The 55,972-nt window shown below is 39.9% G+C and overlaps 2 protein-coding genes across 2 annotated transcripts; both read left to right on the forward strand.

Annotated features, from left to right (window-relative positions):
• The first annotated feature begins 3,719 nt into the window (after window positions 1–3,719).
• Window positions 3,720–32,932, forward strand: LOC128050420 (olfactory receptor-like protein OLF4). The gene is made up of 2 exons (XM_052642666.1): window positions 3,720–4,660; window positions 32,857–32,932. Exons 1-2 carry the CDS (start codon window positions 3,750–3,752, stop codon window positions 32,930–32,932), a joined length of 987 nt encoding a protein of 328 aa, XP_052498626.1. The 5' UTR covers window positions 3,720–3,749.
• Window positions 32,933–49,211: 16,279 nt separating this feature from the next.
• Window positions 49,212–50,210, forward strand: LOC128050451 (olfactory receptor-like protein OLF4). Its single transcript, XM_052642705.1, has one exon. The coding sequence runs from the start codon at window positions 49,239–49,241 to the stop codon at window positions 50,208–50,210; it is 972 nt and encodes a 323-aa protein (XP_052498665.1). The 5' UTR covers window positions 49,212–49,238.
• Window positions 50,211–55,972: the final 5,762 nt, after the last annotated feature.

Consider the following 55,972-nt stretch of genomic DNA (forward strand, 5'->3'; position numbering starts at 1 on the left):
CCATGAACTGTTGCCCACCCAGCTCCTCTGTCCATGAAATTTCCCAGGCCAGAATACTGTAAAGTGAAGTCATTCAGTCGTGTCTGACTCTGTGTGACCCCAGAGATGGCAGCCCACTAGGCTCCCCCATCCCTGGGATTCTCCAGGCAAGAACACTGGAATGGGTTGCCATTTCCTTCTCCAATGCATGAAAGTGAAAAGTGAAAGTGAAGTCCCTCAGTTGTATCTGACTCTTAGCGACCCCATGGACTGCAGCCTACCAGGCTCCTCCATCCATGAGGGTTTCCAGGCAAGAGTACTGGAGTGGGGTGCCATTGCCTTCTCCAGGGAATCGTGATGAAGGGATTGAACCTTGGCTTCCTGGATTGCAGGCGGATTTTTTACTTAAGAGCCACCAAGGGAGCCCCATGAGAAGGAATGGGAGGAATAAAAGGCTTTCAGTAAAAGTAGACAATAAGTCTAATAATCTTATTTATGAACTGAAGTAAACAAATAGGAAAACGCCTCAAGAAAAAGCAGTATTCTGCTTCTTCATATAAAATATATCCAACCTTTGTTATATTTCATTTATTTCTGATTTTGAATTGGTAGTTTATGTTCCATTTTCTTATTCTCTTGAGATATTTAAACTGTAATATATATCACATCGTGAATAGATCCCTGTTTATGTCCTTGGAAAAATATATTTTTCTTTATTATTATTTCTTGGACATCAAGGAGATGCCACTGGAATTGGAATATTGGTGAAGCAAGGAAACTTTTCGTTGATGGATTGTCTCAGAGGCCATTTGAGTTTATTGCATATTTTCCCTCTTAATTTGCCTATGTCCATTTCATTTCACTTTTTTCTTTCTCTCTCACACTTTTCATTCTTCTCTAAATACCGAGAAGAAATTGGCCTTATCAACAATTTATTGTTCTATAGGACGTTTATAAACTGGAATTTGGCGGTGGGATGCATAGGGAGATAGGAGGGAGGTTCAGAAGGGATGGGATATATGTATACCTATGACTTATTCATTTTGAGGTTTGATAGAAAACAACAAAATTCTGTAAAGCTATTAAGCTTCAATAAAAAACACCATAAATTAAAAAAAAAAAAAATCCTGGAACTTCTGGGTAAAAGTTATACCTTCTTTTGGAGAGTAATAATTTGATCTGACAAGCTCGATGTGCTAGCCATTCACGACCTAACGACGGTGGATCTGGGTGACCAGTTCATGATAGTAATACAAACCAGAAACATCGTGTGTGTGTGTGTGTGTGTGTGTGTGTGTGTGTGTGTGTGTGTGCGCGCGCGCGCCTGTACCTTGTGAAGAGAGACCAGATCTTAAAGCAGAGGCACCTGTTCAGTTCAGTTCAGTCGCTCAGTCGTATCCGACTCTTTGCGACCCCATGAATTGCAGCACACCAGGTCTCCCTGTCCATCACCAACTCCCAGAGTTCACTCGGACTCACCTCCATCGAGTCAGTGATGCCATCCAGCCATCTCATCCTCTGTCATCCCCTTCTACTGCCCCCAATCCCTCCCAACATCAGAGTCTTTTCCAATGAATCAACTCTTTGCATGAGGTGGCCAAAGTACTGGAATTTTAGCCTTAGCATCATTCCTTCCAAAGAAATCCCCGGGCTGATCTCCTTCAGAATGGATTGGTTGGATCTCTTTGCAGTCCAAGGGACTCTCAAGAGTCTTCTAAGACACCACAGTTCAAAAACATCAATTTTTCAGCACTCAGCCTTCTCACAGTCCAACTCTCACATCCATACATGACTACTGGAAAAACCATAGCCTTGACTAGACAGACCTTAATCGGCAAAGTAATGTCTCTGCTTTTGAATATGCTATCTAGGTTGGTAATAACTTTTCTTCCAAGGAGTAAGCATCTTTTAATTTCATGACTGCAATCACCATCTGCAGTGATTTCAGAGCCCCAAAAAATAAAGTCTGACACTGATTCCACTGTTTCCCCATTTATTTCCCATGAAGTGATGGGACCAGATGCCATGATCTTCATTTTCTGAATGTTGAGCTTTAAGCCAACTTTTTCACTCTCCTCTTTCACTTTCATCAAGAGGCTTTTTAGTTCCTCTTCACCTTCTGCCATAAGGGTGGTGTCATCTGCATATCTGAGGTTATTGAAATTTCTCCTGGCAATCTTGATTCCAGCTTATGCTTCTTCCAGTCCAGCATTTCTCATGATGTACTCTGCATAGAAGTTAAATAAGCAGGGTGACAATATTTAGCCTTGATGTACTCCTTTTCCTATTTGGAACCAGTCTGTTGTTCCATGTCCAATTCTAACTGTTACTTCTTAACCTGCATATAGGTTTCTCAAGAGTCAGGTCAGGTAGTCTGATATTCCCATCTCTTTCAGAATTTTCCACAGTTTATTGTGATCCACACAGTCAAAGGCTTTGGCATAGTCAATAAAGCAGAAATAGATGTTTTTCTGGAACTCTCTTGCTTTTTCCATGATCCAGCAGATGTTGGCAATTTGATCTCTGGTTCCTCTGCCTTTTCTAAATCCAGCTTGAACATCAGGAAGTTCACGGTTCACGTATTGCTGAAGTCTGGCTTGGAAAATTTTGAGCATTACTTTACTAGCATGTAGATGAGTGCAATTGTGGGGTAGATTGAGCATTCTTTGGCATTAAAGCAGAGGCATCTGTACTCATATGTTAAGATGACTTATAATACAGAGGTCAGAAGTTGGTCAATAGATGGAATTAGGTAGGGAAACTGACATAATTCACAGGATGATTTTAAACTAAATTCATAAAGTGCAAAGAACCACATGGAAGGAGGAATTCTCTATGTGCTGAAGGTTCAGCTGTAGCAGGAAGGCCACCTTGTTCTTCAGCATCCTTGACAACATCTCTAATCACTCCTGCTCCTACTTATTCCTTTGCCCCACTGGCTTCCTTATTTGCACTTGAACATGTGGAACAAGCATCTTTGTCAGGTTCTTAGCAGTGGCAGCTCCCTCTGCCAGGCACACACTTCTTCTGACATCACAAAGGGTTCTTCTCTCTCTCTTCAGGAATCTTCAAACATCACCTAGTTTGAAGCTCTTCCCTGAAAACTCAGGACAAAATAACACCTCCTAACACTCTCTCCTTTATACCTGGATTTGTTTTCTTCATAGCACATTCTGACGTATTCTATCATGTTTTATTGAAATATCCTCATTCACCATCCTTGGTTTGGGAGAGGTTTATTTTTCAGCACTTTCTACTGAAGGTGAAGGTGAAGGTGAAGTCGCTCAGTCGTTTCCGACTCTTTGTGACCCCGTGGATTGTAACCTACTAGGCTTCTCCGTCCATGGGATTTTCCAGGCAAGAATACTGGAGTGGATTGACATTTCCTTCTCCAGGGGATCTTCCCGACCCAGGGATCGAACACGGGTCTCCCACACTGCAGGCAGATACTTTAACCTCTGAGCCACTAGGGAAGTCCACACTTTCTACTGGGTCAGCATTAAATATGTATTTCTCAAATAAATGAAGAAATACCTCATTAGAACTCTAGAATATATGAGCTCTTCGCCAATGTGATGAGAATGGGACAAAAAAACTTTGTCAGAGATGAAATGGACTATACTTTGGAAGAGAACTTTTCTATAATGGTATTAAGATCAATTACTTGAGGGCTAAATAGAAATTGCAGTATTTCAGCTATGTGAATTATGCCAGTTTGTATGCAAACTAGTCATGTTGTTTTCCTTTTTCCTGGTAGTCACCTCCACCCCATGGAACCAGGGAATAATACACGAATTTCAGAATTTCTTCTTCTGGGACTTTCAGAAGAACAAGAACTGCAGCCTCTCATATTTGGGCTCTTCCTCTCCATGTACCTAATCACTGTATTTGGAAACCTGCTCATCATCCTGGCCATCAGCTCAGACTCCCATCTCCACAGCCCTATGTATTTCCTCCTCTCCAATCTGTCCTTTGTAGACATCTGCTTCACCTCCACCACCATCCCAAAGATGCTGTGGAACATCCAGAACAAGAGCAAAGGTATCACCTATGAAGGCTGCATCACCCAGATGTATTTTTACATTCTCTTTGCAGGATTAGATGACATTCTCCTGAGTGTGATGGCCTATGATCGGTATGTGGCCATCTGCCACCCCCTGCACTACACGGTCATCATGAGCCCCCAGCTCTGTGTATTGCTGGTTCTGATATCCTGGGTGCTGATTGCCTTGTATTCCTTGCTACACAGCTTAATGGTGTTGCGATTGTCCTTCTGTCCAGTTGTGCAAATCCCCCACTTTTTCTGTGAACTCAGTCAGATGGTAAAACTTGCCAGTTCTGACAACTTTCTTAATAATATAGTGATGTATTTTGCAGCTGTCCTGATGGGTGTTGGTCCTTTTGCTGGTATCCTTTACTCATATTCTAAAATAGTTTCCTGCATATGTAAAATCACATCAGCTCAGGGGAAGTATAAAGCATTTTCCACCTGTGTGTCCCACCTCTCAATTGTCTTCCTGTTTTATTTTACAGCCATAGGAGTGTTCCTTAGCTCTGCTGCCACCCACACCTCACATTCAAGTACAGTCGCCTCGGTGATGTACACTGTGGTCACACCCATGCTAAACCCTTTCATCTACAGTCTGAGAAACCGAGATATAAAAGAGGGTCTAAAGAGATTGTATTTGATGCCAAGTATAAAAGACCAATTATACTAGTGCTCTGGATTGCATGACTCAAAGTATCAAAACCAGAAGTTGTTCTTTGATCATTGTGAAATAAAATTTGCCCCTTGCACTTTTTTTTTAGGATTTCCATTTTTTTTTCCTTGTTTGAATTCAGTATCTTTATAGAATTTTAGGAAGTCTCTTGTTAAGCTTTATTCTCAGTCGTATATATTGACAGTTTTTATTTTTTCCTACCCACCATTTTCCTATCTTTGGATCAAAAATATTTTAAAATTCCCTTTCTTTGATCAAGTATCACAGAATTAAGAAGAATTTATTATGAGTAATGTCTTGAGGGTCCTAAGATGGTGGAGGCATAGGATGGGGAGACCAATTTCTCCCCCACAAATTCATCAAAAGAACATTTGAACGCTGAGCAAATCCCACAAAAAAACTTCTGAATGCTGGCAGAGGACATCAGGCACCCAGAAAGGCAACCCATTGTCTTCGAAAGGAGGTAGAACAAAATATAATATATAAAAAGAGAGACAAAAGAGGTAGGGATGGAGATCTGTCCCGGGAAAAGTGTCTTTAAAAAGAGAGAAACCAGGTAGCCCTCAGTTTTGTGCCCTTCCCAAGATACAGGATGTTTGGGGCTGGTGCACAGGGATGATCCAGAGATGATATGGGGTGGGAGGTGGGAGGGGGGTTCAGGATTGGGAACTCATGTATACCTGTGGCGGATTCATGTCAATGTATGGAAAAATCAATACAGTATTGCAAAGTAAAATAAAGTAAAAATAAAAATTTAAAAAAAGAGAGAGAAAAAACAGGAAACACTCTCACTGGCAGGTCTGTGACGAATCTTGGAATCTCAGAGGGCAACATAACTGGGAGGAAAAATAAATAAATAAATAATTAAAACCCACAGATTACATGCCTAAGGGCAACACTCAGCGGAGAAGCAGTCCAGACACTCTCATCTGCCACTAGCAAGTGAGGGCTGGACAAGGAGGCATGGGCTGCATTCTTTAGGGTAAAGACTGGGCCTGAATGCCCCAAGGACAATCTGAGGGAACTAACTTGAGATGGCAACCAGGACTGTGGGATAGCCAGAGAGAGAGAGAGAGAGAAGAAAGAGAGAGAGAAGAGAGAGAGAAAGAACTATCCCATGAAAAGGCCTAACCTAAGACACTGCCAGCCCTGGTCACAGAACAAAGGACTGAGCAGAGCTAGCCAGCTGCGGACCGGCCCATCCCCTGCCGGAGACAGGCAGGCGGGGGCAGCCAGAGCCAGAAGAGGGCAATCACAGCCCCAGAGAGGCATCCTCAGCCAAACTGCAAGTAGGCTTCACTGCTAACTAAGACTTCTTGGGATTCTGGACAGTTGACATCTGCTGGGAGGGTCACAGCCAGAGATCAGTTCCCCAGAAGAGACACACGGCACACCTGAGAAGGTGCACCTGTTGTGCACCCAGAAAACTGAGCAGCTGAGACAGGGGAGGTGATAAGATGCACCTGGTGGTGACCACACTCACCAAGCACCTGGTCACCTGAGCTACTCGGACCTATGAAGGGCACAAAACACAGGCCCAACTGAGTCTGTGCTTTTGTGGAGTACCCGAGAACCTGAGCCTGAGCAGCTTAGACTTGGGAAGTGCACACAACCCAGGGCCTGCATCAGACAGTTCCTGGCAGAGCAACCTAGAGCCTGAGAAGTGTAGACCATGAAAGCACACATGCTGTGAGCAGGGGCAAACCCAGTGCGGCTGAAACACTGCGAGCACTCCCCACACACGCCAGTGATATTTGCTTGCAGTGTTCCTCCCTCCCCACAGCATGACTGAACAAGTGAGCCTAAAAAAGTGATCACCATCGCCCCTTTGTGTCAGGGCAGAAATTAGACACTGAAGAGACCATCAAACAGAAGAAGCTAAATAAACAGAGGGAACTGCTTTGGAGGTGACAGGTGCAACAGATTAAAACCCTGTAGTTAGCACCGACTACATTGGAAGGGGCCTATAGATCTTGAGAAGTATAAGCTGGATCAAGGAACTATCTGAAAATGAACTGACCCCACAATGTCTGCAACAGCTCCAGAGAAATTCCTAGATATATTTCTACTATTGTCATTTTAATTTTTTCAGTCCTATATTACTCCTTTGATTTTCATTTTTATAACCTACTGCTACTGCTGCTGCTGCTAAGTCGCTTCAGTCGTGTCTAACTCTGTGAGACCCCATAGACGGCAGCCCACCAGGCTCCCCTGTCCCTGGGATTCTCCAGGCAAGAACGCTGGAGTGGGTTGCCATTTCCTTCTCCAATGCATGAAAGTGAAAAGTGAAAGTGAAGTCGCTTAGTCGTGTCCGACTCATAGCAACCCCATGAACTGCAGGCTACCAGGCTCCTCTATCCATGGGATTTTCCAGGCAAGAGTACTGGAGTTGGGTGCCAGTGCCTTCTCCATTATAACCTTCTATTACCTTGCAAAAAAGGACCCTATTTTTAAAGAAAGCTTCATATATATATTTTATAATTTTTCTGAAATTTTTTTAATATTGTATTTTTGAGAATCTAACCTCTACTCTAGATTTTTAATCTTTGCTTATTGGTATTTATCACTTGTGTACCTTTAAGAACTCAATCTTCATTACCCATTTTTACTTGGGAGTGAGATTATTGGCTTGATTGCTCTCTCCCCCTTTGACCCTTCTTTTTCTCCACCAGGTCACCTCTATCTCCTTCCTAGTCCTTCTCTTCTCTAACCAACTCTGTGAATCTCTTTGTGTGTTTTGGGATGTGGAGAATACTTAGGGAACTGATTACTGGCTGGATCTGTGTCTCTCCTTTTGATTCCCCCTTTTATCCTCCTGGCTACCTCTGTCTCCTGCCTCCCTTTTCTCTTCTCTGTGTAACTCCATGAACATCTCTGAGGGATCCAGATGTGGAGAGCACTTAGGGGAGTGATTACTGGCTAACTTGCTCTCTCTCCATTTGATTCCCCTCTTCTCACTTGGTCACCACTATCTCCCTCTTCCCTCTTCTCTTCTCCATGAAACTCTGTGTAACTCTCCAGTTGTCACTCACTGTGGAGAAAATTTTCATCATTAACCTAGATGTTTGATCATTGGTGCTGTATAGATGGAGAAGTCTTGAGGCTACTATAAGAATAAGACTGAAAACCCAGAAGCAGGAGGCTTAAGTCCAAAACCTGAGAATACCAGAGAATTCCTGACTCCAGAGAATATTAATCAATAAGAGCTCATCAAATGCCTCCATACCTACACTGAAGCCAAGCATAACCCAAGAGCCCACAAGTTCCAGAGCAAAACATACCACACAAATTCTCCACTAACATAGGAACATAGCTCAAGCAAGGATCTCATTTGAATATGAAGGAGAAATCAAAAGCTTTACAGACAAGCAAAAGCTCAGAGAATTCAACATCACCAAACCAGCTCTCCAACAAATGCTAAAGGATCTTCTCTAGGCATGAAACACAGAAAGGGTGTATAAACTCGAACCCAAAACAATAAATTAAATGGCAATAGGACCATACTTATCAATAATTACCTTAAGTGTAAATGGGTTGAATGCCCCAACCAAAAGATGAAGACTGGCTGAATTGGATACAAAAACAAGACCCCTATATATGCTGTTTACAAGAGACCCAGCTCAAAACATGGGACACATACAGACTGAAAGTGAAGGGCTGGAAAAAGATATTCCATGCAAATAGAGACCAAAAGAAAGCAGGAGTAGCAGTACTCATATCAGGTAAAATAAACTTTAAACTAAAGGCTGTGAAAAGAGACAAAGAAGGACACTACATAATGATCAAAGGATCAATCCAAGAAGAAGATATATATATATATATATATATATATATATATGCACCCAGCATAGGAGCACCACAATATGTAAGGCAAATGCTAACAAGTATGAAAGGGGAAATTATCAATAACACAATAATAGTGGGAGATTTTAACACCCCATGCAAACATATGGATAGATCAACTAAACAGAAAATTAACAAGAAAACTCAAACTTTAAAAGATATAATAGGCCAGTTAGACCTAATTGATGTCTATAGGACATTTCACCCGATAACAATGAATTTCACTTTTTCTCAAGTGCACATGGAACCTTCTCTAGGATAGATGACATCCTGGGCCATAAATCTAGCCTTGGTAAATTCAAAAAAATTGAAATCATCCAAGCATCTTTTCTGGCCACAATGCAGTAAGATTAGATGTCAATTACAGGAGACAAGCTATTAAAAATTCCGACATATGGAGGCTGAACAGCACGCTGCTGAATAACCAACAAACCACAGAAGAAATCAAAAAAGAAATCAAAATACACATAGAAACGAATGAAAATGAAAACACAACAACCCAAAACCTATGGGACACTGTAAAAACTATGCTAAGGGGAAGGTTTATAGCAATACAGGCTTACCTCAAGAAACAAGAAAAAAGTCAAATACATAACCTAACTCTACACCTAAAGCAACTAGAAAAGGAAGAAATAAAGAACCCCAGGGTTAATAAAAGGAAAGGAATCTTCAAATTAGGGCAGAAATAAATGAAAAAGAAATAAAGGAAACCATAGCAAAAATCAACAAAGCTAAAAGCTAGTTTTTTGAGAAGATAAATAAAATTGACAAACTCATCAAGATGAGCCAGACTCATCAAGAAACAAAGGGAGAAAAATCAAATCAACAAAATTGGAAATGAATGAACGTGGAGAAATCACAACAGACAACACAGAAATACAAAGGATCATAAGAGACTACTATCAGCAACTGTATGACAGTAAAATGGACAATTTGGAAGAAATGGACAAATTCTTAGAAAAGTACAACTTTCCAAAACTGAACCAGGAAGAAATAGAAAATCTTAACAGAACAATCACAAGCACAGAAATTGAAACTGTAGTCAGAAATCTTCCAGCAAACCAAAAGCTTGGGACCAGCTGGATTCACAGCTGAATTCTACCAAAAATTTCGAGAAGAGCTAACACCTATCCTACTCAAACTCTTCCAGAAAATTGCAGAGGAAGGTAAACTTCCAAACTCATTCTATGAGGCCACCATCACCCTAATATCAAAACCAGACAAAGATGCCACACACACACACACACAAAACTACTGGCCAATGTCACTGATGAACATAGATGCAAAAATCCTTAACAAAATTCTATCAAACAGAATCCAACAGCTTGTTAAAAACATCATACATCATGACCAACTGGGCTTTATCCCAGGGATGCAAGGATTCTTTTCATATCCACAAATCAATCAATGTAATATATCACATTATCAAATTGAAAGATAAATAACTATATGATTATCTCAATAAATGCAGAGAAAGCCTTTGACAAAACCCAACATCCATTTATGATAAAAACCCTCCAGAAAGCAGGAATAGAAGGAACATACCTCAACATAATAAAAGCTATATATGACAAATGCTCAGCAAACATTATCCTCAATGGTGAACAATTGAAAGCATTTCCCATAAAGTCAGGAACATGACAAGAGTGCCCACTCTCATCACTACTATTCAACATAGTTTTGGAAGTTTTGGCCATGGCAATCAGTAGAAAAAGAAATAAAAGTAATTCAGGCTGGAAAAGAAGAAGTAAAACTCACTGTTTGCAGATGACATGATCCTCTACATAGAAAATCCCCTTTCATAATTTGTCTTACGTATAGTGGTGCTCCTATGTTGGGTACATATATATTTATAATTGTTATATCTTCTTCTTGGATTGATCCTTTGATCATTATGTGGTGTCCTTCTTTGTCTCTTTTCACAGCCTTTGTTTTAAAGTCTATTTTATATAATATGAGTATTGCTAGTCCTGCTTTCTTTCGGTCACTATTTGCATGGAATATCTTTTTCCAGCCCTTCACTTTCAGTCTGTATGTGTCCCCTGTTTTGAGGTGGGTCTCTTGTAGACAGCATATATAGGGGTCTTATTTTTGTATCCATTCAGCCAGTCTTTGCCTTTAGGGTAGGGCATTCAATCCATTAACATTTAAAGGAATTATTGATAAGTATGATCCCGTTGCCATTTACTTTATTGTTTGGGGTTTGAATGTATACACCCTTTCTGTGTTTCCTGTCTAGAGAAGATCCATTTATTTTCCCCTCCAGAGTGTTTTTTATCTCATTTGTTGCATTATTAATTATATACTGACTCTTTTATTTCTTATAGGCTCTTGTTAAACCTTTCTTGCATCTTTTCAATCCTTGTCTCCAGGCTATTTATCTGTGATTCCACTTTGATTTCAAGATTTTGGATCATTTTCACTATCATTATTCGGAATTCTTTCTCAGGTAGATTCCCTATCTCTTCCTCTTTGTTTGGTTTGGTTGGCATTTAGCCTATTCCTTGGACTTCCCTGATGGCTCAGATGGTAAAGCATCTGCCTGCAATATGGGAGACCCAGATTCGATCCTTGGGTTGGGAAGATCTCTTGGAAAAGGATATGGCAACCCACTCCAGTATTCCTGCCTTGAGAATCCCAGGGACAGAGGAGCCTGGTAGGCTATAGTCCATGGGGTCGCAAAGAGTTGGACACGACTGAGCCACTTAATTTCACTTTACCTACTGACTATTCCTTTGTCTCTTCATGCTGTTTATATTGCTCTGTTTGGGGTGGCCTTTCTGTATTCTGGCAGTTTGTGGATTTCTCTTTATTGTGGAGTTTCCTCACTGTGGGTGGGGTTGTACACATGACTTGTCAAGGTTTCCTGGCTAGGGAAGCTTGTGTTGGTGTTCTTGTGGGTGGAGCTGGATTTCTTTTCTCTGGAGTGCAATGAAGTGTCCAGTAATGAGTTATGAGAGATGTCAGTGGGTTTGGAGTGACTTTGGGCAGCCTGTATATTGAAGCTCAGGGCTGTGTTCCTGTGTTGCTGGAGAATTTACATGGTGTGTCTTGCTCTGAAACTTTTTGGCCCTTGGGTGGTGCTTGGTTTCAGTGTAGGTATGGAGGCGTTTCATGAGCTCCTGTTGATTAATGTTCCCTGGAGTCAGGAGTTCTCTGGTGTTCTCAGGATTTGGATTTAAGCCTCCTGCTTCTGATTTTTAGTCTTATTTTTACAGTAGCCTCAAGACTTCTCCATCTATACAGCACCGTTGATAAAACATCTCCCTTCGAAGACAATGGGCTGCTCTTTTGGGTGCCTGATGTCCTCTGCCAGCCTTCAGAAGTTGTTTTGTGGAATTTACTCAGCGTTTAAATGTTCTTTTTAAGAATATTTTGGGGAGAAAGTGTTCTCCTTGTCCTATTCCTCCGCCATCTTAGGACCACCTTGATTCTCTACATAGAAAATCCTAAAGACTCCACCAGAAAATTACTAGAGCTAATCAATGAATATAGTAATGTTGCAGGATACAAGATTAACACAAAGAAATCCCTTGCATTCCTGTACACTAACAATAAGAAAACAGAAAAAGAAATTAAGGAAACAATCCCATTCACCATTGCAACAAAAAGAATAAAATACTTAGGAGTATATCTACCAAAAGAAACTAAAGACCTATATATAGAAAACTATAAAACACTGGTGAAAGAAATCAAAGCAGACACTAATAGATGGAGAAATAAACAGTGTTCATGGGTCGGAAAATCAATATAGTGAAAATGAGTATACTACCCAAAGCAATCTACAGATTCAATGCAATCCCTATCAAGCTACCAGCAGTATTTTTCACAGAGCTAGAATGAATAATTTCACAATTTGTATGGAAATACAAAAAATCTCAAATAGCCAAAACAATCTTGAGAAAGAAGAATGGAACTGGAGGAATCAATCTGCCTGACTTCAGGCTCTACTACAAAGCCACAGTCATCAAGACAGTATGGTCCTGGCACAAAGACAGAAATATAGATCAATGGAACAAAATAGAAAGCCCAGAGATAAATCCACACACCGATGGACACCTTATCTTTGACAAAGGAGGCAAGAATATACAATGGATTAAAGACAATCTCTTAAACAAGTGGTGCTGGGAAAACTGGTCAACCACTTGTAAAAGAATGAATCTAGAACACTTTCTAACACCATACACAAAAATGAACTCAAAATGGATTAAAGATCTAAACGTAAGATCAGAAACTATAAAACTCCTAGAAGAGAACATAGGCAAAACACTCTCCGACATAAATCACAGCAGGATCCTCAAAGACCCACCTCCTAGAGTAATGGAAATAAAAGAAAAGATAGACAAATGGGACCTAATTAAAATTAAAAGCTTTTTCACAACAAAGCAGACTATAAGCAAGGTGTAAAGACAGCCTTCAGAATGGGAGCAAACAATAGCAAACGAAGCAACTGACAAAGAATTAATCTCAAAAATATACAAGCAACTCCTGCAGCTCAATTCCAGAAAAATAAATAACCCAATCAAAAAATGAGCAAAAGAACTAAATAGACATTTCTCCAAGAAGACATACAGATGGCTAACAAACATATGAAAAGATGCTCAACATCACTCATTATTAGAGAATTGCAAATCAAAACCACAGTGAGGTACCATTTCAGACCAATCATAATGGCTGCTATACAAAAGTCCATAAACAATAAATGCTGGAGAGGGTGTGGAGAAAAGGGAACCCTCTTACACTGTTGGTGGGAATGCAAACTAGTACAACCACTATGGGAGAACAGTGTGGAGATTCCTTAAAAAACTGGAACTAGAACTGCCATATGACCCACCGATCCCACTGCTGGGCATATACACCAAGGAAACCAGAACTGAAAGAGACACGTGTACCCCAATGTCCATTGCAGCACTGTTTACAATAGGCAGGGCATGGAAGCAATGTAGATGTCCATCAGCAGATGAATGGATAAGAAAGCTGTGGTACATATACACAACAGAATATTATTCAGCCATTAAAAAGAATACATTTGAATCAGTTCTAATGAGGTGGATGAAACTGGAGCCTATTATACAGAATGAAGTAAGCCAGAAAGGAAAACACCAATACAGTATTCTAACGCATATATATGGAATTTGGAAATTTGCTAACGATAACCCTATATGTGAGACAGCAAAAGAGACACAGATGTATAGAACAGTCTTTTGGACTCTGTGGAATAGGGTGAGGGTGGGATGATTTGAAGAATGGCTTTGAAACATGTATATTATCATATGTGGAATGGATCACCAGTCCAGGTTAGATGCATGAGACTGGGTGTTTGGGGCTGGTGCACTGGGATGACCCAGAGGGATGGGATGAGGAGGGAGGAGGGAGGGGCGTTCAGGATGGGGAACACATGTACACCTGTGGTGGATTCAGGTCAACATATGGCAAAACCAATACAATATTTTAAGGTAATTAGCCTCCAATTAAAACAAACAAATTTATATTAAAATAATAATAGAGGGGCGGTCCTAAGATGGCAGAGGAATAGGACGGGGAGACCACTTTCTCCCTCAAAAATTCATCAAAAGAACACTTCAACGCTGAGTAAATTCCACAAAACAAATTCTGAATGCTGGCAGAGGACATCAGGCATCCAGAAAAGCAGATCATTGTCTTCAAAAACAGGTAGGAAAAATATAAAAGACAAAAAACAAGACAAAGGAGGTAGGGAGGGAGCTCCGTCCCAGGAAGGGAGTCCCGTCCTGGGAAGGGAGTCTTAAAAAGAGAGAAGTTTCCAAACACCAGGAAACACTCACTGCCGAGTCCATGGCGAGCTGTGGAAGCACAGAGGGCAACATAACAGGGAAGAAAAATAAAGAAATAATTAAAACCAACAGATTATGAGCCCAATGGTAACTCCCCCAGCGGAGAAGCAGCGCAGATGCCTGCATCCGCCACTAGCAAGTAGGGGCTGGGCAGGGAGGCGTGGGCTGCAGTGCTTTTTAAGAATTGGGCTGAAATGTCCTGAGTGTAACCAGAGCAAACTAACTTGGGTTAGCATACCAGACTGTGGGATAGCTACCATGCGAAAAGCTCTAACAGAAGACACCACCAGGACTGCACACCGAACAAAGGACGGAACAGAAATAGCCAGCTGAGACCATCCCTCTCCGGTGACAGGCAGCCAGAGCTGTAAGGGCTGGAAGGGGGCAATCACAGTCCTGGAGAGGCATTACCTACCAAACTGCAAGCCGGCTTCTTTGCTAAGACTTCTTGGGGTTCTGGACAGTCACCATCCACCTGAGAAGGGGAGCCAGCGGTACACCCAGAAAACTGAGCAGCAGGGATGGGAAAGGAGATAAGTCACAGCGACCGTGCTTGCCAAACACCTGAGCTACTCAGACCTGGGAAGAGCACAAAACACAGGCCCAACCTAATCTGTGCCTCTGAGGGCTACCTGAGAGCTGAGCTTGAGTGGCTTAGACCACGGAGGTGCATGCAGCGTAGGGCCGGCCTCAGACGGTTCCTAGCAGAGCAACGTAGAGCCTGAACAGTGTGCGCTGTGAGCAGAGCCAGGCCCAGCGGGGCTGAGACACTGCGAGCACACGCCAGTGTTATTTGTTTGCAGCATCCCTCCCTTCCCACAGCGCGACTGAACAAGCGAACCTAAAAATTAAAAATAAAAGTGTCCACCATCGTCCCCCTTGTGTCAGGGTGGAAATCAGACACAGAAGAGACCAGCAAACAGAAGAAGCTGAACATAGGGAACTGCCTTGGAAGTGACCCCACACTGCCCACAACACCAGAGAAAGTCCCAGATATATCTTTACTATTTTTTTGATCATTCTCTTTTTTGTTTTGTTGTGTTGATGTTGTTGTTTGATTGTTTTTTCTTCTTTGCTTTTTCTTCCTTTTTTTTAAACTTTTTAAAATTTTTAAGTCCTCTATTTCTCATTTAATTTTTATTTTTATAACCTACTATTACTTTTCAAAAGAATACCCCTATTTTTAAAGCAAACGCCATATATATATATATATATATATACACATACACATATGTGTGTGTGTATATATATATATACATACACATACACGCACACTGTGTGTGTATATGTGGTTGTTGTTGTTGTTGTTTTAATAATTCTTGTAACTTTTTTTTCTCTACTTCTTCTTCTTTTCTTTAATATTGTATTTTTGAAAATCCAACCTCTACTCTAGATTTTTAATCTTTGCTTTTTGGTATTTGCTGTCAATTTTGTACATTTTAAAACCCAACCTTCAGTACCCAATTTTACCTGACAGCGAGATTACTGGCTTGACCACTCTCTCCTCCTTTGGACTCTCGTTTTTCTTCACCAGGTTGTCTCTGTCTCCTCCCTCCCCCTTCTCTTCTCTATCCAACTCTGTGAATCTTTGTGTGTTCCAGACGATGGAGAACACTTAGGGAACTGGTTACTGGCTGGATCTGTCTCTCTCCTTTTCATTTCCCTCTTTTATCTTCCTGGCCACCTCAGTCTACTTCCCCCCTTCTCCTCTTCCCTGTATAAATCCGTGAACATCTCTGAGCAGTCCAGACTGTGGAGCGCACATAAGGAAGTGATTACTGGCTAGCTTGCTCTCTCCTCTTTTGATCCCACCTCATCTCATTCCAGTAACCTCTAACAACCTCCTCCCTCTTCTCTTCTCCATGTAACTCTGTGAACCTCTCTGGGTGTCCCTCCATGTGGAGAAACTTTTCATCTTTAACCTAAATATTTTATCATCAGTGCTGGATAGATGGAGAAGTCTTGAGGCTACTGTAAAAATAAAACTGAAAACCAGAAGCAGGAAGCTTAAGTCCAAATCCTGAGAACATCAGAGAACTCCTGAATCCAGGGAACATTAATCGATAGGAGCTCATCAAATGCCTCCATACCTACACTGAAACCAAGCACCACCCAAGGGCCAACAAGTTCCAGAGCAAGACATACCACACAAATTCTCCAGCAACACAGGAACACACCCCTTAGCTTCAATATACAGGCAGCTCAAAGTTACTCCAAATCCACTGACATCTAATAACTCTCATTACCGGACACTTCATTGCACTCCAGAGAGAAGAAATCCAGCTCTACCCACCAGGTTTCTTCAATAACCAAGAAACCTTGACAAGCCACTGATACAACCCCACCCACTGTGAGAAAACGCCATAATAAAGAGAACTCCACAAATTCCAAGATTACAGAAAGGCCACCCCAAATGCAGCAATATAACCAAGATGAAGAGACAGAGGAATACTCAGCAGGTAAAGGAACAGGAGAAATGCCCACCAAACCAAAGAGAAAGACATAGGGAATCTACCTGAGAAAGAATTTCGAATATTGATAGTGAATGATCCAAAATCTTGAAATTAAAATGGAATCACAGATAAATAGCCTGGAAACAAGGACTGAGAAGATGCAAGAAAAGTTTAACAAGGACCTAGTAGAAATAAAAAAGAATCAATATATAATGAATAATGCAATGAATGAGATGAGAAACACTCTGGAGGCAACAAATAGTAGAATAACAGAGGCAGAAGATAGGATTAGTGAAATAGAAGATAGAATGGTAGAAATAAATGAATCAGAGAGGAAACAAGAAAAACAAATTGAAAGAAATGAGGACAATCTCAGAGACCTCCAGGACAATATGAAACACTCCAACATTCGAATTATACGAATCCCAGAAGAAGAAGACAAAAAGAAAGACCATGAGAAAATCCTTGAGGAGATAATAGTTGAAAACTTCCCTAAAATGGGGAAGGAAATACCCACCCAAGTCCAAGAAACACAGAGAGTTCCAAACAGGATAAACCCATGGGGAAGGAAATACCCACCCAAGTCCAAGAAACACAGAGAGTTCCAAACAGGATAAACCCAAGACAAAACATACCAAAACACATATTAATCAAATTAACAAAGATCAAACACAAGGAACAAATATTAAAAGCAGCAAGGGAAAAACAACAAATAACACACAAGGGGATTCCCATAAGGATAACAGCTGATCTTTCAATAGAAACTCTTCAGGCCAGGAGGGAATGGCAAGACATACTTAAAGTGATGAAAGAAAATAACCTACAGCCCAGATTACTGTACCCAGCAAGGATCTCATTCAAATATGAAAGAGAAATCAAAAGCTTTACAGACAAGCAAAAGCTGAGAGAATTCAGCACCACCAAACCAGCTCTCCAACAAATGCTAAAGGATCTTCTCTAGACAGGAAACACAGAAAGGGTGTATAAACCCGAACCCAAAACAATAAAGTAAATGGCAACGGGATCATATTTATCAATAATTACCTTAAATGTAAATGGGTTGAATGCCCCAACCAAAAGGCAAAGACTGGCTGAAGGATACAAAAACAAGACCCCTATATATGCTGCCTACAAGAGACTCACCTCTAAACAAGGGACACATGCAGACTGAAAGTGAAGGGCTGGGAAAAGATATTCCATGCAAATAGAGACCAAAAGCAAGCAGGAGTAGCAATACTCATATCTGATAAAATAGACTTTAAAACAAAGGCTGTGAAAAGAGACAAAGAAGGCCACTACATAATGATCAAAGGATCAATCCAAGAAGAAGATATAACAATTATAAATATATATGCACCCAACATAGGAGCACCGCAATATGTAAGACAAATGCTAACAAGTATGAAAGGGGAAATTAATAATAATACAATAATAGTGGGAGACTTTAATACCCCACTCACACCTATGGACAGATCAGCTAAACAGAAAATTAACAAAGAAATGAAAACTTTAAAAGATACAATAGACCAGTTAGACCTAATTGATATCTATAGGACATTTCACCCCAAAACAATGAATTTCACCTTTTTCTCAAGTGCTCATGGAACATTCTCCAGGATAGATCACATCCTGGGCCATAAATCTAACCTTGATAAATTCAAAAAAATTGAAATCATTCCAAGCATCTTTTCTGACCATAATGCATTAAGATTAAATCTCAATTACAGGAGAAAAACTATTAAAAATTCCAACACATGGAGGCTGAACAACACGCTTCTGTATAACCAACAAATCACAGAAGAAATCAAAAAAGAAATCAAAATATGCATAGAAATGAATGAAAATGAAAACACAACAACCCAAAACCTGTGGGACACTATAAAAGCAGTGCTTAGAGGAAAGTTCATAGCAGTACAGGCATACCTCAAGAAACAAGAAAAAAGTCAAATAAATAGCCTAACTCTACACCTAAAGCAACTAGAAAAGGAAGAAATGGAGAACCCCAAAGTTAGTAGAAGGAAAGAAATCTTAAAAATTAGGGCAGAAATAAATCCAAAAGAAACAAAAGAGACCATAGCAAAAATCAACAAAGCTAAAAGCTGGTTCTTTGAGAGGATAAATAAAATTAACAAACCATTAGCCAGACTCATCAAGAAACAAAGAGAAAAATCAAATCAATAAAATTAGAAATGAAAATGGAGAGATCACAACAGACAACACAGAAATACAAAGAATCATAAGAGACTACTATCAGCAATTATATGCCAATAAAATGGACAACGTGGTAGAAATGGACAAATTCTTAGAAAAGTACAACTTTCCAAAACTGAACCAGGAAGAAACAGAAAATCTTAACAGACCCATCACAAGCACGGAAATTGAGACTGTAATCAGAAATCTTCCAGCAAACAAAAGCCCAGGTCCAGACAGCTTCACAGCTGAATTCTATCAAAAAATTTAGAGAAGAGCTAACACTTATCCTACTCAAACTCTTCCAGAAAATTGCAGAGGAAGGTAAACTTCCAAACTCACGCTACGAGGCCACCATTACCCTAATACCAAAACCTGACAAAGATGCCACAAAACAAGAAAACTACAGGCCAATATCACTGATGAACATAGATGCAAAAATCCTCAACAAAACTCTAGCAATCAGAATCCAACAACACATTAAAAAGATCATACACCATGACCAAGTGGGCTTTATCCCAGGGATGCAAGGATTCTTCAATATCCACAAATCAATCAATGTAATTCACGACATTAACAAATTGAAAAATAAAAGGCATATGATTATCTCAATAGATGCAGAGAAGGCCTTTGACAAAATTCAACATCCACTTTGATAAAAACTCTCCAGAAAGCAGTAATAGAACGAACATACCTCAACATAATAAAAGCTATAAATGACAAACCCACAGCAAACATTATCCTCAATGGTGAAAAATTGAAAGCATTTCCCCTAAAGTCAGGAACAAGACAAGGGTGCCCACTTTCACTGCTACTATTCAACATAGTTCTGGAAGTTTTGGCCATAGCAATCAGAGCAGAAAAAGAAATAAAAGGATTCCAAACTGGAAAAGAAGAAGTAAAACTCTCCCTGTTTGCAGATGACATGATCCTCTACATAGAAAACCCTAAAGACTCCACCAGAAAATTACTAAGCTAATCAATGAATATAGTAAAGTTACAGGGTATAAAATCAACACACAGAAATCCCTTGCACTCCTATACATTAATAATGAGAAAGCAGAAAAAGAAATTAAGGAAACAATTCCATTCACCATTGCAACGAGAAGAATAAAATACTTGGGGATATATCTACCTAAATAAACTAAAGACCTATATATCCAGTTCCAATTCAGTTGCTCAGTCATGTCCGACTCTTTGTGAACCCATGAATCGCAGCACGCCAGGCCTCCCTGTCCATCACCAACATCCAGAGTTCACTCAGACTCACGTCCATCAAGTCCATGATGCCATCCAGCCATCTCATCCTCTGCCGTCCCCTTCTCCTCCTGCCCCCAATCCCTCCCAGCATCACAGTCTTTTCCAATGAGTCAACTCTTCGCATGAGGTGGCCAAAGTTCTGGAGTTTCAGCCTTATCATTATTCCTTCCAAAGAACACCCAGGGCTGATCCCCTTCAGAATGGACTGGTTGGATCTCCTTGCAGTCCAAGGGACTCTCAAGAATCTTCTCCAACACCACAGTTCAAAAGCATCAATTCTTCAGCACTCGGCCTAATTCACAGTCCAACACTCACATCCATACATGACCACAGGAAAAACCATAGCCTTGATTAGACGGACCTTAGTTGGCAAAGTAATGTCTCTGCTTTTGAATATACTATCTAGGTTGGTCATAACTTTTCTTCCAAGGAATAAGCGTCTTTTAATTTCATGGCTGCAGTCACCATCTGCAGTGATTTTGGAGCCCCCCCAAAATAAAGTCTGACACTGTTTCCACTGTTTCCCCATCTATTTCCCATGAAGTGACAGGACCGGATGCCATGATCTTCATTTTCTGAATGTTGAGCTTTAGGCCAGCTTTTTCATTCTCCACTATTACTTTCATCAAGAGGCTTTTAGTTCCTCTTCACTTTCTGCCATAAGGGTGGTGACATCTACATAGCTGAGGTTATTGATATTTCTCCTGGCAATCTTGATTCCAGCTTGTGTTTCTTCCAGTCCAGCGTTTCTCATGATGTACTCTGCATAGAAGGTAAATAAGCAGGGTGACAATATACAGCCTTGATAAACTCCTTTTCCTATTTGGAACCACTCTGTTGTTCCATGTCCAGTTCTAACTGTTGCTTCCTGACCTGCATACAGATTTCTCAAGAGGCAGGTCAGGTGGTCTGGTATTCCCATCTCTTTAGAATTTTCCACAATTTATTGTGATCCACACAGTCAAAGGCTTTGGTATAGTCAATAAAGCAGAAATAGATGTTTTTCTGGAACTCTCTTGCTTTTTCCATGATCCAGCAGATGTTGGCAATTTATCTCTGGTTCCTCTGCCTTTTCTAAAACCAGCTTGAATTTTAGGAAGTTCACAGTTCATGTATTGCTGAAGCCTGGCTTGGAGAATTTTGAGCATTACTTTACTAGCATGTGAGATGAGTGCAATTGTGCGGTAGTTTGAGCATTCTTTGGCATTGCCTTTCTTTGGGATTGGAATGAAAACTGACCTTTTCCAGTCCTGTGCTAATTCTGAGTTTTCCAAATTTGCTGGCATATTGAGTGCAGCACCTTCACAGCATCATCTTTCAGGATTTGAAACATCTTAACTGGAATGTCATCACCTCCACTAGCTTTGTTCGAAGCGATGCTTTCCAAGGCCCACTTGACTTCACATTCCAGGATGTCTGGCTCTTGATTAGTGATCACACCATCATGATGATCCTGGTCGTGAAGATCTTTTCTGTACAGTTCTTCTGTGTATTCTTGCCACCTCTTCTTAATATCTTCTGCTTCTGTTAGGTCCAGACCACTTCTGTCCTTTATTGAGCCTATCTTTGCATGAAATATTCCCTAGGTAACTCTAATTTTCCTTTCCCATTCTGTTCTTTTCCTCTGTTTCTTTGCATTGATTGCTGAAGAAGGCTTTCTTATCTCTTCTTGCTATTCTCTGGAACTCTGCATTCCGATGCTTATATCTTTCCTTTTCCGCTTTGCTTTTCACCTCTCTTCTTTTCACAGCTATTTGTAAGGCCTCCCTAGACAGCTGTTTTGCTTTTTTGCATTTCTTTTCCATGGGGATGGTCTTGATCCCTGTCTCCTGTACTATGTCACGAACCTCATTCCATAGTTCATCAGGTACTGTGTCTATCAGATCTAGGACCTTAGATCTATTTCTCACTTCCACTGTATAATCATAAGGGATTTGATTTAGGTCATACCTGAATGGTCTAGCAGTTTTCCCTACTTTCTTCAATTTGAGTCTGAATTTGGTAACAAGGAGTTCATGATCTGAGCCACAGTCAGCTCCTGGTCTTGTTTTTCTTGACTGTATAGAGCTTCTCCATCTTTGAGTGCAAAGAATATAATCAATCTGATTTCAGTGTTGACCATCTGGTGATGTCCACGTGTAGTCTTCTCTTGTGTTGTTGGAAGAGGGTGTTTGCTATGACCAGGGCATGTTCTTGGCAAAACTCTATTAGTCTTTGCCCTGCTTCATTCCACATCAAGGCCAAATTTGCCTGTTACTCCAGGTGTTTCTTGACTTCCTACTTTCGCATTCCAGTCCCCTATAATGAAAACTTTTTTGCGTGTTAGTTCTAAAAGGTCTTGTAGGTCTTCAAAAAACCGTTCACGTTCAGCTTCTTCAGCGTTACTGTTGGGAGATAGACTTGGATAACTGTGATATTGAATGGTTTGCCTTGGAGATGAACAGAGATCATTCTGTCGTTTTTGAGATTGCATCCAAATACTGCATTTTGGACTCTTTTGTTGACCATGATGGCTACTCCATTTCTTCTGAGGGATTCCTGCCCACAGTAGTAGATATAATGGTCATCTGAGTTAAATTCACCCATTCCAGTCCAGTTTAGTTCACTGATTCCTAGAATGTTGACGTTCACTCTTGCCATCTCTTGTTTGACCACTTCCAATTTGTTAACTTTTTTCTGTTTGCTAGTGGTATTATTTTTCTTTTTTATTTGTGTTTCTTATCTTATGATTTGATGATTTTATTTAGTGGTATGCTTGTGTTCCTTTCTCTCTAGATTTTGTTTATCTTGTGTAGATTTTTGATGTATGGTAAACCGAGATCAGTGGAGAAATAACTCCAGAAAGAAAGAATGGATGAAGCCAAAGCAAAACAATACCCAGCTGTGGACGTGACTGGTGATAGAAGCAAGGTCCGATGCTGTAAAGAGCAATACTGCATAGGAACCTCGAATGTCAGGTCCATGAATCAAGGCAAATTGGAAGTGGTCAAACAAGAGATGGCAAGAGTGGACATCGACATTCTAGGAATCAGTGAACTAAACTGGACTGGAATGGGTGAATTTAACTCAGATGACCATTATATCTACTACTCTAGGCAGGAATCCCTCAGAAGAAATGGAGAAGCCATCACAGTCAACAAAAGAGTCCAAAATGCAGTACTTGGATGCAATCTCAAAAACGACAGAATGATCCCTGTCCATTACCAAGGCAAACCATTCAATATCACAGTTATCCAAGTCTATCCCCCAACAGTAATGCTGAAGATGCTGAAGTTGAACGGTTTTTATGAAGACCTACAAGACCTTTTAGAACTAACACGCAAAAAAGTTGTCCTTTTCATTATAGGGGACTGGAATGTGAAAGTAGGAAGTCAAGAAACACCTGGAGTAACAGGCAAATTTGGCCTTGGAATGTGGAATGAAGCAGGGCAAAGACTAATAGAGTTTTGCCAAGAACATGCCCTGGTCATAGCAAACACCCTCCTCCAACAACACAAGAGAAGACTACACGTGGACATCACCAGATGGTCAACACTGAAATCAGATTGATTATATTCTCTGCACTCAAAGATGGAGAAGCTCTATACAGTCAAGAAAAACAAGACCAGGAGCTGACTGTGGCTCAGATCATGAACTCCTTGTTACCAAATTCAGACTCAAATTGAAGAAAGTAGGGAAAACTGCTAGACCATTCAGGTATGACCTAAATCAAATCCCTTATGATTATACAGTGGAAGTGAGAAATAGATTTAAGGACCTAGATCTGATAGATAGAGTGCCTGAAGAACTATGGAATGAGGTTTGTAACATTGTACAGGAGACAGGGATCAAGAACATCCCCATGGAAAAGAAATGCAAAAAAGCAAAACGGCTGTCTAGGGAGGCCTTACAAATAGCTGTGAAAAGAAAAAAGGCAAAAAGCAAAGGAGAAAAGGAAAAGATATAAACATCTGAGTGCAAAGTTCCAGAGAATAGCTAGAAGAGATAAGAAAGCCTTCTTCAGCAATCAATGCAAAGAAATAGAAGAAAAGAACAGAATGGGAAAGACTAGAGATCTCTTCAAGAAAATTAGAAATACCAAGGGAACATTTCATGCAGGTGAGCTCGATAAAGGAGAGAAATGGTCTGGACCTAACAGAAGCAGAAGATATTAAGAAGAGGTGGTAAGAATACACAGAAGAACTGTACAAAAAAGATCTTCACGACCAGGATCATCATGATGGTGTGATCACTAATCAAGAGCCAGACATCCTGGAATGTGAAGTCAAGTGGGCCTTGGAAAGCATCGCTTTGAACAAAGCTAGTGGAGGTGATGGCATTCTAGTTGAGCTGTTTCAAATCCTGAAAGATGATACTGTGAAAGGGCTGCACTCAATATGCCAGCAAATTTGGAAAACTCAGCAGTGGCCACAGGACTGGAAAAGGTCAGTTTTCATTCCAATCCCAAAGAAAGGCACTGCCAAAGAATGCTCAAACTACCGCACAATTGCACTCATCTCACATGCTAGTAAAGTAATGCTTAAAATTCCCCAAGCCAGGCTTCAGCAATGCGTGAACTGTGAACTTCCTGATGTTCAAGCTTGTTTTAGAAAAGGCAGAGGAACCAGAGATCAAATTGCCAACATCTGCTGGATCATGGAAAAAGCAAGAGAGTTCCAGAAAAACATCTATTTCTGCTTTATTGACTATACCAAAGCCTTTGACTGTGTGGAACACAATAAACTGTGGAAAATTCTGAAAGAGATGGGAATACCAGACCACCTAACCTGCCTCTTGAGAAACCTATATGCAGGTCAGGAAGCATCAGTTAGAACTGGACATGGAACAACAGATTGGTTCCAAATAGGAAAACGAGTACGTCAAGGCTGTACATTGTCACCCTGCTTATTTACCTTCTATGCAGAGTACATCATGAGAAACGCTGGACTGGAAGAAACACAAGCTGGAATCAAGATTGCCAGGAGAAATATCAATAACCTCAGCTATGTAGATGTCACCACCCTTATGGCAGAAAGTGAAGAGGAGCTAAAAAGCCTCTTGATGAAAGTGAAAGAGGAGAGTGAAAAAGTTGGCTTAAAGCTCAACATTCAGAAAATGAAGATCATGGCATCTGGTCCCATCATTTCATGGGAAATAGATGGGGAAACAGTGGAAACAGTGTCAGATTTTTTTGTTTTGGGCTCCAAAATCACTGCAGATGGTGATTGCAGCCACGAAATTAAAAGACACTTACTCCTTGGAAGAAAAGTTATGACCAACCTAGATAGCATATTCAAAAGCAGAGACACTAGTTTGTCGACTAAGGTCCGTCTAGGCAAGTATGGTTTTTCCTCTGATCATGTATGAATGTGAGAGTTGGACTGTGAAGTAGGCTGAGCGCTGAAGAATTGATGCTTTTGAACTGTGGTGTTCGAGAAGACTCTTGAGAGTCCCTTGGACTGCAAGGAGATCCAACCAGTCCATTCTGAAGGAGATTAGCCCGGAGTGTTCTTTGGAAGGAATGATGCTCAAGCTGAAACTCCAGAACTTTGGCCACCTCATGCGAAGAGTTGACTCATTGGAAAAGACTCTGATGCTGTGAGGGATTGGGGGCAGGAGGAGAAGGGGATGACAGAGGATGAGACAGGTTAATGGCATCACTGACTCGATGGTCGTGAATCTGAGTGAACTCCGGGAAATGGTGATGGACAGGGAGGCCTGGCGTGCTGCGATTCATGGGGTCGCAAAGAGTCAGACACGACTGAGGGACTGAACTGAACTGAAACAAAGGGTCATACTTTGCCAACAAAGGTCCGTCTAGTGAAGGCTATTGTTTTTCCAACGGTCATTTATTGATGGGAGAGTTGGACTGTGAAGAAAGCTGACCATCAAATAATTGATGCTTTTAAACTGTGGTGTTGGAGAAGATTCTTGAGAGTCCCTTGGACTGCATGGAGATCCAACCAGTCCATTCTGAAGGAGATCAGCCCTGGGATTTCTTTGGAAGGAATGATGCTAAGGCTGAATCTCCAGTACTTTGGCCACCTCATGTGAAGAGTTGACTCATTGGAAAAGACTCTGATGTTGGGAGGGATTGGGGGCAGGAGGAAAAGGGGACGACAGAGGATGAGATGGCTGGATGGCATCACCGACCCAATGGACCTGAGTTTGAGCGAACTCCAGAAGTTGGTGATGGACAGGGAGGTCTAGCGTGGTGCAATTCATGGGGTCACAAAGATTTGCACACGACTGAGCGACTGAACTGAACTGAACTGAAACAAAGGGTCTTCATATGATAACCTACAATGATGTCTTCTTTTTTTTTTAATTTTTTAAAATTTAAATTTATTTTAATTGGAGGCTAATTACTTTACTTTATAATATTGTATTGGTTTTGCCATACATCAACATGAATCCTCCACAGGTGTAAATGTGCTCCCCATCCTGAACCCCCCTCCTTCCTCCCTTCCCATACCATCCATCTGGGTCTTCCCAGTACACCAGCCCCAAGCATCCTGTATCCTGCATAGAACCTGGACTGGCGATTAGTGTCTTATATGATATTATACATGTTTCAATACCATTCTCCCAAATCATCCCACCCTCTCACAGATCCAAAAGACTGTTCTATACATCAGTGTCTCTTTCCCTGTCTCGCATATAGGGTTATCATCACCGTCTTTCTAAATTGCATATATATGTGTTAGTATACTGTATTGGTGGAGAAGGCAATGGTGACCCACTGCAGTACTCTTGCCTGGAAAATCCCATGGGTGGAGGAGCCTGATAGGCTGCAGTCCATGGGGTCGCTAAGAGTTGGACACGACTGAGCAACTTCACTTTACTTTTCACTCTCATGCATTGGAGAAGGACATGGAAACCCACTCCAGTGTTCTTGCCTGGAGAATCCCAGGGACGGAGGAGCCTGGTGGGCTGCTGTATATGGGGTTGCACAGAGTTGGACACAACTGAAGCGACTTAGCAGCAGCAGCAGCAGCATACTGTATTGGTGTTTTTCTTTCTGGCTTACTTTGCTCTGTAAAATAGGCTCCAGTTTTATCCACCTCATTAGAACTGATTCAAATGTATTCTTTTTAATGCCCGAGTAATACTGCATTGTGTATATGTAGCACAGCTTTCTTATCCATTCATCTAGTGATGAACATTTAGGTTGCTTCCATGTCCTGGCTGTTATAAACAGTGCTGCGATGTCTACTTTTAAAAACAAGTTGTCTTTTAAGTTCATACACGTACTAACAGCACTACATTTTCATTCCCTGCCCTACATTTTGCATCTTTGACGTCACATTTGATACCTCCCTATTTATCCTTTTAATTCTTATTGTAGTTAGACTAGATTTTAGAATATTTTTGTCTATTAAACTGTCATACTAGTTTAAGTGATTTGATCCTCAGCCTTTCTACATGTTTGCGTTTACTCTCAGGATTTTCTCTTTCTTATAGTTTCTTCCAACTTATTATGCCTTTTTTGTTTCCTTCTGAGAGAAGGTCCTATAACACTCCGTGTAGAGTAGGCTTAGAGTTGATAAATTCTATTAGTCTTTGATTGTCTGACAAGTTCCTTATCTCTCCTTCAATTCTAAATGTTAATCTTGCTGGGTAGAATGCCCTAGTTGGCTAGTTTTTCCATCTCAACACTTTAAATATATCATGCCTCCCCATTATATCTTACAAAGTTCTGCAAAAAAAAAAAAAAAAAGAAAGAAAGAAAGAAAGAAAAGAAATCAGCTGATAGACTTATGTGTTTCCATCTTATGTGACACTGTTCTATTTTTGCTGCCTTTGGAAACCCATATCTTTAACTTTGTGGCTTTAATTGCTGTATCTTGGTATAGGTCTTGCTGCTCTCATTTTTGGGAAACACCCTCTGCTTCTAGTGCCTGAATTTGATTTTTTATTCAGGTTTCAGAAGTTTCCATCCATAAGTTTATCAAATATGTTTTGACTACCTTCTCTTTCTTTCTTTTCCGTTCTGGACACTCCAATTATGCCAGTGTTGGTGTTCTTAATGTAGTCAAACATCCCTCACACTATTGTCATTTTTAATTTTTTTTTCTTTTCTGACTGAGTCATTTTCATGATTCTATATTTCAGTTAACTTCTGGATTCTTCTGTATCACTTGGTGTACTATTAATTTCTTCTAGTTGTTGCTCATTCCATTTAATGTAATGTTCGGTTCTAACTAGTTTTTATTTTATAGTTCCCTACTAAAATTATAAGTGATTCATCAGTCCTTTTTTTTCACATAATTAAATATTTTATGGTCTTCCACTTATTAACAAAATGCACAGGGTGAATACTGGAAATAAAACTTCTTTTGGAAGATTCCTTAAATCATTTTAGGTTGAGAAAATTGAGTTTTATATCATTACTAATGCATTGATTCCAAATCTGGCCAACTGTTTGTTTCTCTTTCATCAGCTCTTTCTTAGGCATGATATCTCATTATTTAAGTTGGGTATTTCTCTTTCATCAGCTCTTTAGGCATGATATCTCATTATTTAAGTTGGGACAAATTCCTTTGTCTTTTCATTTTAATTACCTTTGTCTGTGTTCTGAAATTATGTGACACAGTTAACTCTTTCTGTCTTAAAGTGGTGTCTTTCTGTGGGAACAGTCACATACAGTTGATGTGTGCCCAGTGGCTTTACTGGAAGAGCTAGATGTGATGTTATCACAATTCATGCCTTTCTTTGGGGTGTACTGATTGCAATCATCTTGTTAGGAGGCATGGAGGGCTTGAGCTTGAGTCAGGTATGAGATATGGCTTTCTCTTTGTTTAGAGGCCAGAAGAAAATGGCATCCCACTTCAGTATTCTTGCCTGGAAAATCTCATGGATGGAGGAGCCTGGCAGGCTACCACCCATGGGGTCACAAAGAGTCAGACAAGACTGACTGACTAACAACACACTGGCCTAATGGAAGGGAGACAGGTACCAGGTTGCTAGAGCAGAAGCCCTGAGGGTCAGGTCTGAGCTGACCTTGCTCCCCCTAAGTGTGTGCTTCCCCACTCCTGCACCAGCTCGGTCGATCCAGAGGGGAGCAGTGCTGGAGCAAGAAGTGCTAGTGTGTGCCACTCAACATGTGGTGGCGCATGGACCTGTTGCCTGGGCAGAGCTTGAGATGCAGATTGCCTATGATGCACTGTCTCTGTAAGCACCACCAATAGTTGGCCCTCCCCTACTCAGAAGCATCTTTGGGTCTGGAGCTCTTGTGGCCCTACGGTAGGGTTGCTGTTCTTGTAATACTATGGGCTGCAAATACAGGGAGTTGGGACCTGCATGGACTTCTGGCATGGATAGGGTTGTGGCCGTGGCATCCAGCTGTAGTCAGTGATTGGAGTTGCCTCTGATATGAAGCCCATGTAAGCACCAGTAGTAGGTGCCATGGCACAGTTTAGACATTGCTTCACGTCTGAGCCTCTGCTGTGTCTCACAGCCAGGTTCCCAAATATCCACTCATCTCAGGTTGTAGCACACACACACACACACACACACACTATATACATCTATATGTCTGTATATCTACACCCAAATCCATATATACTGCATCTCCAGCATGCAGACAGATTCTTTACTGCCTGATCCACCTGATGGATCTGCCTGCAATGCAGAACATTGGGTTTGATCCCTGAATTGGGAAGATCCCAGGGGAATGGAAAGACAACCCACTCCAGTATTCTTGATTGGCAAATCCCACGGACAGAGGAAGCCTGACAGGCTACAGTCCATGGGGTCACAAAGACTCAGGTGTGACTGAACACACCACACACACATATAATATGCTAAGATAGCTTGTGGTACATATCAACATATAAATATCTCTCTTATAAGTGCAAACATTTAGTAATAAGGGATTAAATGATAGCTCTTAACTTCTGATATAACTGAGAAATTTCTAACTGGCTTGGAGAAACTATCATACATCCAAGAAATATATTAACCATGGTTTTATTCTAATGTAACAAAGTCATCCCTCTCTTTGAAGAGTAGAATAGTAAACTTTAGAAATTTCAGTGGTTCTGTCCCTGCCATAAGTTCAGTACAGTTCAGTTCAGTTCAGTTGCTCAGTCGTGTGCAACTCTTTGCAACCCCATGGATGCAGCATGCCACGTCTCCCTGTCCATCATCAACTCCAGGAGATTACTCAAATTCATGTCCATTGAGTCGGTGATGCCATCCAAACATCTCATCCTCTGTCATACCCCTCACCTGCCACCTTCAATCTTTTCCAGCATTAAGGTCTTTTCAAATGAGTCAGTTCTTTGCAACAGGTGGCCCAAGTATTAGAGTTTCAGCTTCAATATCAGTCCTTCCAATGAATATTCAGGACTGATTTCCTTTAGGAAGGACAGGTTAGATATCCTTGCAGTCCAAGGGACTGTGAAGGCCTTCTCCAACATCACAGTTCAAAAGCATCAATTCTTCAGCACTCAGCTTTCTTTATAATGCAACTCTCACATCCATATATAACTACTGGAAAAACCAGAGACTTGACTAGAAGGACCTTTGTTGACAAAGTAATGTCTCTGTTTTTAATATGCTGTCTAGGTTGGTCATAACTTTCCTTCCAAGGAGTAAGCATCTTTTAATTTCATGGCTGCAGTCACCATCTGCAGTGATTTTGGAGCCTCAAAAAATAAAGTCAGCCAATGTTGCCACTGTTTCTGCATCTATTTCCCATAAAGTGATGGGACCAGATGCCATGATCTTAGTTTTCTGAATACTGAGTTTTAACCCAACTTTTTCAATCTCCTCTTTCACTTTCATCATGAGGCTCTTTAGTTCTTCTTTGCTTTCTGCCATAAGGGTGGTGTCATCTGCATATCTGAGGTTATTAGTTTTTTTTTTAAATAAATTTATTTATTTTAATTGGAGGTTAATTACTTTACAATATTGTATTGGTTTTGCCATACATCAACATGTATCTGCCACAGGTATACACGTGTTCCCCATCCTGAACCCCCCTTACTCCTCCCTTCCTGTACCATCTCTCTGGGTCATCCCAGTGCACCAGCCCCAAGCATCCAGTATCATGCATTGAACCTAGGCTGGTGACTCATTTCATATATGATATTATACATGTTTCAATGCCATTCTCCCAAATCATCCCACCCTCTCCCTCTCCCACAGAGTCCAAAAGACTGTTCTATACATCTGTGTCTCTTTGCTGTCTCACATACAGGGTTATTGTTACCATCTTTCTAAATTCCATATATATGCATTAGTATACTGTATTGGTGTTTTTTGTTTTTTGTTTTTGTTTTTGTTTTTGTTTTTAACTTACTTCACTCTGTACAATAGACTCCAGATTCATCCACCTCATTAGAACTGATTCAAATGTATTCTTTTTAATGGCTGAGTAATACTCTGTTGTGTATATGTACCACAGCTTTCTTATCCATTCATCTGCTGATGGACATCTAGGTTGCCTCCATGTCCTGGCTATTATAAACAGTGCTGCAATGAACATTGGGGTACACGTGTCTCTTTCAATTCCGGTTTCCTCCGTGTATGCCCAGCAGTGGGATTGCAGGGTCATAAGGCAGTTCTAGTTCCAGTTTTTTAAGGAATCTCCACACTCTTCTCCATAGTGGCTGTACTAGTTTGCATTCCCACCAACAGTGTAAGAGGGTTCCCTTTTCTCCACACCCTCTCTAACATTTATTGCTTGTAGACTTTTGGACAGCAGCCTTTCTGACTGGTGTGAAATGGTACCTCATTGTGGTTTTTATTTGCATTTCTCTGATAATAAGTGATGTTGAGCATCTTTTCATGTGCTTGTTAGCCATCTGTATATCTTCTTTGGAGAAATGTCTATTTAGTTCTTTGGCCCATTTTTTGATTAGGTTGTTTATTTTTCTGAAATTGAGCTGCAGGAGTTGCTTGTATATTTTTGAGCTTAATTGTTTGTCAGTTGCTTCATTTGCTATTATTTTCTCCCATTCCGAAGGCTGTCTTTTCACCTTGCTTATAGTTTCCTTTGTTGTGCAGAAGCTTTTAATTTTAATTAGGTCCCATTTGTTTATTTTTGCTTTTATTTCCAATATTCTGGGAGGTGGGTCATAGAGGATCCTGCTGTGATGTATGTCGGAGAGTGTTTTGCCTATGTTCTCTTCTAGGAGTTTTATAGTTTCTGATCTTACGTTTAGATCTTTAATCCATTTTGAGTTTTTTGTTTTTTTTTTTTTGGTGTGTGTCTGGTGTTAGAAAGTGTTCTAGTTTCATTCTTTTACAAGTGGTTGACCAGTTTTCCCAGCACCACTTGTTAAAGAGATTGTCTTTTCTCCATTGTATATTCTTGCCTCCTTTGTCAAAGATAAGGTGTCCATAAATGCATGGATTTATCTCTGGGCTTTCTATTTTCTGCCTGACTTCAGGCTCTACTACAAAGCCACAGTCATCAAGACAGTATGGTACTTGCACAAAGACAGAAATATAGATCAGTGGAACAAAATAGAAAGCCTTAGAAATTTACCTTAGCTCTGGTGCTACCCACAGCCCACATTCAAGTACAATTGCCTCAGTGAAGTACACTGTGGTCACACCCTTGCTGAACCCTTTCATCTACAGTCTGAGAAATAAATACGTAAATAGGGCTCTGAAAAGATTCTTTGTGTTGGAAATGTTTATAAAAGGGCCATTTGCCCTTGGGCTGAAGAACTGCCCATGATAGCAAGGCTCAAAGCCTCACAGCCAGATATGTGATCATTTGATCAGATTGTGATAATAGCAAAATATTCTTCAATTTATTGCTTGATATTTCCATTTCTTTGATTTCAACTTCTCTATACAATTTTAAAAACATCTATGATTAACGCTGTTCTCTTAAGTTTTTTCTCATTGTTTTTCTACTCTTTCAAATTGATTCAAAACCATGTGTGAAACATATGTAAATTCCCATTTATCTCATGAGGCTTCACACATTTCTTAAGAATAAATTCTTCTGAAATGATACACTTTATACTGAGTAATTGTTCTTTCTTTTTTGCTAAAAGAATAATCATGAATTGTGTTACTTCTATGGAAAAACACTAGGTAAGCAAACCAATTACATAATTTCATAGGAGAGTAAAACATGAAACTACAGTTTATCACATTTTAGTTCTTCATACCTTGGAGTGTCACTACCATAATTGCTCTTTCAGAAAATGTGGATGTTAACAGATAGTGTATTTCATAAACGGTCATCTGGTTTTACTCCCTCACAGTGTATTATTCTCTATTTAGCCTAGTGTCTACATTCCCTATAGGCGTTACTGGTAAAGCTGAGCATTAAATGCATGTCTCTAATTGACATCTACGTGAAATAGAAATTTCAGTAAAGACTTTGACATAATAAGACCTAGAGTCAGAGAAGACCTTAAGTATGATACAGCAAAAATTTCTGTCAGATTATATATTTGCAAGCAATGTTTTCATGGTGTCCATTTACTTATTGATGTACGTGATTTAGTATCTCTGTGTAAAGGGGTTAATCATTGGGGTGAAGGATTTTTTGGTTTAATTGTATCTTTCTGCTTGAAGACTTCCATTGTTGCCTACAAATAAGTGACTCTTTCCATTGCTCTAGATGAAACATTCCCCCTTCCATTTCTGCTATAACCAATGAAAGAGTAGTGAATGAACAACATAAATATGATATTTAAATGATATACATGGTGTGTATATATCTCCAAATTATGGCTCACTAGATCTTAAATTCCCATCTAGTCCTGTGATAAACGGGCTTTCCTGATTAGTTCAGTTGATAAAGAATCCACCAACAATGCAGGAGACCCTTGTTTGATTCCTGGGTCAGGAAGATCCACTGGAGAAGGGATAGGCTACCCTCTCCAGTGTTCTTGGGCTTTCCTGGTCGCTCAGCTGGTAAATAATCCACCTGCATGCGGGAGACCTGGGTTCAATCCCTGGCTTGGGACGATCTCCAGGAGACGGGAAAGGCTACTCACTCCAACATTCTTGCCTGGAGAATTCCATGGACTGTATAGTGGGGGTCACAGAGATTCAAATATGACTGAGCGACTTTTGCTTTTTCACTTTCCTGTGATAAAGGTAGAAATTTCTCACAAATAGGTGTAACCTTTCTTGTTTACCTACAAGGAAATCTAAATGGAATCCCATTTTAATAAAAGTGTATGAGATAAACTTGAACAATAGAGAAATCATGAGTGCTGTTGTGTAGAAAATAGCAACACAACAATTGCCTAGAAAAAGGCAACATATTATTATAATTCCCCTCAGTTCTGTTCACTTGGATTATTGTATCAGTTACCTGTTGCTACATACCAAGTCATTCTAAAAGCAATGATTTAGTATAATGCATTTTTTTACCTAATGAGTTTCTATGATGGGTAGTTGATCTGAGTTATGATTGTTTCCTCATGGGTCTACTGTCAACTGTCAGACTATTTTGTATTTTAAAGGCTCCTCCATGAAGGTGTGTGCAGTTGTAGTGGTCTTCTGTCTTGAACAACTTTATGTCAATTTCTTCCTTTTACATCAGTAGGTTAAGCAAGTAAGTGTTAGTCGCTCAGTCATGCCTGACTCTTTGCGACCCCATGGACTGCAGCCCACCAGGCTCCTCTGTTCATGAGATTTCCCAAGCAAGGATACTAGAGTGGGTCACCATTTCCTTCCGCAGGGAATCTTCCCAACCCAGGGATTGAACCTGAGTCTCCTGCACTGGAGGCAGATTCCTTACTGACTGAGCTAAAAGGGGAGCCCCATGTAAGTAGGTTAGTCTTTAGTTTATCTTGTGACTGGATGAGTTGGACCATAAAGAAGACTGAGCACCAAACAATTGATGCTATCCAACTGTGGTATTGGAGAAGACTCTTGAGAGTCCCTTGGTCTGAAAGGAGATCAAACCAGTTAGTCCTACAGGAAATCAACGCCGAATATTCAGTGGAAGGACTGATGCTGAGGCTGAAGTGCTAATACTTTGGCCACCTGACGTGAAAAGTCAACTCATTGGAAAAGACCCTGATGCTGGGAAGGATTAAAGGTAAAAGGAGAAGGAGGTGGCGGAGGATGAGATGGTTGGATTTCATCACTGATTCATTGGACATAAATTTGAGCAATATCTGGGAGATGGCAAAGGACAGGGAAGCCTGGTGTGCTGCAGTCCGTGGGGTCACAAAGGGTTGAACATCACTTAGCAACTGAACAACAATCTTTAGTTTATCAGTTATATTAAAAAAAAAAAAAAAACACTGGATTTCTCAACTCTTAATTGCTATATTTAAATTTCACTGTTCCTAAATCCATCGATGTCACTTTGCTTTCTTCCCAGTTAGAAGCTCTCTCTCACGAATTTTAGTGTGATTCAACTACCTGTGCTTGACATTACTACCCATAATAATGCACAGCCAGAAAATTTTAATTCTTAACTAATTCATTATAGTGTAATTACATATAATAAACTACACATTTTTAAAATATACAATTTCCTAAATTTCAAAAACCAGAAGTATATTACATGGTTCTATTTGCATATAATTTTAAAAGGTCCACAATAAATTCTAATTTCTTTGTAAAGTTATTGTTAATAATGGAAATGCCCTGAGCCTCAGTTTTATCTTTCAGAAGGATATATCAGATGATCAGTCCTAACTTCACTTGGATATTGTGAGGAATTAAAGAAATGTATAGAAATGCTCTGCTGAATCAACAAATATTGTTCAAGTTTAAGAATATGTATATGTGTATATAGGTCTGTATATACCTCTCTGAAATAAACCCACACATGCACATAAATGTGCATGCACGATTTCACTTGTAACCCCACTCATTGTGCTGAAAGAAAACATGAGAGAAAGCTGGAAGGTTAGAAGTAAAAGAAAATGGATGCTGGAATAAACATGATTTAGGAAAAATATAGAAATGTTAACACGAAGATTTAAAGTAGAATGTGTAACCTTAATTTTGATAATGATTTACTTTTCCTATCTTAAACTCCAAATCTCTCATAGTCAGAACCATATTTACATTTAGACAAAGTGAAATTCTCTGTACCAGCTGCTGCTGCCGTGTCCAACTCTGTGTGACCCCATGGACGGCAGCCCACTGGGCTCCACCGTCCCTGGGCTTCTCCAGGCAAGAACACTGGAGTGGGTGCTAAGGGGGCAAAATCTCTCCAGAGTGACTGAAATTTTCTCCTGTTTAAGATATGAGTTTAACATATAATGACTTTGTAAGGAAGCTCAGTGTTAGAATCAAAAGCTTAAACTCAGCTCCCAGGAACAGTATGTGTTAAAATTAATGTGTGTGAATCACTCAGTCCTGTCCGACCTTTGGAACTCCATGCACAGTCTTTCCTTGGAATTTGCCAAGCAAGTATACAGGAGTGGCTTGCCATTCCCTTCTTCAGGGGATTATTCCCACTTAGCAATGGAACCCAGGTCTCCTGTTTTGCAAGTGGATTCTTTACCATCTGAGATATAATATGTTAGCAGAAACAGCATATGATTGGACAAATATCTATATTAGATTCCTATTGCTTCTTTAACAAATTACAATGCTAGCAGGTTAAAAGAAGTACCTATAATAAAGTTCTATGAGACAAAAATCCTGAAGTCTCATTGAGCAAAAATCAAGATGTCTGCAACACTCTGATCTTTCTGCCAGAGAGAATAAACTCAATGTCCTGTTAATATTTTACTTCTAGTGGTCACCAGCACTGTTTAACTCATGGTCCCTCCTCTCTTCAAATCCACAAGCCTACAATTTTAAATGTCTGACTTCAACTCTTCTTCCTTTCTCTTTCACATTAGAAAATCTATTGTGATTATACTAGTCCAATCTGTATATCTGAGCTAATATTCCCACATCAAAATCAACTGTATTCCATCAGCTATTGTAATTAAGCCAGATGTGTAAGGTTCAGTTCCGTTCAGTCGCTCAGTCGTGTCCGACTCTTTGCGACCCCATGAATCACAGCACGCCAAGCCTCCCTCCATCACCAACTCCCAGAGTTCACTCAGACTCACGTCCATCGAGTCAGTAATGCCATCCAGCCATCTCATCCTCTGTCGTCCCCTTCTCCTCCTGCCCCCAATCCCTCCCAGCATCAGAGTCTTTTCCAATGAGTCAACTCTTCACATGAGGTGGCCAAAGTACTGGAGTTTCAACTTTAGCATCATTCCTTCCAAAGAAATCCCAGGGCTGATCTCCTTCAGAATGGACTGGTTGGATCTCCTTGCAGTCCAAGGGACTCTCAAGAGTCTTCTCCAACACCACAGTTCAAAAGCATCACTTCTTCGGTGCTCAGCCTTCTTCACAGTCCAACTCTCACATCCATACATGACTACTGGAAAAACCATAGCCTTGACTAGGCGGACCTTAGTTGGCAAAGTACTGTCTCTGCTTTTGAATATGCTGTCTAGGTTGGTCATAACTTTTCTTCCAAGGGATAAGCGTCTTTTAATTTCATGGCTGCAATCACCATCTGCAGTGATTTTGGAGCCCAAAAAAACAAAGTCTGACACTGTTTCTCCTGTTTCCCCATCTATTTCCCATGAAGTGATGGGACCGGATGCCATGATCTTCGTTTTCTGAATGTTGAGCTTTAAGCCAACTTTTTCACTCTCCTCTTTCACTTTCCTCAAGAGGCTTTTTAGTTCCTCTTCACTTTCTGCCATAAGGGTGGTGTCATCTGCATATCTGAGGTGATTGATATTTCTCCCAGCAATCTTGATTCCAGCTTGTGTTTCTTCCAGTCCAGCATTTCTCATGATGTACTCTGCATAGAAGTTAAATAAGCAGAGTGACAAGATACAGCCTTGACGCATTCCTTTCCTATTTGAAACCACTCTGTTGTTCCATGTCCAGTTCTAACTGTTCCTTCCTGACCTGCATAAAGCTTTCTCAAGGGGCAGGTCAGGTGGTATGGTATTCCCATTTCTTGAAGAATTTTCCACAGTTTATTGTGATCCACATAGTCAAAGGCTTTGGCATAGTCAATAAAGCAGAAATAGATGTTTTTCTGGAACTCTCTTGCTTTTTCCATGATCCAGCAGATGTTGGCAATTTGATCTCTGGTTCCTCTGCCTTTTCTAAAACCAGCTTGAACATCAGGAAGTTCATGGTACATGTATTGCTGAAGCCTGGCTTGGAGAATTTTGAGCATTCCTTTACTAGCATGTGAGATGAGTGCAATTGTGTGGTAGTTTGAGCATTCTTTGGCATTGCCTTTCTTTGGGATTGGAATGAAAAGTGACCTTTTCCAGTCCTGTGGCCACTGCTGAGTTTTCCAAATTTGCTGGCATATTGAGTGCAGCACTTTCAGAGCATCATCTTTCAGGTTTTGAAGCTCAACTGAAATTCCATCACCTCCACTAGCTTTGTGCATAGTGATGCTTTCTAAGGCCCATTTGACTTCACATTCCAACATATCTGGCTCTAGATGAGTGATCACATCATCATGATTATCTGGGTCGTGAAGCTCTTTTTTGTACAGTTCTTCCGTGTATTCTTGCCACCTTTTCTTAATATCTTCTGCTTCTGTTAGGTCCATACCATTTATGTCCTTTATTGAGCCCATCTTTGCAAGAAATGTTCCCTTGGTATCTCTAATTTTCTTGAAGAGATCTCTAGTCTTTCCCATTCTGTTCTTTTCCTCTATTTCTTTGCATTGATCACTGAAAAAGGCTTTCTTATCTCTTTTTGCTGTTCTTTGGAACTCTGCATTCAGATGCTGCTTATATCTTTCCTTTTCTCCTTTGTTTTTCGCCTCTCTTCTTTTCACAGCTATTTGTTAGGCCTCCCCAGATAGACATTTTGCTTTCTTGCATTTCTTTTCCATAGAGTTGTTCTTGATCCCTGTCTCCTGTACAATGTCATGAACCTCCTTCCATAGTTCATCAGGCACTCTATCTATCAGATCTAGGCCCTTAAGTCTATTTCTCACTTCCACTGTATAATCATAAGGGATTTGATTTAGGTCATACCTGAATGGTTTAGAGGTTTTCCCTACTTTCTTCAATTTCAGTCTGAATTTGGCAATAAGGAGTTCTTGATCTGAGCCACAGTCAGCTCCTGGTCTTGTTTTTATTGTATAAAGCTTCTCCATCTTTGGCTGCAAAGAATATAATCAGTCTGATTTCAGTATTGACCATCTGGTGATGTCCATGTGTAGAGTCTTCTCTTGTGCTGTTGGAAGAGGGTATTTGCTATGACCAGTGCATTTTCTTGGCAAAACTCGATTAGTCTTTGCCCTGCTTCATTCTGCATTCCAAGGCCAAATTTGCCTGTTACTCCAGGTGTTTCTTGACTTCCTACTTTCGCATTCCAGCCCCCTATAATGAAAAGGTTATCTTTTTGGAGTGTTAGTTCTAAAAGGTCTTGTAGGTCTTCATAGAACCGTTCAACTTCAGCTTCTTCAGCATTACTGGTTGGGCATAGACTTGGATTACTGTGATATTGAATGGTTTGCCTTGGAAACGAACAGAGATCAGTCTGTCGTTTTTGAGATTGCATCCAAGTCCTGCATTTCGGACTCTTTTGTTGACCATGATGGCTACTCCATTTCTTCTGAGGGATTCCTGCCCGCAGTAGTAGATATAATGATCATCTGAGTTAAATTCAGCCATTCCAGTCCATTTTAGTTCGCTGATTCCTAGAATGTCGACGTTCACTCTTGCCATCTCCTGTTTGACCACTCAATTTGCCTTGATTCATGGACATGACATTCCAGATTCCTATGCAATATTGCTCTTTACAGCATTGGACCTTGCTTCTATCACCAGTCACATCCACAGCTGGGTATTGTTTTTGCTTTGGCTCCATCCCTTCATTCTTTCTGGAATTATTTCTCCACTGATCTCCAGTAGTGTGTTGGGCACCTACTGACCTGGGGAGTCCCTCTTTCAGTATCCTATCATTTTGCCTTTTCATACTGTTCATGGGGTTCTCAAGGCAAGAATACTGAAGTGGTTTGCCATTGCCTTCTCCAGTGGACCACATTCTGTCAGACCTCTCCACCATGACCCACCCATCTTGGGTTGCCCCACGGGCATGGCTTTGTTTCATTGAGTTAGACAAGGCTGTGGTCCTAGTGTGATTAGATTGACTAGTTTTCTGTGATTATGGTTTCAGTGTGTCTGGCCCCTAATGCCCTCTTTCAACACCTACCATCTTACTTGGGTTTTTTTACCTTGGGAGTGGGGTATCTCTTCACGGCTGCTCCAGCAAATTGTAGCCACTGCTCCTTACCTTGGAGGAAGGGTATCTCCTCACCGCCGCCATTCCTGACCTTCACTGTGGGATAGCTCCTCTAGGTCCACCTGCGCCCACACAGCCACCACCCCTGGGACGTGGGTTGCTCCTTCCGGCCGCCACCCCTGGTCTTGGGCAGGGGTTGGCTCCTCCCAGCCGCTGTGCCTGACCTCGGATGCAGGGTAGCTCCTCTCGGCTGTTCCTGTGCTGTCACAGCCTGGTACTCTCGGCCACTGCCCCTGACCTCGGACGTGGGGTAACTCCTCTTGGCCGCGCTTAGTGTGGATATTCCAAAGTTCTTAGCGTGTGGACCTCTTTTGGAGGATCTTATTCTGCCTACTGCAAAGTCTTTTTCTAATAGAAATTATTTTATGTCACTTAAGAATACTTATGTAAAACACAAAATTTATCATTACTTATGAAATTAAGTGGGAATCTCATCTTTCAATATTACATACATGGAAGGGACTTCCCTGGTGGTCCAGTGATTAAGGATCTGTGCTTCCAATGCAGGGGACACTGGGTTCTATCCCTGGTTGGGGAACTAAGGTCTCACATGCCATGTGGCCAGAAAATAAAAGAAAACAAACAAACAAAAGACACTCTGAATTGTTTACAAAATTACATACAAAGAAGATTTTTGTTGAATACCTAAATCTAGCTATAACTGAATCTAACACAGAATCACTTCTTTGCTACACAAACTGTGATACACAGATGAGGACCTGAAGTAGCAACACTTAGCATCTTGTTAGAAATGAAGGGTCTGTGGGCCCCTGATCAGACCTGCTGAAAAATAATTTGAAATTAAACTACAATCCTTGGCAATTTTTAGGAATAGTGAATTTAGAGAAATACTACTCTGGAATAAATATTCTCACCTTAACAGTGTTGATCATTACAGAACTGGGTGCTATCCTGTAAATTACATTTCTATAATGGAGAAAGCAGTTCATAAAAGTACTATTTCATAGAATGCATTGTAAAATTTAAATGTGACAGTCTTTATAATATGCTAAGCTAGTGGTGCATATACGCTAAGTCACTTCAGTTGTATCCAACTGTTCGTGACTCTGGACTGTAGCCCTCCAGACTCTTCTGTCCATGGGATTCTCCAGGCAAAAATACTGGAGTGGGTTGCCATGCCCTCCTCCATGGGATCCTCCTGACCTGGGGATACTACCTACATCTCTTACTTTTCCTGCAATGGCAGTAGGGTTCTTTAATTTCTGATATAAGTAGGAAATCTTTTTGGCTTTGCAAAACTTTCATGAAACCAAAAATCATAATACCCAAGTTAGTTTTATATTAAAGAAGCAAAGTTATCCCTTGTTTTGAAGAGGGCAATAGTCAGACATTTCTGGGATTGTGTGTCCACCACAAATCAAGGCATTGAAGATCCAAAGGACCTATTCAAGACCAATTATCAATATTATGTTTTTGAGACAATTTGAACTCTGGGATGTGATGAGGTATCAGAAACCTTAGAGCTTTGGAACCAGAAAAGTTAACAGAGAAGGAATGACAAAACTGAATTTACGTATCTTATAATGGAGTCTCTTAGGAACAGAGAATCAGAAGAAAAAAATCTATTTTGTCCAGACCAGTGTCACCAGGGAATATCACATACTTAGAGGCTGATGTAACAAGAGAAAAGCATGTCTAATGAGCCGACATGAAAAGATGTAAATAACCCGTCTGCTGCAGTCCCTCAGCCTGTGCCTCTTTGGTTGGACAGGATGTAGTTGTTGCTTCTGCAATCCTACATCTGGCTGAGAGGCCAATGCTTGATCTCTTATTGCTGTCTTGTCGGGAGACAGAGCTTTGGTCTGCATTGCCAGCTACTTAGGGGGAAATTTTGACTTTCACAGAGAATCCTCCCGCACAGAGTTCCCAAACAGGTGAGTCTGAGAGCTCCACAGACACTGCACGAGAGGATCAGAGAGGATGGAAGCCAGGAATGTACCAGAGGTCACTTGAAGACCAATCTAGCATAGCCCACAGAGGTCACTGCAGTTGTTTGCTGGGTTTCCTAAGTAAAACAGGTACATAAATAAAAATGTATTTACTTATGATGCTGGAAAAGAAACAGTGCACCTGATAATGTGAGTGACAATGTTGACAATTAAATCATGCTAGTGGAAGCCCACAAAAGAACGAATGGGAGGTATAAACTGCATCCAGTAAAAGTGGAACATGAGTCTAAGTTTCTTCTAATTAACAGGAGTAGACAAATAGGGTATTAACTGTAGAGGGTCAATCAGTGAGGTGAGGGCATTTCATTTTATTGTAAGAAGGGACATATTAGACTGTGCATCCACATAGAAGAGAAAGACCCAAACCAATGACTTTGCAAACACACACTTTCAATAGCTGTATAGGAAACACACACACTACAGTATCTTCTCTCACTCTTGTGTCCACATATTTAGTTATGTAAGTGAAAAGATGTATGCTAGTGAGGCTTACTTTGCAACTGTCTTATCTGTGAGGCTAAATATATCTATGGATTTGTTAGCCATGCAGTGTTTCTCTATTTAAAAAACTCTATAACTATTTTGTTTTATATAGTGGTATCAGAGTATTGTTATTCCTTTTTAAAACTGGATTCTTTGATAGAATTATTTTTTAACAAGAAACTTAAATTTGTGATTTAGTTCTTTTATATATGCATAGATGCACAAGAATTGATAAATTTTGTTGGTCTTATATACCAACAATATTCTTTGCAAAAGAATTTGGGTATGATTGACACATGACAATATATGAGTTACAGGTACACAGCTTGATGGTTCAATATTTGTTTATATTGCTGAATGATCACCACAGTAAACCTAGTTAACATCTATCACCACACATACTTACAATTTATTGTGATGAGAGTTTTTAGGATATACTGTCTCTTAGCAACTTTCGGTTCAGTTCAGTCACTCAGTCGTGTCCGACTCTCTGAGACCCCATGAATCGCAGCACACCAGGCCTCCCTGTCCCATCACCAACTCCCAGAGTTCACTCAAACTCACGTTCATCGAATCAGTGATGCCATCCAGCCATCTCTTCCTCTGTCGTCCCCTTCTCCTCCTGCCTCTAATCCCTCCCAGCATCGGAGTCTTTTCCAATGTGTCAACTCTTTGCACAAGGTGGCCGAAGTACTGGAGTTTCAGCCTTAGCATCATTCTTTCCAAAGAACACCCAGGGCTGATCTCCTTCAGAATGGACTCATTGGATGTCCTTGCAGTCCAAGGAACTCTCAAGAGTCTTCTCCAACTTTAAATTATTCTAAGAAAAGTATTATGAACTAGAGTCATCATGCTGCACAGTACATACTGTGCATTGCTTTTTATTCTTATTTTTCTTACTGTAATAATTTAATTACTTTAATATTCTTAATGTGTCCACTCTTGCTGTAAGCAAGAAAGGAAAGTGAGAGTTCTTCAGCATCCTTAGTGGTGATAGTTTCTTGTATATATTTACTTCTATTAAGAGTTTCTCATCTGTTATTCTTTATTATTCCTTTTGGCCTTCTCATTAAATCTTTTCCTAAAAGTTGCATCACCTGGCCTTGTTTATTTTTACCATTTGTCTTATATTCTATAACCATATTTGAATTCTTCTATCTACATTTAAGATAAAATTATAATTTAGATACTTCTCCTTCCTCACATTGTAAATGTTCTTCTGTAATATTGTTTCATTTCCAAATCTTTGGCAATTTGATCTTGAATTAGTGATCCATGTATTGTTAAAGTTTTACTCTTTTGTGTCTTTTAATCAGTTAATTGTAGATTTTCATTCAATTTTATTACGTTCTATTATTCATAAAGGGGGTTCCCAGATGGTGCTAGTGATAATGATCTTGTCTGCTAATAGAGGAGAATTAAGAGATGCAGGTTCAAACCCTGGGTTGGGAAGATCCCCTTGAGGAGGGCATAACACATCACTCCAGTTTTCTTGCTTGGAGAATCCTATGGACAGATGGAGGCTACTGGCAAACTACAGTCCATAGTGTAGCATGGAGTCAGACATGACTGAAGCAACTTAGCACACAACACATTGCCCAGAAAACAATACACTTTGCATAATTGCACTCTCACCAATATAATTTGTCCCATGAGTTCTTAGGTTTTGAAAAATATCTTTGTAAAATGTGTTCTTAAACATACTTATATACTCTCACACAAATGCATCAGTACCATCCTGAATATATCATAAATGGTCTTTATATTTTAGTGACAAATAGTCATTATGTTTAATGTTTTCTACAATTTGTCCCTCACTTGTTTCATTCTCAATAATACCTCGGGGACTTGCTTCCAATCAACCAGTATAATGTTGGTTCATTATTTTAATATCTATATAATATTATATGGTATGGCTGTGTGACTCACACATTTGGTGGTCTATAACATTATTTATCCATAAGTGACTATTATATCACTGCTGCAAAAATATTTTGAGAGTCTTAATTTAATACTGCGCTTTCCAACCAAGGATAATTGTGTCCCCCCAGGGTTTTTTGAGCAATATTTGTACACATTATTTGCTGTCACACTGATGAGCAATAAGTGGTGGGCAAAGATGTTTCTAAACATTCTGCAATTTACAGGACAGACCTCACCCCAGAGAAGGAACAGGCATAGAATGTCCAATAGCACAGAGATTGAGGAAGTCTGAGTTTAAAACTCTCTATGTTTCTAGTATCAGTAAAAATGTAGCCCCAATGTGGATTTTTATATATGCGTCTAAAGTGGATTTGTCACTTTTACATTGGGGTCTTTAGTCCCTTTTTAAAAGATGTGTCAGAGAAGGAACTACTTAATTTCCTTCTAGAGAGATAACCATTTATTCCAGTTGTTCTTTTAAAATTTAAATTTATTTATTTTAATTGGAAGCTAATTACAATATTGTATTGGTTTTGCCATATATCATATGAATCTTCCATGGGTTTTTATTCAACAATCCAGCCTTTCCCAACCAAATTGAATACAATCATCCCAAAGGATGGAGAAGGCAATGGCAACCCACTCCAGTACTCTTGCCTGGAAAATCCCATGGAGGAGGAGCCTGGTAAGCTGCAGTCCACGGGGTTTCGAAGAGTCGGACATGACTGAGCGACCTCACTTTCACTTTTCACTTTCATTATTGGAGAAGGCAATGGCACCCCACTCCAGTGTTCTTGCCTGGAGAATCCCAGGGACAACAGAGCCTGGTGGGCTGCCGTCCATGGAGTTGCACAGAGTCGGACACGACTGAAGCAACTTAGCATCCCAAAGGACAGTGTTCGTACCTGCTGCTGCTGCTGCTAAGACGCTTCAGTCGTGTCCGACTCTCTGCGACCCCATAGACGGCAGCCCACCAGGCTCCCCCGTCCCTGGGATTCTCCAGGCAAGAACACTGGAGTGGGTTGCCATTTCCTTCTCCAATGCATGAAAGTGAAAAGTGAAAGTGAAGTCGCTCGGTCATGTCTGACTCTTAGCGACCCCATGGACCGCAGCCTATCAGGCTTCTCTGTCCATGGGATTTTCCAGGCAAGAGTACTGGAGTGGGGTGCCATTGCCTTCTCTGAGTGTTCATACCTAAGGGGACCTAATTCCTAATCATAACACATTATAACAAAGCATCTGCTATCTGCCAGAAATTTCTGGGTCATTATATGCTATGTTCTTTTGAGTCAAGGTCTTTTCTAAATTATTAATTCATGTCATAAATGTTTAATTACTCCTATTATAAATCATGTTTCAGTCAGTTTTTGCTGTTCCATTCAGTTTTCTTTAATATGATTATATGAAATCACTCTTTTATTTGTTTCATATTTTAGCCATATTTTTTCATTTCATAATTCACTCATTTTCTTAAATGCATTTTTAAATAAATGGAAATATATTCACATACCTTTGAGAAAATAATAACTGAACAAACAGTTGTCTCTGATGATAAGGCAAATTAAGTTTCTGATGATTAGTATCTTAAATTAAAGTGGCAAAGTCACAGTACAGTGAAATAAAATATACTGTCCTCAGCCTTAAATCACATAAAGAAGTTTATCCAGAATAAGAGAATGAATTTTTTTGACCTGCTCAGGCTTTATGGAGTATGAGGTGCAAAGGCTTTTGCGTATTGGACAAAGCCCAGAACTAGAATTAAAGTGTTAAATTATGACCCATGAGAAAAGAGAGATAGAACTTGCTTAATTCAGTATCAGACCACACAGAGAGGTCAAATCATTTGGGAAAGCACAAGAAAGACAATCTTCTACTGCTTCATATAACACAAATGAAACTTCTGCTGTGTTTTGTACATTTTCATTTTTGAATTGTTAGTCTACTCTCGTTGGTTATTTTTCTCTTGGGATATTAAATCTGTATGGTTTTTCACATCATATAGATATAACTGTTTCTTTCCCCGGAAAAGAGGTATGTTTCTTTCTGATTTTTCCTGGGCATCAAGGAGATGTAGCTGAGGTTGGAATGCTGCCAAACCAAGGAAGCTTTTCTTGGTCACATTGTCTCAGGAATGATTTGAGCTCGTTAGCTCTCCTACCTTCATTTTAACTGTCCCTCATATTTTTTATATTTCTTTACATACAGGGCAGAAAATGGCTGTAACTAAAAGGAGCCTCAACTTTATTATTCTCTCAGAAGCTTATGAACTGGAATTTCTGTGTACCATTTAAACTTTGTTTAGGAGAAAATACAGGAGATGTAAAGCGAAGCAGGTTCGATCCCAGGATCAGGAGGATCTCCTGGAGGAGGGCATGGCAAACCACTCCAGTGTTCTTGCCTGGAAAATTCCTGGGACAGAGGATCCTGGTGGGCTACAGGATAGGAGTCAGATACAACTGAAGTGACTTAACACAAACACACACACATATAGGAGAAAGTTAATCTGATTTGACCAGCTTGAGCTATAACCACTCATGGCCCAAGGAGGGGGGTTCTGGATAAGAAATTCGTGACAGTAGCTGCTCAGGAGGCGATACTGTGTCTGTGAACCTGTGCCTCGTGGAATAGGAACAGTTCTTAAAGCAGAAGCACCTGAGCTCATATATTAAGTTGGCATACTAAGGTGAGAGTGCTCAGAACTCAATCAAAGATGGTACTAATCAGTGGATCTGATAATTCACCGGATGTCCTTGCAACTAAATCCATGAAGTGCTGGGAACAACATGGAAGGAAGGATTCTCTGTGGACTGGAGTGTCAGCTGTAGCAGGGAGGCCACCTTGTTCCTCAGCATTCCTGCTGTTGTTGTTCAGTGGCTCAGTCATGTCTGACTCTGCAATCCCATGGACTGCAGCACACAAAGATCCCCTGTCCTTCACTATCTCCTGGAGCTTGCTCAAACTCATGTCCATTGAGTTGATACTGCCATACAACCATCTCATCCTCTGTCATTTGCTTCTCCTTCTGCTTTCAATCTTTCCAGCATCAGGGGCTTTTCCAGTGACTCAGTTCTTTGCATCAAGTGGCCAATGTATTGGAGTTTCAGCTTCAACATCAGTCTTTCCAGTGGATATTCAGTGTTGATTTCATTTAGGATTGATTGGTTTGATCTCCTTGCCATCCAAGGGATTCTCAAGAGTCTTCTCCAACACCACAGTTCAGAAGCATCCATTCTTCGATGCTCAGTTTTCCTTATGGTCCAAGTCTCACATCCATACATGACTACTGGAAAAACCATAGCTTTGACCATATGGAATTTTGTTGGCAAAGTGATGTCTCTACTTTTTAATACACTAAGTTTGTCATAGCTTTTTTCCCAAAGAGCAAGCGTCTTTTAATTTCATAACTGCAATCACTGTCCACAGTGATTTTGGAACACAAGAAAATAAAGTCTTTAACTGTTTCCACTGTTTCCCCATGTATTTGCCAGGAAATGATAGGACCAGATGCCATGAGCTTAGTTTTTTAAATGTTAAGTTTTAAGCCAGCCTTTTCAGTTTCCTCCTTCACCTTTGTTCAGAGGGTCTTTAGTTCCTCTTTACTTTCTGCCATAAGGATAGTGTCATCTGCACATCTGAGGTTATTGGTATTTTTCCTGGCAATCTTGATTCCAGCTTTTGATTCATCCATCTCTAATCACTGCTCCTTTTACTCATTCCTCTCTCCCACTGGCTTCCTTGTTTGGATCTGAACATGTGGAACCAGCATCTTCCTCAGGTCCTTTGCAGTGATTGTTCCCTCAGCCTTCACTACAGTGAGTGCCTTCTCCTAGTATCACACTAGGTCCTTCTCTTCCTTTCTTAATGTTTCTTCAAATAAACCCTTGTTTTCAGCCCTTGCCTGAACACTCGGTGTAAAATAATGTCTCCTACTACTCTCTCCTTTACACATGTTTCTGTTTTCTTTATAAATCTGTCACCTTCTAACATATTATATATTTATTTGAATATCATATTTCACCATCCTTGGATTGTGAGAGATTTGTCTTTAAATATGTCTAAAATATAGAGATATTATATCCCATATGTGTGCACATGTTTATCTCTTATAGGTGCTTAGAATATGTATGCTTTCAATATGTTTCTCAATAAAACTGTGAAACATGAACTGCTTGGAAATATGCTCAAATGGGACCAGAACTTTGAGTTAGAGGTGAAATGAGGTATATCCTCAAGGAGAATTTATCTATATACAACATATTAACATCAATTTTTTGTCAGCAAAATGGAGATTACAGTATTTTAGCTATTTGAGTAATGTCAGTTTGAGTGAATATTATCATGTTATATATATATATTTTTCCCAGTAGTCACATCCGTCATATGGAACCAGAGAACAAGACACAAATTTCAGAATTTCTCCTTCTGGGATTCTCAGAGGAAACAGAATTGCAGCCCATCATCTTTGGGCTTTTCCTCTCCATGTACCTGATCACCATGGTTGGAAATCTGCTCATCATCCTGGCTGTCAGCTCAGACCCCCACCTCCACACCCCCATGTATTTCTTCCTCTCCAACCTGTCCTTTGTAGACATCTGCTTAACCTCCACCACTATTCCAAAGATGCTGCAAAGCACTCAGACACAGAGGAAAGTCATTAGCTATGAAGGCTGCATCATCCAGGTGTATTTTTACTTACTCTTTGCAGGATTAGATGACTTTCTCCTGACTGTGATGGCCTATGACCGGTATGTGGCCATCTGTCACCCCCTGCACTACCTGGTCATCATGAAGCCCTGGGTCTGTGGACTGCTCCTTCTGGTGTCCTGGATCATGAGTGCCCTGTTTTCCTTGTTACACAGCTTAACGGTGTTGCAAATATCATTCTGCTCAGACTTGGAAATCCACCACTTTTTCTGTGAAATCAAATGGCTGATCCAACTTGCCTGTTCTGACCCCTTTCTCAACAACATAATGGTGTATTTTGGATCTGTAATTCAGGGGAGTATTCCCCTGATTGGTATCCTTTACTCTTACTCTAAAATTTTGTCCTCTATCTGCAGAATCTCATCAGCTAAGGGGCAGTATAAAGCATTTTCCACCTGTGCATCTCACCTCTCAGTTGTCTCCTTATTTTATTGTTCGGCCTTAGGAGTGTACCTTAGCTCTGCTGCTACCCACAGCTCATACACAAGTATAATTGCCTCGGTGATGTACACTGTGGTCACGCCCATGCTGAACCCCTTCATCTACAGTCTGAGAAATGAAGACATAAAGAGGGCTCTAAAAAGATTCTTTGATATGGAAACATTTATAAAAGAGCCATTTGTCCTTGGGCTGAAGAACTGCCAATGATAACAGGGCTCAAAGCCTCATAGGCACATATGTGAGTCTTTGATTAAATTGTGATAATAGCAAAAGCTTCTTCAATTTATTGCCTGATATTTCCATTTCTTTGATTTCAACTTCTCTACACAGTTTTAAAAACATCCTTGATTAACTTTGATGTTCTCTGTTATCTAAGTTTTTTCTTTGGTCATTTTTCTACTCTCTCAAATTGATTCAAAACCTCATGTGAAACATATATGTAAATTCCCATTTATCTCATGAGACTTCAGACATTTCTTAAGATTAAATTTTTCTGAAATGATGCACTTTATACTAATCTTTCTTTTTACTAAAGAAATCGTCATGAATTTTGCTATTTCTATGGAAAAAAACTAACTTGGAAAACAAACCAATTACATAATTTCATAGAAGAGTAAAATATGAAACTACAGTCTATCACATTTTAGTTCTTCATACCTTGGAAAGTCACTGCCATAACTGCCCTTCCTAAAAATGTAGATGTTAGCAGATAGTGTATTTCATAAATGGTCATCTGACTTTATTCCCTAACAGTGTACTATTCTCTGTTTATTAATAGCTCAGCATCCACATAGCCTACAGGAGTTATTGGTAAAAGTGAGCATCAAATGCATGTCTCTAATTGACATCTATGTGAAACAAAGATTTCAATAAAGAGTTTGACATAATAAGACCTAGAGTCAGAGAAGACCTTAAGTATGAGTTAGCAAAAATTTGTGTCAAGTTATATCATTGCAAGACATTTTTTCATGGTGTCCATTTACTTATTGATGTATACGATTTAGTGTCTGTTTGTAAAGGGGTTTATCATTGAGGTGAAGGATTTTTTTTGGCGTAATTATATCGTTCTGCTTGAATACTTTCATTGTTGCCTACAAATAAATGACTCCTTCCATTGCTCTACACAAAATATTTCCCCCATTCCATTTCTGTGATAACCAGTAAAAGAGTTGTGAATGAATAATTTAAAATCATATTTATATGATGTACATGATATATATAATATTATATAGATGATATATATATCCAAATTATGGCTCTCTAGATTTAAATTTCCATCTAGTCCTGTGATAAAGGTACAAGTTTTTCACAAACAAGCATATCCTTTTAACCTTTCTTGCTTACCTACAAAGAAACCTAAATGGAATCCATTTTTAATAAAATTGTATGACAAAAACTAGAATAATAGAGTAATCATGAATGCTATTCATATATCACAACAATTGCCTTTCCTTCAGTTCTATTCACTTGGACTCTAGTGTTAGCTGTTGCAACATAGCACGTCATCCTAAAAACAATGATTTAGTGTATGATTTTCTATGACAGGAAGTTGATCTGAGTTATGATTGTTTCCTCATGGGTCTATTGTCAGCTGTCAGGCTCTATTTTGTGTTTTGAAGGCTCCTCCACGATGATGTGTGCAGTTGTAGTGGTCTTCTGTCTTGAACAACTTTATGTCAATTTCTTCCTTTTATGTAAGTAGGTTAGTCTTTAGTTTATCGTGAATGGTGATTAGATGAGAGTTGTACCATAGAAAAGACTGCGCACCAAAGAACTGATGTTATCCACTCTGGTGCTGGAGAAGACTCTTGAGAGTCCCTTGGTCTGAAAGGAGATCAAACCAGTCACTCCTGCAGGAAATCAACCTCGAATATTCAGTGGAAGGACTGATACTGAGGCTGAAGCAACAAAATTTTGGCCACCTGATGTGAAGAGTCAACTCATTGGAAAAGACCCTGATGCTGGGAAAGATTAAAGGTAAAAGGAGAAGGAGGTGGCAGAGGATGAGATGGTTGCTTTTCATCATTGACTCAATGGACATGAATTTGAGCAAGATCTGGGAGACGGCAAAGGACAGGGAAGCTTGGAGTGCTGCAGTCCATGGGGTTACAAAGAGTTGGACATGACTTAGCGACTGAACAACAGTCTTTAGTTTATAAGAAAAACAAACAAAACTGCATTTCTCAAATGTTAATTGCTGTATTTCAATTTCACTGTTCCTAAATCTATATATGTCACTTTGCTTTCTTTCCAGTTAGAGGAGTTGTCTCTCACCAACTTCTGTATGATTAACATACTACCCTTAACAATGCACAGCCAGAAAATTTTAAATCTTAACTCCATGAATGGTCTTTCCATGGAATTCACCAGGCAAGAATACAGGAGTTTGTTGTCATTCCCTTCTCCAAGGGATTATCCCAACCTAGGAAATGAACCCAGGTATCCTGCATTGCAGGTGGATTCTTTACCATCTGAAATATAATATGTTAACAGGAACAGCATATGATTGGACAAATATCTAGGTTAGACTCCTGTTGCTTCTCTAACAAATTACAACATTAGTAGATTAAAAGAAGTACATGTCATAAAGTTCTATGAGACAAAAATCTTGAAGTCTCATTGAGCAAAAATGAAGATGTCTGCAACACTCTGATCCTTCTGGATGCTCCAGAGGAGAATGCACTCAATATCTTGTTAATATTTTACTTCTAATGGTCACCAGCATCGCTTAACTCATGGTTCCTCTTTTGTCCTCAAATCCAGATGCCTACAATTTTAAATGTCTGACTCCAATTCTTCTTCCTTTCTCATCACATTTAGAAAATCTATTGTGATTATACTAGTCCAATCTGCATATCTGTGCTAATAGCCCTACATCAAGATAAACTGTATTTCATCAGCTATTGTAATTATGCCAGCTACGTAAGGTAGAGTATTCCAAAGTTCTTAGTATGTGGACATCTTTTGGAGGATCTTATTCTGACTACTGCAAAGTCTTTTTCTAATAGAAATTGTTTCATGTCACAAGAATATTTTTATAAAAATCAACAAAATTTTATCACTACCTATAAAAATGAGTACTGTTCTTTCTTTTATTAAATTAGGTAAGGATTATACAGTCTTCCTTTTTGCAAACCTTATTTTGCTTGTAAAATAAAAAGAGATTGCAATAAAGGAAATTTTTAAAAAATGAGTGAAAATCTTATCTTTCAAAATTACATACATAGAAGGGACTTTCCTGGTGGTCCAGTGGTTAAGGATCTGTGCTTCCAATGCAAGGGACACTGGGTTCTATCCCTGGTTAGGGAACTAAGGTCTCACATGCCATATGGCCAGAAAATAAAAGAAAACAAACAAACAAAAGACACCCTGAATTGTTTTCAAGATTACATACAAGGGAGATTTTGTTGAATACCTAACTCTATCTATAACTGAATCTAACATAGGACCACTTATTTGCTACCCAAACTGTGATCCAGAGATGAAGACCTGAAGCATCAGCACTTAGCATCTTGTTAGAAATGAAGGGTCTGGGGGCCCCTGATCAGACCTGCTGAAAAATAATTTGAAATTAAACTACAATCCTTGGCAGTTTTAAGGAATAGTGAATTTAGAGAAATGCTTCCCTGGAATAAACTTTCTCACCTTCACAGAGTTGATCTTTCTATTAAGTCCAGTTGCCCAGTCATGTCTGACACTTTGTGACCCCATGGACTGCAGCATGCATGGCTTCCCTGTCCATCACCAACTCCTAGAGGAAAACATAGGCAGAACACTTGATGACATAAACCAATTCCACTCCTAGGCATATACCTTGAGGAAACAAAAATTGAAAAAGACACATGTGTCCCATTGTTCATTGCAGCACTATTTACAATAGCTAGAGCATAAAAGCAATGTAGATGTCTGTCAACAGATGAATGGATGAAGTAGTGTGGTACATATACATAATGGAATATTACTCAGCCATAAAAAAGAATGCATTTGAGTCAGTTCTGATGAGGTTTATGAACCTAGAATTTTATGGGTTCAAGCAAATAAAAATCCTAAGTCTAGCACAGATACAAAGCTGGAGAAAGAGACACCTCCTCCTAATGAAAAGTGCTTCAGTGCCACATTTCTTTTTTTTTTTTTAATTTAAATGTATTTGTTTTAATTGGAGGCTAATTCCTTTACAATATTGTACTGGTTTTGCCATACATCAACATGAATCTGCCATGGGTGTACACGTGTTCCCAATCCTGAACCCACCTCCCACCTCCCTTCCCATACCATCCCTCTGGGTCATCCCAGTGCACCAGCCCCAAGCATCCTGTATCCTACATCAAACCTAGATTGGTGACACATTTCAAAAGACATGGGTACAGAGAAAGCTTCACTTAGGGCCATCTCAACAAACAGGTATAATTTCAATTCAGTAGTGATTTACTTTTTCTTCCAATTTTAGTAGATGAATGATCTTAGAAAACAGCAATGTATATGTGTCTGCATTTTTTTCATTTATTTTTTAATGATATTCACTGAGATAATGTCATATAAGTCTCATGTGTACAAACAATTCTTTTTTTACTTCTGTGTACAGGACAGAGTTGCTGCTGCTGCTGCTGCTGCTGCTGCTGCTGCTGCCGCTCAGTCGCTTCAGTCGTGTCCAACTCTGTGCGACCCCATAGACGGCAGCTCACCAGGCTCCTCCGTCCCTGGGATTCTCCAGGCAAGAACACTGGAGTGGGTTGCCATTTCCTTCTCCAATGCATGAAAGTGAAAAGTGAAAGTGAAGTTCCTCAGTCGTGTTCGACTTAGCAACCCCATGGACTGCAACCTACGAGGCTCCTCCATCCACGGGATTTTCCAGGCAAGAGTACTGGAGTGTGGTGCCTTTGCCTTCTCCATAGGACAGTTTCCATCCATCATGATAATGTCGATCCCCTTTAAGCAATTCACCCTCCACTCAGTCCCCTTTCCCTCATGTAGAGAACTCTGTTCTCTGTACCTACATGTTAGATCTTGTTTGCTTTGGAATGCTTATTTACTAGCTTTGTTTGTTTGTTCTATTTCACATATGAGTGAAATCAAAGGATATTTGTCTTCCTCTCTCTGATTTATTTTACTTAGTAAAACACCCTTAAATTTCATCTATGTTGTTGCAAATGAAAGCTTTCATCTTTTTCATTCTGAGTAGTATTCCATTGTGTGTATGTATGTGTGTGTGTGTGTGTGTGTGTATATATATATATATATACATATATACTTATATACAGATGTATAACATCTTTTTCATACATTCATCCATTGGTAGAAAGTGAAAGTCACTCAGTTATGTCTGAGTCTTTGCCACCCCATGGACTATACAGTCCATGGAATTCTCCAGGCCAGAATACTGGCATGGGTAGCCTTTCCAACCCAGGGTCTCCTGTATTGCAGGCAGATTATTTACCAGCTGAGCCACAAGGGAAGCCCATACTTTGATGGGCCTAGATATCTTTCTTATATCTTGACTATTTGAAATCCTACTGTGATCAACTTAAGGGTGCATGCATCTTTAGAAATTAGTGCTTTCATGTTTGGGAATAAATACTCAGGAGTGGAACTGCTGAATCATATGATAGTTCCTAATTATTTGGGGAATCTTTATTTTGTTTTCCATTGTAGCTGTACCAATTTAAATTCACACCAACAAGGCACACATATATGGACAATTAGCTTATAATAAGCAAATAATATATGACAATACTATTCCTGACCCAGTTTGATCCTTGGGTCAAGAAGATCCCATGCAGAAGGGATAGGCTACCTACTCCAGTATTCTTGAAAAAAAATCTATTAAGATTCTCTGCTTGTTTTAAAATCTAGTTCTTTTGTTGCTGTTGTTATGTGAGTTATTTGTATATTTTAACATCAACTGCTTATCAGATATACCCCTTGTAAATATCTTCTTCCATTTGGTAGTCTTTTTCATTTTGTTAATGATT

The sequence above is a fragment of the Budorcas taxicolor genome, chromosome 7 (assembly GCF_023091745.1).
Source record: "Budorcas taxicolor isolate Tak-1 chromosome 7, Takin1.1, whole genome shotgun sequence".
Taxonomy (NCBI): Eukaryota; Metazoa; Chordata; class Mammalia; order Artiodactyla; family Bovidae; genus Budorcas; species Budorcas taxicolor.

Excerpts from the sequence above, each read along its gene's own strand:
- LOC128050420 (XM_052642666.1), top strand. The coding sequence starts at position 3,750 with ATGGAACCAGGGAATAATACACGAATTTCAGAATTTCTTCTTCTGGGA. Across the intron at positions 4,661-32,856 it reads AAAGAGGGTCTAAAGAGATT|GGCTCTGAAAAGATTCTTTG; the intron begins GTATTTGATGCC and ends ATACGTAAATAG.
- LOC128050451 (XM_052642705.1), top strand. The coding sequence starts at position 49,239 with ATGGAACCAGAGAACAAGACACAAATTTCAGAATTTCTCCTTCTGGGA.